Source organism: Mesoplodon densirostris, chromosome 9 (assembly GCF_025265405.1).
Source record: "Mesoplodon densirostris isolate mMesDen1 chromosome 9, mMesDen1 primary haplotype, whole genome shotgun sequence".
Lineage (NCBI taxonomy): Eukaryota > Metazoa > Chordata > Mammalia > Artiodactyla > Ziphiidae > Mesoplodon > Mesoplodon densirostris.
Window position 1 is genome coordinate 47,926,779 of NC_082669.1, and position 69,386 is coordinate 47,996,164.

The 69,386-nt window shown below is 36.9% G+C and overlaps 1 protein-coding gene and 1 non-coding gene across 2 annotated transcripts; both read right to left on the reverse strand.

The window, feature by feature from the left end:
• Positions 1-1,117: 1,117 nt before the first annotated feature.
• TMEM106B (transmembrane protein 106B) lies at positions 1,118-23,720 on the reverse strand. The gene is made up of 8 exons (XM_060108906.1): positions 23,606-23,720; positions 20,861-21,079; positions 17,682-17,745; positions 13,698-13,857; positions 3,793-3,933; positions 3,492-3,541; positions 2,656-2,709; positions 1,118-1,913 (listed from the first exon to the last, which is right to left on the reverse strand). The coding sequence occupies exons 2-8, from the start codon at positions 21,075-21,077 to the stop codon at positions 1,775-1,777; spliced, it is 825 nt and encodes a 274-aa protein (XP_059964889.1). The 5' UTR covers positions 21,078-21,079; positions 23,606-23,720; the 3' UTR covers positions 1,118-1,774.
• On the reverse strand, positions 12,573-12,647 carry TRNAR-CCU (transfer RNA arginine (anticodon CCU)). Its single transcript has one exon. It is a non-coding gene; the product is annotated as a tRNA-Arg (tRNA).
• Positions 23,721-69,386: the final 45,666 nt, after the last annotated feature.

Genomic DNA, 69,386 nt, shown 5'->3' on the forward strand with positions numbered 1-69,386 from the left:
AAAAAATATTAAAGATTGGGTCGGACTACAAAATCCATAATAAATTTAAAGGGGTGATTTTTAGTTTAATAGTAAGGATGGATGAGTTAGCGATGGATTAAGGGAAGACTAAGTAGTTAAAAAAAAAAGAAGTTAGTGCATTTCACCCATTTAAGTTCACTGAAGAAAACTTAGAGAAAGTAACATGAAAGTAAGGGGAAACCTGAGTAGGTTTAAAGGCAGAAAGGAGGGCTTCATTAGCTCTAATTAAATAAAGCTCATGTTCTATAGCTGAGAGAGTCAGACTTATAAATAAGAATGTTTCAGACCCATGTTAGGCACTTTGGGAGTAGGGAGAGGGGTAACCTGATCTCTGTCACTAGGGAACATAGGAAACTACTCTCAAGCCACTTACTGTTTTTGGTATCACAGTCAGCCCCTATGCTCAGTGGTAGGTATTTAAAAGGTACTCAGAACGTGGTAAGCAAAAAGGCAAAAAGCCCAAATGCAAAATGGTATTAAAAATATAAAATAGCAAAATGAATAAGTCAATAATTTACACTTGAAAACAATTTTAAATAAAATCCAAACCAAAAGTAGAAACCTTTAAAAATGTAACCTGCTAGGGGCATGATATCCATGATGTGCCAAGTAATTAAATTTTTGAAAGCATAATATAGGTTTTATTTTGCTATAGCCACCGTAATTTAATAACAGGATTTCTTGGATAATTTTACCAAAGAAATAACTTCCTCCTCTAAAACATTCATAAAATTGATCATTTGGGTACCTAACAGTTGTGAAAAGTAAGTGTATTCATAATTCTTTAGTATGAAAAGCAACTTTAAAAAAAGTGGAGCATCAAAATATTTTATTTCAAATCTATGTTATGCCTGATCTAATATGTAATTGGAAACATACATTCTAGAGGTTTCTGAATATCATTTTCCTTTTTTTTACAAATTTTTATGAGCAACTTACTATATTTTAAATCTGTACCACTTTATTTGACATTAAAGCTACATAAAAGCCATGCAGAATTTATTTACAATACTGTACATTAAATGATTATGTTTCAAGATTACATAAAAATTTCACACAACTATAACTAACATGGAAAGATGTGAAACACATTACTTAAGGGTTTTAAAAAATTTTAGGTACAGAATTTTGCAAAGATTATTTTGGTTTATTAAGTGTTATGCAAGCAATAGCTTGAAGTAAGATTGACAAAAACATGCAAATGAGTAGGATTTCAACATGAAAAAATAAAAACATTTAGCTAAAAGCTAAAATAGCACATAACTGAAATACTACCAAGTAGCAATGGGAATTTATAAAACAGGACAAAAAAGGTTACTCTTTAAATGTCTTCATGAATAGGCCCACAGTAATTTTCTATAAAAACATTCAGAAATAAAGTTTCTCAAATTATGTTCATCACATAATTATATTCATCACAAATCATCAATTATGTTTTCAGTAGTGATTAGAGCTATGAATTTTAAATAATTATTTATCCTGTAGGAGAAGTCTTAGTTTTCCAGACCAGGAGCAAAGAAAACCAATCAGTAAATTTAGATTCAAGTAAAAGATCCTGGTACAAATATCATGAACACAGAGTGGAGAGTTGTAATAACCTACAAGTCCACATACTCTTAGCCGTACTTTTAAAACAGAAGTATAAACTTTAGGTTGTTCAATTTAAGATCTCCTATCAGGAAGTAAGTACCTCATCCTTCAGAGTTTGTAAAATGTCAATAGGTATTTCCTCTCCAGGTGCATCTTTCAGTTTTCACTGTTGTGGCTGAAGTACATTTAGATATTCAGACTGCCCCAACTGATAAGTTGTGTTCCTTCCACAATCAACGTACTGGTACCTCTCCTGGGATATCTGTTCTGAGTGTCCAAAGTAAGTTGTTGTTACAGTAACTCTAAAAATAAAATAAATGGGGAGAAACACTGAATAGTTATATATAAAAAAGCTTTCTAAAGTGAGAACACTTTATATATCAAAATTCTCTCCAGGGAGAGATTATTTGATTAATGATAACTTAATATTATGGACATGGGCCTCTTAGGGAATATTTCCCCAACAGACAACAGGAATGCTGGCTGAGAAAGCCCTATCCAAAAATAATTATATACAAAAATGTATTTTTTCAAAACACCTATCTTTAATTAAAATAGATATTTAGTTCACTGCACTCTTAAAAATAATCACACAGTTCTCTCATCAGAGGAAAAGGTTAATCAAATGTTAGCTAATGGTCCAAATACTCAACCTATAACCTACAGTGTTCTCATGGCTTAGGATAACACCCAATTTGCAAACCAATAACTTTCCTGGTCTTCGCTACTGTTACTGCCTTTACCACAGGCAGCAAGGAATTGGGTATTGAGCTCATCCTTCTCTCTATCCCAATTTCTACCATTTTCCCAAGTTCTTGCAAGGTCCAGATTCACTGTTTGGCAGCTGTGTGATCCTTCACTACTCCTCTGAACTCCTATTTCCTCATGTGTAAAGTGGGATACTATTTACTTCACCTCATTGCAATCCTGTAAGGCTTAAAACCCAAATGAGAGCATTTATAAAGATGTGTATACTCTAAGCCAATGTTATACATCTAAAGTTTTTAAACAAAGAATCTTTCAAAAAAAAAAATTCGTACTTACTGCATCATGAGTACTATGTTATGCACTTTGATGGATATCAGTGTACAGAAATCACTGTTAAAGAAAAAACAATGTGAATAAATACAAACTGACATTGTAAATTTAAAATAGTTTAATTACAGTTCCTCTTCCTGTGTTAAAGCTAACAGAAATACTATTAAGAAGATATAATAAATAAGCATTTAATGGTTGAGCATTTTCTGTATCTCAAATGATGATTAATATTTTCATGGCTTCTTATTCTATGCCTTCATACTACAACAATTGTAGAGTTGTCTACTTATTATTTCTACTTTTTGTTTACCTTTTGAAATTTTAGTAACCATTTTATTAGTTACTCAGAAATTCTATATCAGGCTGACACCAAAAGGTGATAAAAATTATCACTATTTTTTACTTAACAAGAGCTAATAATCATCTAGACCTAATTTAAAAGCTTTACAACTTCAAACCAGCAATAGAGTTCTAAACATCATTAGCATTTTTAGTCCTCCTATACTAAATCAGAAACAAATACTAGAATATGTGAGATTATGATTCTCATAACATAGTAAATAAAAAGTGCCATGGTGTATATGATCCTAATTCTGAAAAAAAAATTATGTGTATACGTATATATACATTAACGTTATACATGTTGAAAGGGGAGAAGAGAAGGACAGAGATGATCAGAGGCCGGAAGGAATATTCCAAAATGTGGTCTTGTCACTTCTAAGATGATGGGAAATTAAACATATATATATATATATATATATATATATATATATATATTCACACCTACACACACTTACTCTTTATAATTTAATGAGAGAAAATAATTAAAAATCAGAACTTACAACATATAACTCATTTCCTCTGCTATGATAGTAGGTACTGTATAATCAATCTGAAAGGCAAAAAATAAATCAATAGAGAACACGATCAAAACATCAAGTATTTCAGATACATTTTATAACTTCAAAGAGTTTGGAAATTTCTCCCTTTATGGGTTTGATTCTAGGACTTTTTCTTACACATGTATGGGATACAATTCAAAGTCTAGTTCTTTAGGAAATCCCCCATCTCCCTCAAGTTAATATGACACACAAAGTTGAGACTCATTTAACTTCTCCAAAGTATTTCATGAATGAAGCTTACCTGTTTCATATCCAGTGGACCAATATTGGTAATGTTGTTTAAGCGTGCCTTTCCAATAACTGTTTTTGAAAATTGAACTTGTGCAGTGATGTTTTCAACTTCAACAGAATAATAGTTATTGTTCGTTATATTTAGTGTGTTCTGAAAAAGAAAGGAGGCACAAAATGTACAAGTTATCTTAGAATAAGCATAATATGAATCAAAATTAATACAGAAGATGACTCTCCAGCTGTGGCTATGCTTAATTTATTGGGAGGAAGGAAAGTATCACCAAAAATGTCAAAGAACATTCAATGAACCAATTATTTGGTTTTATGCATGAGTACTATGTATATAAAATGCCTACAATGAACACATACTTTTAAAAAGTAGGCACAAAAAATGTATAGTACAAGAATACAGAAAAATGAATGTTAGAAAATGTATTTGCGGCCTTAGCAAAAATTCAATAAAAAACATTCTAAAATTTCATCAAAATTTTTCTAAATGTTAACACATACATCTTCGCAGACTAAGCTACTTCTGATTCGATTAAATACAAAGACAACCTTTTAAAATGTTAAACACAACTTTAAATAAACTTTCTATTTTAAAAAAATTGGTACTTTAACTTCATGAGTAGAAATTTCTAGCAGGTCACTTTTGAGAAGAAACGGGATAGATTCAAAACTGGCTGGGAAGAAATGCAGTTGTATCATTTCTATACTTAACAGCTGGGGCCAACTTTTGCAATTCTAACTTAAAACAATTGTTTCAAATTACTTTAGAAAATAGTCAATGAAATAAAAAAGAAAAATGTTAAATCAAGAAATAAAAGATAGGGCTTCCCTGGTGGCACAGTGGTTAACAATCCACCTGCCAAGGCAGAGGACACGGGTTCAATCCCAGGCCCGAGAAGATCCCAAATGCCACGGAGCAACTCAGCCCGTGCGCCACAACTACTGAGCCTGCGCTCTAAAACCTGCAGGCCACAACTACTGAAGCCCGAGTGCCGAGTCCGTGCTCCGCAAAAAGAGAAGCCACCACAATGCGAAGCCCATACACCGCAACGAAGAGTAGCCCCTGCTCACCGCAACTAGAGAAAGCCCGTGCACAGCAATGAGGACCCAACACAGGCAAAAAAAAAAAAGAAAAAAAAACCCCACAAATAAATTTATAAAAAAATTTTTTTTCTGAATTAAAAAAAAAATTTTCAATCAGGTTGATTGAATCCATGGATACACAACTGGAGGATATGGAGGGCAGACTACATGTTAATAGTCAGGCCTGGAAAGAAGTAAAGATAAACATTATGGTATTTTTCAAATGTCTTTTAATGATAATTAAACATTTTCATAAGTAGAAAGACAATAAATATTACTAAAAAAGAGTAGTAGTAGTAATATATACTAATTTTAAGAAACAAAAGTAATACTAATTACATTTTTGAAAACACTGATAGAAAATGGTCAGAAATCTCACTTTTTTTTTAACATCTTTATTAGAGTATAATTGCTTTACAATGGTGTGTTAGTTTCTGCTTTATAACAAAGTGAATCAGTTATACATATACATATGTTCCCATATCTCTTCCCTCTTGGATCTCCCTCCCTCCCACCCTCCCTATCCCACCCCTCTAGGCGGTCACAAAGCACCGAGCTGATCTCCCTGTGCTATGTGGCTGCTTCCCACTAGCAATCTATTTTACGTTTGGTAGTGTATATATGTCCATGCCACTCTCTCACTTTGTCCCAGCTTACCCTTCCCCCTCCCCGTGTCCTCAAGTCCATTCCCTAGTAGGTCTGCGTCCTTATTCACGTCCTGCCCCTAGGTTCTTCATGACCATTTAAAAAAAATTTTAGATTCCATATATATGTGTTAGCATACGGTATTTTTCTCTTTCTGACTTACTTCACTCTGTATGACAGACCCTAGGACCATCCACCTCACTACAAATAACTCAATTTCGCTTCTTTTTATGGCTAAGTAATATTCCATTGTATATATGTGCCACGTCTTCTTTATCCATTCATCCGATGAAGGACATTTAGGTTGCTTCCATCAACTGGCTACAGTAAACAGAGCTGCAATAAACATTTTGGTACATGACTGTTTTTGAATTATGGTTTTCTCAGGGTATATGCCTAGTAGTGGGATTGCTGGGTCATATGGTAGTTCTATTTGTAGTTTTTTAAGGAACCTCCATACTGGATGTACCAATTCACATTCCCATCAGCAGTGCAAGAGTGTTCCCTTTTCTCTATACCCTCTCCAGCATTTACTGTTTCTAGATTTTTTGATGATGGCCATTGTGACTGGTGTGAGATAATATCTGATTGTAGTTTTGATTGCATTTCTCTAATGATTAAAGATGTTGAGCATTCTTTTTTTATTAGTTTCTGCTTTATAACAAAGTGAATCAGTCATACATATACATCTGTCCCACATCCCTTCCCTCATACATCTCCCTCCCTCCCACCCTCCCCATCCCACCCCTCCAGGTGGTCACAAAGCACCGAGCTGATCTCCCTGTGCTCTGCGGCTGCTTCCCACTATCTATTTACCTTACGTTTGGTAGTGTATATATGTCCATGCCTCTCTTTCGCTTTGTCACAGCTTACCCTTCCCCCTCCCCATATCCTCAAGTCCATTCTCAAGTAGGTCTGTGTCTTTATTCCCGTTTTACCCCTAGGTTCTTCATGACTTTTTTTTTTAATTCCATATATATGTGTTAGCATACGGTATTTGTCTTTCTCTTTCTGACTTACTTCACTTTGTATGACAGACTCTAGGTCTATCCACCTCATTACAAATAGCTCAGTTTCGTTTCTTTTTATGGCTGAGTAATATTCCATTGTATATATGTGCCACATCTTCTTTATCCATTCATCCGATGATGGACACTTAGGTTGTTTCCAGCTCCAGGCTATTGTGAATAGAGCTGCAATGAACATTTTGGTACATGTCTCTTTTTGAATTATGGTTTTCTCAGGGTATATGCCTAGTAGTGGGATTGCTGGGTCATATGGTAGTTCTATTTTTAGTTTTTTAAGGAACCTCCATACTCTTCTCCATAGTGGCTGTACAAATTCACATTCCCACCAGCAGTGCAAGAGTGTTCCCTTTTCTCCACACCCTCTCCAGCATTTATTGTTTCTAGATTTCTTGATGATGGCCATTCTGACTGGTGTGAGATGATATCTCATTGTAGTTTTGATTTGCATTTCTCTAATGATTAATGATGTTGAACATTCTTTCATGTGTTTGTTGGCAGTCTGTATATCTTCTTTGGAGAAATGCCTATTTAAGTCTTCTGCCCATTTTTGGATTGGGTTGTTTGTTTTTTTGCTATTGAGCTGCATGAGCTGTTTATAAATTTTGGAGATTAATCCTTTGTCAGTTGCTTCATTTGCAAATATTTTCTCCCATTCTGAGGGTTGTCTTTTGGTCTTCTTTATGGTTTCCTTTGCTGTGCAAAAGCTTTGAAGTTTCATTAGGTCCCATTTGTTTATCTTTGTCTTTATTTCCATTTCTCTAGGAGGTGGGTCCAAAAGGATCTTGCTGTGATTTATGTCATAGAGTGTTCTGCCTATGTTTTCCTCTAAGAGTTTGATAGTTTCTGGCCTTACATTTAGGTCTTTAATCCATTTTGAGCTTATTTTTGTGTATGGTGTTAGGGAATGATCTAATCTCAAACTTCTACATGTCCCTGTCCAGTTTTCCCAGCACCACTTATTGAAGAGACTGTCCTTTCTCCACTGTACATTCCTGCCTCCTTTATCAAAGATAAGTTGGCCATATGTGTGTGGGTTTATCTCTGGGCTTTCTATCCTGATCCACTGATCTACTTTTCTGTTTTTATGCCAGTACCACACTGTCTTAATTACTGTAGCTTTGCAGTATAGTCTGAAGTCAGGGAGCCTGATTCCTCCAGCTCCGTTTTTCGTTCTCAAGATTGCTTTGGCTATTCAGGGTCTTTTGTTTTTCCAAACAAATTTTGAAATTTTTTGTTCTAGTTCTGTGAAAAATGCCAGTGGTAGTTTGATAGGGATTGCATTGAATCTGTAGATTGCTTTGGGTAGTATAGTCATTTTCACAATATTGATTCTTCCAATCCAGGAGCATGGTATATCTCTCCATCTATTTGTATCATCTTTAATTTATTTCATCAGTGTCTTATAATTTTCTGCATACAGGTCTTTTGTCTCCTTAGGTAGGTTTATTCCTAGATATTTTATTCTTTTTGTTGCAATGGTAAATGGGAGTGTTTTCTTGATTTCATTTTCAGATTTTTCATCATTAGTGTACAGGAATGCCAGAGATTTCTGTACATTAATTTTGTATCCTGCTACTTTACCAAATTCATTGATTAGCTCTAGTAGTTTTTCGGTAGCATCTTTAGGATTCTCTATGTATAGTATCATGTCATCTGCAAACAGTGACAGCTTTACTTCTTCTTTTCCAATTTGGATTCCTTTTATTTCCTTTTCTTCTCTGATTGCTGTGGCTAAGACTTCCAAAACTATGTTGAATAAGAGTGGTGAGAGTGGGCAGCCTTGTCTTGTTCCTGATCTTAGTGGAAATGGTTTCAGTTTTTCACCATTGAGGACAATGTTGGCTGTGGGTTTGTCATATATGGCCTTTATTATGTTGGGGAAAGTTCCCTCTATGCCTACTTTTTGCAGGGTTTTTATCATAAATGGGTGTTGAATTTTGTCAAAAGCTTTCTCTGCATCTATTGAGATGATCATATGGTTTTTCTCCTTCAATTTGTTAATATGGTGTATCATGCTGACTGATTTGCGAGTATTAAAGAATCCTTGTATTCCTGGGATAAACCCCACTTGATCATGGTGTATGATCCTTTTAATGTGCTGTTGGATTCTGTTTGCTAGTATTTTGTTGAGGATTTTTGCATCTATGTTCATCAGTGATATTGGCCTGTAGTTTTCTTTCTTTGTGACATTTTTGCCTAGTTTTGGAATCAGGGTGATGGTGGCCTCGTAGAATAAGTTTGGGAGTGTTCCTCCCTCTGCTATATTTTGGAGGAGTTTGAGAAGGATAGGTGTTAGCTCTTCTCTAAATGTTTGACAGAACTCGCCTGTGAAGCCATTTGGTCCTGGTCTTTTGTTTGTTGGAAGATTTTTTTTTTTTTTTTTTTTTTTTTTTGCTGTACGCGGGCCTCTCACTGCTGTGGCCTCTCCCGTTGCGGAGCACAGGCTCCGGACACACAGGCTCCGCGGCCATGGCTCGCGGGCCCAGCCGCTCCGCGGCATGTGGGATCTTCCGGGATCGGGGCACGAACCCGTGTCCCCTGCATCGGCAGGCGGACTCTCAACCACTGCGCCACCAGGGGAGCCCTGTTGGAAGATTTTTAATCACAGTTTCAATTTCACTGCTTGTGATTGGTCTGTTCATATTTTCTATTTCTTCTTGATTCAGTCTTGGCAGGTTATGCATTTCTAAGAATTTGCCCATTTCTTCCAGGTTGTCCATTTTATTGTCAAAGAGTTGCTTGTAGTAATCTCTCATGATCTTTTGTATTTCTGCAGTGTCAGTTGTTACTTCTTTTTCATTTCTATTGATTTGAGTCTTCTCCCTTTTTTTCTTGATGAGTCTGGCTAATGGTTTATCAATTTTGTTTATCTTCTCAAAGAACCAGCTTTTAGTTTTATTGATTTTGCTAATGTTTCCTTCATATCTTTTTCATTTATTTCTGATCTGATCTTTATGATTTCTTTCCTTCTGCTAAATTTGGGGTCTTCTTGTTCTTCTCTAATTGCTTTAGGTGCAAGGTTAGGTTGTTTATTCGAGATGTTTCCTGTTTCTTAAGGTAGGATTGTAGTGCTATAAAATTCCCTCTTAGAACTGCTTTTGCTGCATCCCATAGGTTTTGGGTCATTGTGTCTCCATTGTCATTTGTTTCTAGGTATTTTTTGATTTCCTCTTTTATTTCTTCAGTGATCACTTCTATTGTTTATCCTCCATGTGTTGTTTTTTTTTTTTTTTTACAGATCTTTCCCTGTAATTGATATCTAGTCTCATAGCGTTGTGGTCGGAAAAGATACTTGATACAATTTCAATTTTCTTAAATTTACCAAGGCTTGATTTGTGACCCAAGATATGATCTATCCTGGAGAGTGTTCCATGAGCACTTGAGAAAAATGTGTATTCTGTTGTTTTTGGATGGAATGTCCTATAAATATCAATTATGTCCATCTTGTTTAATGTTTCATTTAAAGCTTCTGTTTCCTTATTTATTTTCATTCTGGATGATCTGTCCATTGGTGAAAGTGGGGTGTTAAAGTCCCCTACTATGAATGTGTTACTGTCGATTTCCCCTTTTATGGCTGTTAGTACTTGCCTTATTGAGGTGCTCCTATGTTGGGTGCATAAATATTTACAATTGTTATATCTTCTTCTTGGATCGATCCCTTGATTATTATGTAGTGTCCTTCTTTGTCTCTTCTAATAGTCTTTATTTTAAAGTCAATTTTGTCTGATATGAGATTTGCTACTCCAGCTTTCTTTTGGTTTTCATTTGCATGGAATATCTTTTTCCATTCCCTCACTTTCAGTCTGCATGTATCCCTAGGTCTGAAGTGGGACTCTTGTAGACAGCGTATATACAGGTCTTGTTTTTGTATCCATTCAGCCAGTCTATGTCTTTTGGTTGGAGCATTTAATCCATTACATTTAAGGTAATCATCAATATGTATGTTCCTATTACAATTTTCTTAATTTTCTTTTAAAAGGATAAAATACAATAAAGTTAGATAAACAAAGTTATTAAAATAAAAAATAATTATTAAGAAATTTGTTTTTAATTAAAAAAAAATGACGGACAGAACCCTAGGACAAATGGTTAAAGGAAAGCTATACGGACAAAATCTCACACAGAAGCATACACATACACACTCACAAAAAGAGGAAAAGGGGAAAAAATAATATATCTTGCTCTCAAAGTCCACCTCCTCTATTTGGGATGATTCATTGTCTATTCAGGTATTTCAGAGATGCAGGGTATATCACGTTGATTGTGGAGTTTTAATCCACTGCTTCTGAGGCTGCTGGGAGAAATTTCCATTTCTCTTCTTTGTTTGCACGGCTCCTGGGGTTCAGCTTTGGATTTGGCCCCTCCTGTGCATGTAGGTCACCTGAGGGCGTCTGTTCTTCACTCAGACAGGATGGGGTTAAAGGAGCCGCTGATTCGGGGGCTCTGGCTCACACAGGCCTGGGGGAGGGGGAGGGAGCGGTATGGATGCAGGGTGAGCCTGCGGCGGCAGAGGCCAGCATGACGTTGCACCAGCCTGAGGTGCGCCGTACGTTCTTCCGGGGAAGTTGTCCCTGGATCACTGTTCCCTGGCAGTGGCGGGCTGCACAGGCTCCTGGGAGGGGAGGTGTGGAGAGTGACCTGTGCTCACACACAGGCTTCTTGGTGGTGGCAGCAGCAGCCTTAGCGTCTCATGCCTGTCTCTGGGTTCCGCACTGATAGCCGTGGGTCACGCCCGTCTCTGGAGCTCCTTTAAGCAGCGCTCTTAATCCCCTCTCCTCGTGCACCAGGAAACAAAGAGGGAAGAAAAAGTCTCTTGCCTCTTCGGCAGGTCCAGCCTTTTTGCCCGGACTCCCTTCCGGCTAGCCGTGGTGCACTATCCCCTTCAGGCTGTGTTCACGCAGCCAACCCCCGTCTTCTCCCTGGGATCCGACCTCCAAAGGCCGAGCCTCAGCTCCCAGCCCCCGCCCGTCCCGGCGGGTGAGCAGACAAGCCTCTCGGACTGGTGAGTGCCGGTTGGCAGCGATCCTCTGTGAGGGAATCTCTCCACTTTGCCCTCTGCACCCGTTGGTGTGCTCTCCTCCGCGGCTCCGAAGCTTCCCCCCTCTGCCACCCGCAGTCTCCGCCCACAAAGGGGCTTCCTAGTGTGTGGAAACCTTTCCTCCTTCACAGCTCCCTCCCACTGGTGCAGGTCCCATCCCTATTCTTTTGTCTCTGTTTATTCTTTTTTCTTTTGCCCTACCCAGGTACGTGGGGGAGTTTCTTGCCTTTTGGGAGGTCTGAGGTCTTCTGCTAGCGTTCAGTGGGTGTTCCGTAGGAGTTGTTCCACGTGTAGATGTATTTCTGATGTATCTGTGGGGAGGAAGGTGATCTCCGCTTTTTACTCTTCCGCCATCTTCCCCCCGTGAGAAATCTCAGCTTTTTATCTCACTGTCACTCAGTTAAACCTAATGTTTATCTATATAATAAACCTATTTCTTATTTAATGTTCACACTTTCTCAATTTAGTGAAGGACTAGTACCCCTAAATGTGGGAATTCCTGAATAATTATTTAAAATAAAGTAAGATATTTACATTTAAATATACTTTCTGGTATCTAAAAGGGACCAGCACATGGATTTTATTATTTTTCATTATAAATTTACAGTTACCTGATACTAAAACAGACTCTGGAGGTTGGCCAAAAATATCCAGCCATTGTTTTAAACCCCACACAAAAAGGGAAAATTTGTTCCTTTTTCCAAATGGCTGTTACAATGGAAAAATACCCAACAATAATTCCCCAATGATAGGAAATGATTTACAATTAGTACTGTGTTATGTTTTATGCATATATATTTTTTCCCTGTATATAGTTTATTTTTTTGGCCACGCAGTGCAGCTTGTGGGATCTTCTTTTTTAAAATATTTATTTATTTAGGCTGTGCCAGGTCTTCGTTGCGGCACGTGGGATCTTTAGTTGCGGCATGCAGGCTTCTTAGTGGCAGCATGTGGACTTCTTAGCTGTGGCAAGCATGCGGGATCTAGTTCCCTGACCAGGGATCAAACCTGGGCCCCTTCTGCATTAGGAGTGCAGAGTCTTACCCACTGGACCACCAGGGAAGTCCCAACTTGTGGGATCTTAGTTCCCCGATCAGGGATGGAACCTGGGCCCTCAGTAGTGAAAGTGCAGAGTCCTAACCACTGGAGTGCCAGGGAATTCCCAGGGTTTTTAAAATTTTTCTGTGTTTTTTTTTAAAGGTTGACAACGTTTGACAGTACGCCATGAGGATAAATGAATTCATGGGAGTACTTTTTTTCCTATAATTAAGTAGTAATTCCACTTTAACACACATTCCCTTTCACTTCCTGTCCCTCTAAATCCCCCTCCTCCCAACCAGCATCACAGGCATCTCTACCTCAACCTCAAGCATACCAACCACCTCTTTGAGGAAAACCAACTGAAGTCCAATCTCTCTCTTCCAAACAAATCACTGCCACACAGATGTACCTTAAAGCCTGAAGCAATATATATATTCCTTTTTAATAATACGGTGGTTTGCAAACCATGCTTCTTTCAAATAAATGTTAACATGTAAAACAGGTACAAGACCTTCTCTGAGGTGTTTGTTTGTTTGCTTGTTTGTTTTCAAGTGTGGGAAGGTTGTAGAGTCCTAAAAACCACTGTCCTGAGAAACACAGATTTTCACACATACTAATTTGCAAGAGAAATCAGTCACTTGTTCTCTACCTTTTAAAACAAAGGAATGGTCTGTTAAAGATGACAGAAACTGTGTTTCACAAAACACAAGGAAATGAAAATGTTACATGTATAACATGTATTGAACTAACTATGTTAACGTCTGGCTAGAAGCTATTCAGAGTCAAATGTTGAAAAGTAAATAGATTGTAATTACTTTTTTCCCAGTAATTAATTGTTTTATTTTACCCTCCCAAAGGCATCTTCAAATGCTAAATGATTCTGAATACACAGAATTTGCCAATTTGCCATTTTCAGCAGAATCAGAAATGACAGAAAAGGTCAATATAGCAGACACACAGAAAGAAAACTGAGTAAGTGTTACCTTTAACATTCTCTCAATAAGGACAAAGGTGCTACTTAACATGACAACAGAATGAAGTCAAATATTTTTAATATAAATATGTACTTACCGTGATATTTAAATATATTGTACGCTTTGGAACATCATAACTGACGTATGCCGATTTTACACCAATGTATTTCACGTCGATAGAGCGAGGGAAAAGGAAAAACACAGCCAGTCCAGAAAGAAGCAGACAGACAAACACAGAAGCCATCACATACAGTTTTCTGAAAAGGAAAATGGAATATTTAAATATACATGCATCAAAAATTACATAATGAAACATTTAGAGAAGACATTTTCATTTTGAATTTTTCCCCTTTTATACCAGCAGGAAAAGATGTATGATTTTTACCAACTTTTTACATTATAAAAGTATTGAACAGGGTTAGTTTTGAATCTATTAAGTGTTAAAATGGTCTCCTTAAAAGACATATTTTCCTTTTTGGAGACTAGGATTTCAGGCTTATTATAGATAGAACATTTACTGTGGTGATTCCCAAACCAGGCTGCTCATTAGAATCAAGCTGGGGAGCTTTATAAAACTATAGATTTCAAGACTCCCTGATGAATTCACTGAAGCAGAATTTTCACATATGAGTTTTGGCATTATATGATTCCCTAAAGTGACTGCTCATCAGAACCACCTATGAAGCCCTTAAAAATGTAATGACATAACAATATGCCTCATCAGTCTCACTAAGACAGTCCGTTTTGAGTCTCCTCATTCGGAAGTATTTATGTACTCCTTTTTACTTATTTTTTAAATACATTTATTTATTTATTTATTTTTGGCTGCATTGAGTCTTCATTGCTGCGCATGGGCTTTCTCTAGTGGCAGCGAGCGGGGGCTACTCTTCTTTGTGGTACACGGGCTCCTCATTGCAGTGGCTTCTCTTGTTGCAGAGCACAGGCTTTAGGTGCATGGGCTTCAGTAGGTGCAGCATGTGGGCTCAGTAGTTGTGGCTCATGGGCTCTAGAGCGCAGGCTCAGTAGTTGTGGCACACAGGCTTAGTTGCTCCACAGCATGTGGGATCTTCCCGGACCAGGGCTTGAACCCGTGTGTCCTGCATTGGCAGGAAGATTCTTAACCACTGTGCCACCAGGCAAGTCCCTGTACTCCTTTTTAAAAATATTGTTTACATTAATCATGTCTGCTTTGAATTTGCTGTTAAACTGTTTCTTTAAAATCAAGAAAGGGGATATTATTATGCAGAGATAAAATAAAGAAAAAATAAAACTCACATGACTTTGCTATTCATCTACCTCCCAGATGGAAGTGTTTCTCTTCCATCTCTCACTCTTTATTTCCATAGATGAAAACTGCCTCTTATCTTTAAGTTTACCAACAAAACTAGAGTTTCAAGACACTGCAGTCGGCCCTCCAGTATTTGTGGGTTTCTAATCCCTGAATTCAACCAACCATGGATCAAAATTTCCCTCTATGGTTGGTTGAATCCACAGATTTGAAATCTCAGATGTGGAGGGTCGACTGTACTATGCCATTTTATATGAGGGACTTGAGCATCAGCAGATTTTGGTATATGTGAGGGCTCCTGGAAGCAATCTCCCCATGGACACTCAGGGACGAAAGAATTTCCCTGGTTTCTCCAATAAACAGCACTCTGTCAAAGCCCATAGCACCCTTCTTTTGGTTTCTTTTTCTGTCTTGCATGTCACTTAGTTTATCTTTTCCTTATATTCTAGCCATCCAAAAAATTCTTGTTTTATCCTTTCCTCCATCCTCTCTTCCCTAAAGAGAGATTTGTACCTAAATGCCCTGATGGATCTCATCTTATCCCTCACAACAGTTATTTCAAGTACCTCTTGCAGATGTTTTATAAATGTTTCTGAGTATTTTAACTTGCCCAAGTTAAGAAAAGAGAGCAAAATCGTTTATCAAAAAACAAAATAGGGCTTCCCTGGTGGCGCAGTTGTTGAGAGTCCGCCTGCCGATGCAGGGGACACAGGTTCGTGCCCCGGTCCGGGAAGATCCCACATGCCGCGGAGCGGCTGGGCCCGTGAGCCATGGCTGCTGAGCCTGCACGTCCGGAGCCTGTGCTCCGCAATGGGACAGGCCACAACAATGAGAAGCCCGCGTACCACACACACAAAAAATAAAAAATATAAAACAAACAAAAATTCACTAAATCACTACTACTTGACCTATACTGCTGTCTGGAGCAAACAGAGAAATTCCCACTCACTCATTCTGGACTTCCAACCTGAGTAGGGTGGTGATCACTACTGGATTACCTAATAGGTAGTTTAAAAACACACCTATAGTACCCACTATACACCAAAACACCTTAAAAAGGTATAAAAAGAGCTTAAAAATCATGATAAAAATGTGAACTTTGTTGGATTTTTTTACACTTTAGTGTTTTTATTTCTCATGTGCAGGTGAGCCCACCACACTCTGGTACCTAGGGCCTGTAAGTCAGCTCTAGGTGTGAATATATGAATCAGTATTCTAAATTACTTTGTGCCCAAAGCTTACAGCCATAACAAATATTGCTCAACCTGGTGGGACAATAAAATAACATTCCCCTTAGTATTTCATACCAAACTGAAAAATTGGCTAGTTCACTGATGAAGTACATAGATCTCCATTACAAAACTCATCAGTAATAATTTTTCTTATGGCTCTAGGGACAGTAACAGAGTCCTGCAAAGTATACAGTACTGATGAAGTTATGAAGGTTGTGCAGTTTATTTGGACTCAAGTTACAATTCTGTATCTGCCATTTCATATTTGCAGCATTTTAGGTAATTTACTCTTTTCCTCCATTTTAAAACCTGTAGGTTTGTTTCGAAGATTAAATCACATAGCTAAAGTATGGAGACAAAAGCAATTAATAATTTCTTGACTACCTCATCACAACTCCAACTTATAAAGAACCACAGTTTTCCCAAAATATTATAATTTTACTACATATTGAGAGTTACTGTTTTTTATTACAAATCTGAAACTCCTAAAAATTCTTGAGGAGCTTCCTATAAGTTCTCAGATTTCTTAGCTTACTACAGGTGCCAGGATCTGGTCCTTGTTATTTTCTCTAGCCTCATCTGTACCACTTTCCCACAGCGCTGTTTACTTTAGCCATACATCTGAAGGCTGGACCACTCCTCTGGCCCTTTCAGGTGCTATTCCCTCTGCTTGTTAGGGTTAGGAAATTAACCCTAATTTCTCGCACATTCATAACTATCTATATATTATATAATAAAGGGTCAAACTGACTGTTTATAAACTCCTGGGTTCATCTTCTTTCCATGAAAACTTAGACATGCTGTTCTACTGCTTATGTGTTTAAAGAACTGTGGTCAAGAAGTAACACGCCAATCTGATTTTCTATCCCTTATAAATTAATTGATGCTTTGCTTGGATGCTCAAAGGGGCTTTTCAGTTTTTTGTTCTTACCTTTAAAGTCCAGTCATTTCACTAAGAAGGGTTGATTATTTCCAAAATTATGGTATGTCTTTTCTTTTTTTAAACTTTAAAAAAAAATATTTACTTATTTATTTGGCTGTGCCGGGTCTTAGTTGTGGCACGCAGGATCTTCTTGCCTCATGCGGGATCTAGCTCCCTGACCAGGGATCAAACCCGGGCTCCCTGCATGGGGGGCACGGAGACTTAGCCACTGGGCCACCGGGGAAGTCCTTGTCTTTTCAATATGTAGATTCACGTATTGCTTTACTTCAGGGAAGTGATCTTGAATTAAATGTTTGCTATTTGTTCAGTTTGCCTCCTTTGATTTTCTTCAGGGACTCCAATTACATTTATGCTCAATTTCCTTGGCTTGTGTTCTACACCATTTCTCTCAAGTACTTTTCAAGAACTTACCACAATAAGGAATCATTTTTTAATTTAATGACATAAAGTATATGATGGTATAACCTAACAACCTGATAGCATTTTTCCTTTGAATAGTTTTTGTTTGTTTGTTTGCTTGGGTGAGTAGTTTTAATTAAAATATTTACTTATACATAATCTAAAAAGCAAAAAATACAAAAAAAACACACAAACTGCCATTTTCTTATAATCACTTACGTTCTTCTTGGCCTTAATCTCTGATCACTGTATGGAATTAATGCCACCAGTTGGTTTTCTTGTCCTAAAAGTAAAAGAATTAGATTTAGAAATTTATTAACATGATTAATTAAAAATATAGTGGTTCCTCATCAAAGTCTGGTTTGGAAAGACCAGAATACTATCTGGTTCTCATCTCATTCCTTTAGTAAACTGCTCTCAACATCTTCAAAAATTATCCAGTAGCAGCTGAGTTCCAAAGCAGATATTGTGTTTTTTCATACCTCAATTTCTAGCTAATAAAAATATTATAAAGAATGAGGAAGAGTAACTCTTTCTTCCACTGAGAAAAAAATCTAAAAAGTCCCAGCTTTCAGAAGATCTGAATTTACCAGGCCTTCCTTCACCCAATCAGTTTTCTATTCCCCACAGTTTTCCATTAAGACTTCAATTTGATTATCTGAATGAGAGCAGAAGAAACATATTGTTACTGCTGTCCTGAAACCCCTATAACTGCAGAGATTCCTACACTATCTCCCCTGAAAACCAAAACTGACACATATTAAGTCTCATGCTCCAAGAACCCCTATTTATACAGAGTCTTCCAGGACTCTTTCAGGTCACACCCCTCTCCACATTAAGTCACTACAAAATTCAGTAGTTCTTTCTTGGGTTGAGCATTATCCATATGCTTTAATGGATAAATGGACTTTTAAATGCCAATTTTCCAATCTTTTCACAACTTGGCTCTTTGTACTAACTATCAAAGCACCACAGTCAAGTTCCCTTTTAATGCTTTCCATAATACTTTCATTATTCCTCCCTGCTCCCTCCATGTCTCCCCTCATCTACACTCCCCCTACCATACCCACATATAAATAATATATATAATATGTATCTCTGTGTGTGTGTGTGTGTGTGTGTGTACATATCCTATCTTGTTTGGTGGTATTCATCTGTCTAAACTGCAACTGGTTAAAACCAACCCTTTGGCGACTATACCTGTATCCACACAGCTAAAAGTAGATAAAGAAAAACAAACAACTATGCTCACTAGTCTCATTTAGATTACTATCTCAAGTGGCCCTTAATAATGCCAGCTATATGTCTCTAGTTCATACTCTCAATCTGGGGAATTCCCTGGTGTTCCAGTGGTTAGGACTCTGTACTTTCACCGCCATAGGGCTGGATGTGATCCCTGGTCAGGGATCCCGCAAGCCGTGTGGCACGGCCCCCCAAAAAAGTGCATACTCTTAATCTGACTCTCCCAAACTACAATTTCATAACTTCCACTTTCTCTTCAAACCTCCAATATCTTCTCCCCTATCCTTACTCTTAGCTCATGATGTGGAAAAGAGAACTTCCACAAGCTACCACCACATCTACCCACCCACCCACCTGCCTCTGCATCCATATACTCTACCTTCCCTTCTACTGCTGGGAGCAAATTGCCCATGCTTCTCTGGAGGAGCAGCCCTCTGCACTTGTGCACCAGATCTAATAATTGTCCTCTGTTGCCTGCATTATCAATGTTTTCTCTATGGAAAAATCTCATCAGCATACAAACATAGTATTCATTCCATCTTTAAAAAATTCTTCTCCTGATGTACAGCCCCCTCTAGCTACCACCTCTCTTCTCTCCTTTTCCTCTAAAACAGCAAAAGTCCTCAAAAAAGCTATTTTCTAACTATAACTTTGCTCCTTCTATGCATTCCTGATCCTACTCTATACATGCTATACATTTTTTTGCAGACTACCAAAACTGCTCTTTTAAAGGTGGCCTCTAAATCACCAAATCCCATGGGCACTTCTCAGTCCTCACATTACTTGATCAGGTCTAACATAGTTGATCAATCTCTCCTCTACCAAGGAGTACATCTTCTTCATTTATCTTCTAGGACACCACAGACAAAGGGATTTCCTACTTCTACTCTAGCTGCTCTTTTTAGTGTCCTTTACTAATTCTTTCTCATGTCACTGACCCAAAATGTTGCAATGCCCCAAAGTTCAGTGCTAAAGTCTCTTCTGTTTTCTATTCACACTGACAACCTTGGTGCTGTCATCCAACTCACCTAAAGTATCATCTATACACTGATGACTCCAGCCTAGGCCTTGCATCCGAATTCCAGGCCCTTATTATAGCTAACTTTCTATTGAACATATCCACTTAGATGTCAAATATGCATCTCCAAACTTACATATCTAACACTGAGCTCCTGACCTCTCACCTGACACATACACTCAAACCTTCTTTTCTCCATTTTAATAAATGGCTACTCCATTCTTCCAGGTGCTCAGACAAAAAATACCTCTGAATTCCTCCTCAATCTTACTATCCACAATGTACATCCAGGCTGCTAAAAATGCTTACTAGCTATACCTCAAAAATATAGTATCCAGATTGCAAAAATGAGACTCCAGCCCTCCCCCTGCCCCCAGCCTGGTGCATTAATACCTTTAACTACAATAATCCTTTTATTCTCAAATACCTACTACCTCTGCAAACATAAAGCCTTATATTGTCATTTTCTCCTACCCTCGGGGTCTCTCCAGGGTTAAATATCAACTTCAATCAAGCAGAAAATGAGAATAGTACAAGGTACTTTTACTATTGCTACTTATTACCATTGCTACTAAAGTAGCCTACAAACAGCAGGTGGAGATTACTCCCTACTGACTTCCCCTATGACATGCCACAAACTGATTTTTTTTTTCCTATATGGCTCATCTTCATATACTGTCCCTCTTCATGTAGATCCTTTTAAAAATAACTAATTAGTGCATGACCAGCTTATTATTATTCTTTAAATAACAAATCAAAAATATTAGGTCACCACATTACTTAAATTGCTCCTAACACTCAATATGGCAAGGTGACTGTGATATGACTTCTACTTATGCCAAATAGGACTAAAAGTTTACAGTCAAGAGATGCTGCATATCTGCTATAATTGCAGGTGGGAAAGAAAAGATATATGGAGGTAGAAGAGTGGTTTTCATTATTGCTTTAGGACCCTAATTAAAATCTTTATGTTTGTTTCTTTGTGTCCTTTTGACTGAAAATAACTGATCCGAAGTTTTAACTGTAATTCTAAGTCTTTTAAAACATAAAGGGTTGTGCTCAGACCCACAGATTTCACAGTATTTGTGCAAACACTTGGAAACATTCTTTAAAGAAAAAACAGTGCAATAACACATACCCCTAGGAATTCTTCCTGTTCCTTGACAAGTGGGGCAAGTGACACTATCTCTTCCTGTAAATTCCACATATGGAAACTGAGAGACATCTCCACTTCTTCCATCTTCATTATGGGCTTCACTATTAACCAATCCAGTCCTCATATTTTCAGTTGATGTGACTCCATAAGCATCTTCTTTATTTGAATGTAAAGGCAAATGAGAAAAAGACTTTCCCATGTCTAAGAAAAAAAAAATCTTACAGTAAACTTCAGTCAAGAAGTATACTCAAGAACATTATAGGATATTTATACTGATCAAATTAATTTAGAACAACCTTCAAGGGAGCGTTCAAATCACTATCTGGATTAGAATTATACTCAATCAAAATAATGTCCGAAACAAGGGAGCCATTTACTAGAGTCCAAATGTGTTTTTCTAACAAAATATTATGAAATGATATATCAGAGTTATGATAAGAATGGGCTTTCAAACAACATTAAAATTTGACAAAAGTCTCCACTTTCTTAGAGTTCTCTGAAAAGAAACACATGGACTTCACTTTTCTTAGAATAAAACAAAAACACATTCTACCTTTAAATCAATTAGCACTGAAGGCAAAAGTGGCTTTGGGCAGATTACAACTAGGTATCACCAGGAAATATCAAAGTAGTATTTTTCAGCCTTTTAAAATTCATGCCCCTATGTGATAAATAAAATCCCCAATCTTTCTCATCCTCACATTTCTTGCTTTAAACATTTAAATACTTGCAACAAAAAACCGCTCAAAAAACAAACCTACAGATTTTTCTTTCATTCAACAGTTGGTGGAGTTAAAATTATGAAATTAATATTCTAAAATATTGACTATAATTTACCAATACAAAACAGCAAAATTTAGAACATTAATTTCAAAATTTTAGGATGACAGTATCAAAAATACAAGAGGGAAATTAAATATAAATTTAAAGACAAATAAAAATAAAGTGTTAGTACCTACAGCAAAATAACCTCTGTAGGTAGGTAACTCAGTAACACTGCAGTTTAAGTCACAATTTTAAGGATTAAAAAAACTTAAAAAGTCATATATTCTAATCGGTTGATATTCTGAGGACAAATTAACAAAGCGGGAAAGCTGAATTTAAAAATAATACATTCCGGGCTTCCCTGGTGGCGCAGTGGTTGAGAGTCCGCCTGCCGATGCAGGGGGCACGGGTTCATGCCCCGGTCCGGGAAGATCCCACATGCCGCGGAGCGGCTGGGCCCGTGAGCCATGGCCGCTGAGCCTGCGCGTCCGAAGCCCGTGCTCCGCAATGGGAGAGGCCACAACAGTGAGAGGCCCGCGTACCGAAAAAAAAAAAAATAAGAAAAAAAAAATAATACATTCATTCTCTTTCTAAATTTGACCATATATTTTTTATCAGTTCCTAAAAATAGATTAAAGACATTCATATAAAGAGACATATTTCTTTAAAAAATTCTAACTGATGTGAATGAGGAAAACTGACACTCAAAATAATTCAATTTATCTTATGCTATGAAGAAAAGTTTGCTTTTTAAAACTGGCATGCCATCCATGTGTTAGGGTCACCCAAACACACTGTAAACAGCAGGATAAAAAATTATATGACTAGTAGACAAACTTAAAACTTCAGAATGATGAATAAAGATGTTGATTTTTACTATTTTTAAAAAATTTATACACACATTGCCCATTAAGTTCAAAAACGTAAATGATTTATGACTCCTAAAAATGCATTATTTTCTCTTGATTTTGCTCGAAGACATTACATGCAAGCCTAACCAATACTTGCCAGTCACAGGTGGTTCAGGGGTGAATTAACATCACTGTCCCCACACACTTTGACCTTGGGGCCTATGTGGAATATTAGATGAGCTGGGATCAATGGGCCTCAGCGGCACCCTTTTACGATCTCAGTTAACAGAGGTATAGGGTGCCTCCCACTGGAATGCCTTAAGAGGGGAAAAGACACAGAAGGCAAGAACAAGTGGCTCTCAGTCTGGGCCTGCTTTCTATACTTATGTAACAGTTGCCTTGATACAGTCGGCCTTGAACTGGTGTTTGTTTTATCAAGGCTAATGGACAAGTGCCAGATTTCGTCAGGTACTGGGCATCCTTGCCCTCCCTACTGGATTTTCCCCAGAGCACTGCTAAGTTTAACAACTTTTATTCTTGGAGACTCTTTAGTTTATAATAAAGAGGTACTAGGCCCCTGTGCTCAATATTTTTATCAAAATCCCTTAATTTACTTAAAACCAACCCGAACTTTAGACTCCTTACGGAAAAAGGAAAAAAAAAAGTACATGACTCCATCCAATTTAAATGGGTCGTGATCTTCTGAACGAAGGAAGTCGGCGCCTTTCATAAGCTACATCAACAAAACCCAGGATACAGCCTGCCTACTTTGGAAAGGTTAAAGATAAAATACAGGCAGTCGGGCAAGAAAACTCAAAAAGAGGAAAACCAGGGGCCACCTGGCCACTCAAGGTGTAGGGACCTGGAATCTCTCCCGTGCGCCGGGCTAGAACAGAAGCCCTGAGCCCCTAGGCAGGAAGCTGGGCCCGGATAAGAGGTGATGACACACCTCCATAACCCAGCCCAGAGCGCCTCCCCGGTCTCCGCGCGTGTCCCGCGGCCCCGTAGCCTCCCCTCCTCCACCTCCTCATCCGGCTCGGCTCTTCCCAGGGCGCCCGCTCGGCCCCGCTCCATAAGGGGACCTGGAGGCTGCCCGTCCCGGGTCGCTCACCGGCATACGGGGTGCTACGCAGTCCCGAGTTGCTCCGGCGCGGACAGGCCCGAAGACAGGGTCACGGAATCCGCAGTCCCGGGTGCTGAGGTTAGAGCGACGGGCCTGCAGCGCTGGGTCGCCGCGGGGCCCGGGTGGGGGAGGGGCGGCACAATAACCACAACAGCTGAGGCCCCTCTCTGCTGCAACCTGCGCCCGAGCCTGCGCAGAGCGCTCCCTGAGAGGAGGAGGTGTGGCCCGGAAGCGTGCAACACGCATGCGTTCTTCCTCCGTCTTCCTAAAGCGATGAAGGGAACTTCCTGAGGCGCGTCTGTGCTTGTTCGCCCTCCGTTTCGTTACCTTGGTCTCCCAAGACTTAGAGGTAAAATTTGGCTGCCCTATCACTGGAAGATTTGAAAATACTAGTCCCCCCTCCGTTTTTCCCTGTCCGGCTATTTCCCTTTGCAGAGGGGAAAGACGTGTACTGCCTGCCTCGGCCCTGAGCTGAGCAGCCTCTTCGTCCACGCCCTTCAAGTGGTCCTGACACTCGCGACGCTGGGAAGTGAGATAAACTGGTTGGTAGACACATGTCTGGTAGCCGAAAAGTCACATATATTTTAACTTAGAACCTCTTTATTACTAGAAAGAAACAGCCGCGGTTTTGTTTTGTTTTTGTTTTGCACGTGGTGTCACCCTCCTCCCCCCAGTGCTTAGGGAGATCCTCGCTCAAATCCCAGTGTTTCAGCTTATCGCTGTAGACTTGGGGCTACTCTCCCTAACATTTCAAAGGGTGGGTAATCTTATGGAGAAAATGAAAATAACAATACAGAGTTGTTTTGAAGGTTAAATGAGATATTGGGAATAATTGTCAAACATGGACTAGACTCATTGCCTGCAGAGAACTTAACGTTTAATGAATGAAAGCTATTGTTAACTATCACGGCCACAAGGTACATAGTAACCAAGGAAGAAAGTGATAGTAATTTATTTCTGTGTTCTGACAGGATAGGTGTGTTTGGCCAATGGAATATGAAGATATGTAAAAATAAGAAATGCAAGTCAAAAACACACAATTTAATATCTAAAATTATTACATACACATGTAAGACAATGAGCCTTCTCACACTATGTTGGTGAAGATATAAACTCATACATTTCCTGGCAAGCAGTTAGGCAATATGTAGCAAGAGTATTAAAACTTCGAATTTTCACATCCTTTAGTCCCACAATCCCACCTTTTGGAATTTATCCTAAACCTAATGAGAACTCTAGTAAGATTACAGTACAAAGTGCATTCATTTAAATAACTTAAATGTCCAACAATGCAACGTTGGTTAAATCATTCCCTGACCTCTCCTTTTAGCCCATGTTTTCTGTTGGGATGTTAATTAAATCATTTAACCCCTCATAATCAGCCCAGGCCTTCCAAAGTTGAGGAGAGGGGTGGGCATCTTTCACTAACATTGTTTGAAATTTCAAAATAAATAGTATGGCTAAAACATATCAGAATCATGGGGGAAAAAAAGAAAAGCAGCTTCCAAATCTTCTGACGGTCTACGTGTATGACTCTACCTTTCATAGAATTACAGGGTTACTTAAATATGGAATAGCCATGCAATGAGATCTCATAAAGCCTGTAAAAGTTACGTTGTAAAGATGTTTTGTTACATGAGAAGTGATGATAATAATATACCACTAAATAAAAGCAGTATGCAATAGATGGTATATGAAGTATTATTAGGGCTGTAAAGTATATTCACATTTAGAACATATAGATATAAATGGAAGGAACTATACAAAATATAAACAGTCATTTGTAGTTTGAGGCTATTTTTATTTACTATATACATTTTTAAATTGGCAAATATTTCTATAATTTAATATGTACTATTTTTCAGTTTAAAAAAGGTATTATTGGGCTTCCCTGGTGGCGCAGTGGTTGAGAGTCCGCCTGCCGATACAGGGCACACGGGTTCGTGCCCCAGTCCAGGAAGATCCCACATGCCGCGGAGCAGCTGGGCCCGTGAGCCATGGCCGCTGAGCCTGCGCGTCTGGAGCCTGTGCTCCACAATGGGAGAGACCACAACAGTGAGAGGCCCGCGTACCGCAAAAAAAAAAAAAAAAAAAAAAAAAAAAAAAGGTATTATTATTATTTTTTTATTTCTCAAGGGAATACTTAGTCATTATTCTCTCAACTAACTTTATCACTTAACTTTAAAAATTCTGGCTGGGCAGCATGTCCTTATCCAAATAACTGGAGTTCACATAGGAGTGAGTCTTTCTGCAAAAAGATCCCTGTAAGAAGCAATTTAGTGGCATGGTTAGGAATATAGCCTTTAGAGCCAGATTACCTGAGGATGAGCCCAGCCTGACTGGGATATATAGAGTGTGTGTAACAGTGGACAAGATACTTAACCTTCTTTATTCCTAACTTTATTATCTGTAAAACAGAGATGGTAATAATGCCAGTCTCAATGGGTTGCAGCCAGGAGCTGACAGCTTAAGTTACCTAGTAAATATTAATGATAAACTTACTGCCTATGTAACAATGAAGTATTTTTAAAAATAGATATTAAATGCTTGATGCATTTGCCCCTGTACTCTGATTTTCACCATTCAAGCACATTTTGGAAGGAAAGTTTTCTGAAAAGCTTGCAGTTGTTTGGTTAACAATGATTTCCTGAGTTCTATTTCAGTCTCTGTGCTATCAGATATGAAGGCCATATGCTTTATTGAAGAGTCCAGGATAACTTTGTTTTTTTCTTAAATAAATTTATTTATTTTATTTATTTATTTTTGGCTGCTTTGGTTCTTCGTTGCTGTGCATGGCTTTCTCTAGTTGCAGCGAGCAGGGTCTACTCTTCAGTGTGGTGTGCGGGCTTCTCGTTGCGGTGGCTTCTCTTGTTGTGGAGCATGGGCTCCAGGCACGCGGGCTCAGTAGTTGTGGCGCACGGGCTTCATTGCTCCGCGGCATGTGGGATCTTCCCCGACCAGGGCTCAAACCCGTGTCCCCTACACTGGCAGGCGGATTCTTAACCACTGCGCCACCAGGGAAGCCCCCAGGATAACTTTGAATAGGTGATAATTCTTCTGTAATGATTTCTGGTTATATTCGTCATTGATGCTGAAGCTAAATGATTTTTCTATGTTTAATTAACTTTTGAAAACTTAGCCTTGCCTCATATTCCAGTTTTCTCTTTAGTCTACTGTAATGGTAAATCACCCAAATCCTAATAGCTCTCAACCATATTGCAAAATTTACTTCAAAAGAAGTTTGCTTAAAAAAGAAGAAGTTGTTTTGCTTTGAGTTTGAGACCTCTCAAACAGTGGAATCTGTTTTTACTCCCCTTGAAACTGAGTGGATTTTTGTGACCTTCCTGATGAGCAGAAAACAGCAGAAGTCACCCTCTTTGACCTCCTGTGAGGTCATAAAAGGCAGTGTTTCCACCTGGCTTTCTCTCTCTTGGGATGCTCATCCTTGGAACCTAGCCACCATCTTGTAAGGCAGCCAAGTAGCCACAGGGAGGTGCCTCATGTAGGTGTTCTGGCTATCTGACCCAACTGAGACCTCACTGATCTCCAGACACATGAGTGGGCAGGCCTTCAGATGATGACAGCACCCAGCTTTCCAGCTGGGTGACTACTACAACTGTCAACAAGTGGAACATAGAGGATGTCCCTGTTGAGTCTTACCTAAGTTGCAGATTTATGACCAAAATAAATGTAACTCACAGTTTTAACCCACTAAGATACAGGATGGCTTTTTATTCAGCAATAAATAACCATAACATGAGCCCACTGAAGCTCCACAACCCTTTGAGAAATGTACAATCTCCCCCCTTTTTACAGATGAGAAAACTGAGGCTTAGTGAGGTGAGGCAACTTGTGTCCCACATCACACAGATATTGAGCAACACAGCTAGAATTTGAGTCAAAGTGTGTCAACAAAGAATGGGGGAAAAAAGTGAGAGAGATAAGCCAAAGAATGAGCTTAGAGAGGGACCAGGGGAAGCTAGAAGATATAAGCAGATTTGCCATTGGAATTAAGATCATACAAGTGATCTTAATACTCTTTTCACCAGGGTCAGCTAGGGAAGCTCCCACCTATGCAAACACCAGAAGGGAATCTGGTGCTTGGCACTCCATAGCAGGTCAGAAGGCCTGGGAGGGCTCTCTTCATCTTCCTACCTCATCAACAGGGAAGTGTTGGCAAGGATGTGGAGAAAAGGGTATCCTTTTGTGCTGGTGGTGGGAGAGTAAATTCCTTCAGCCACTCTGGAAAACGTTATGGAGGTTTCTTAAAACTAGAACTACCATATGATCCAGCAATCCCACTTCTTCAGTATATATATGAAGGAAAGGAAAACAGGGTCTTGAGATATCTGCACTTCCATGTTCATTGTAGCATTGCTCACAATAGCCAAAATATTTAAACACCCTAAGTGTCAATGGATAAATCAATAAACAAGATGTGGTGCATATATATATGGCATATATATACACATATGTATATATACATATATATGTGTGTATATATATGTATACACAAACACACAGGAATATTATTTGCCAAAGAGAAAGAAGGACGTCCTGCTGTTTGTGGCAACATGGATGGAATTTGAGAGCGTTATGCTAAGTGAAGCAAGTCAGACAGAGAAAGAAAAATACTGTATTATATCACATTATACATGGAATTTTACAAAGCTGACTCATAGAAACAGAGACTAGGATTGTGGTTACCAGGGGTTGGGGAGTGGGAGAAAACCGAGATGTACAAACTTCCAGTTACAAGATGAATAAGTTCTGGGGACCTAATGTACAGCATAGTGACTATAATTAACAATACAGTATCATATACTTGAAAGAGTAGATCTTAAATGTTCTCACCACAAAAAAGGAATGGTAATTATGTGACATGATGCAGGTGTTAGCTAATGAATGCTGTGGTTGCTATCCTTTTGCAATAAATGAGTATCAAATCAACGTGTTGTACACCTTAAACTTACACAATGTTATACGTCAATTATATCTCAATAAACCTGGAAAAAAGTAAAAATAATTAAAACTAGTTAGTAACTTTAATTCATCTGAATTTTTTGTAGGATCTTTGTCTTAATCATAATTTCTAATGAGAATAATTTTAGGAGTTTGAGAAAACTATGCTGAATGAATGAATTTATTTTACCAGGCATTCTTTACATCACCTCATTTAACTTTTTTTTTTTTGGCTGTGCCACTCGGCTTGTGGTATCTTAGTTCCCCGACCAGGGATTGAATCCGTGCCCTCAGCAGTGAAAGTGCCAAGTCCTAACCATTGGACCACCAGGGAATTCCCACCTCATTTAACTTTTATAGAAATACTTTGTATTAAGTTCTACTATTATCCCACATCTTTTTATTTAAATAGAGGAAATAGAGGATTCAAGGTACTATGACTTATTTATGGCCACAGAGCTAGTAAATAGCAGAACTGGAACTCAGATATTCTGATTTCAAAGCCTAAACTATTAACCACCATAGCAGAAGTGTATGTGTTTAACTAGAAAGATGGATTTTTGTCTGAAAAAAAGGTTAAAATACATGAACACTGAAAGATATATGCTAATATAAAAAATAATTCTTAAACTTCATATCAGAGACTGTGACGGGAATAAACTGCTATGGGCTTTCATGGAAGAGAATGCTAAAAGCAGCAAGAATAATTTTTTTTTTTTTAGGTTTCTTAGAGAGGTAGGATCTTAAATATGCTCATAGGCTTTTCTAATTTTTTTCTAGATATTTTTCCCTAATAGATCAAGAATTTTACTACTCTGTGTTTTCAAATCTTAGTCTAATACTTCACATATGAGATGATAGGTGTTCTGTTTTGTTTTGTTTTGTTTTTTGCCATACCACATTGCTTGCAGGGCTTGCAGGATCTTAGTTTCCTGACCAAGGATCAAACCTGGGCCCCTAGCAATGAAAGTGCTGAGTTCTAACCACTGGACTGCCAGGGAATCCCCATGATAGGTTTTCTTTAAGAGATAACAGGATTCATTAAGAGATAACAGGAGTCATCAAATTAGCGTTCATTTAAAATACATTCCAAAGCAGTGATTGTTAAATTATTTTTAGGTCACAGGTCTCTTTAATAATCTGAAATATGATATGAACCTTCCTCTCCTAAGGGGAAAGAAAAAGAGACACAAAAACATTTTGTATACATTTTCAAAGGGGTCACAGATTTCCTTGAAGTCTGTCCATGAGGACCAGATTAAAAACTGTTTAAAGACTTCACATACCATGAACAACTGAGCCCGTGCTGCAACTACTGAGCTCGCGTGCAACAACTACTAAAGCCCGCGCACCTAGAGCCCGTGGTCCACAACAAGTGGAGCCACCGCAGTGAGAAGCCCACGCACCGCAACGAACAGTAACCCCCGCTCACCGCAACTAGAGAAAGCCCGTGTGCAGCAACGAAGACCCAATGCAGCCAAAAATAAATAAATAAATAAATAAATAAATGTATTAAAAAAAAAACCCAATTAGACAAAGATGGCTATATTTAGACCTCGGTCATTACAGCAATGGTGTTATATTTGCTAGCCATAATTCCTTCTCATTTTCAAAAGTGGCTTTGGGAAATAGTAATTATGATTTAGATATAGAGGCAGTATTCAATTGTGGCATATCAATACTAGGTGACTCCACATTTCAGAAAACCCTGAAAAGAGTCATTTTTTTTTTTTTACAGTTTTTCTATTTCCTCTCTTTAAAAAGTAATATCATTGTTTAAATTGCAGTTTAACATTTAAAGGGGTGAGATTTTAATTTTTATTTGTGAAGCGGGACATAGCTTTGGCACCCTGGATTCTGGCTTTTTAAGTGTTCTTCAAATTTGCCTTAGTGATCAACAAGGTGCAGAGTGGTGGGAAGATGTCTAAGTAGATTGATTGTTTTATGGATTGTCATTTAAAAAATATCAATGCCGTAATCATATGAGTGATACTCAAAATATAATACAGTAAATTTAAAGTAAGAACGAATTAATAAAAATCAAATTAATTAAAAATTTAAAGTCTTATGGGAGCTCCTAAATACTGAGATCTTATCAATTTGACACCTAGTATCCCCCAAGCTTAAAATGATGTTATAAAAATCTAGTTAGAGTTTGTAATTAAATGAATTTGTTCTTTCTCATTAAATATTAAATCTGAAATAGGAACTGAAAGTAGATGAGAAACCTGAAAATATCTGAGTAAAGATTCCATATACATAAATTACCCAATGTGTCTCCATAGTTCTCCCATCTTCCAGAGTCACCCTTTCCATTAGTAGGCAAATAAAATAACATGAACCCTCTTTTCCAGGGGCATGTACTCCCCAGTTTTTCTACAGATTTTTGAGAAGGAAGGCTTACAACTTTTTGCTGGTAGTTGACTGTCATTATTTTCTGTGCTCTGCTCCTGGCTCAAATCTTGATCACTTTGTGCCGTCTTATCACTACTTATGGATTCTTTGTTGCTCTCTCTGCATCCCTTTGCCACACATTTAAACGTGGTTCCTTTCTATCATACCATAAGTCAGCATAAAGAGAAAGCTGTATGTATAACAGATAAAATGGTTTAAGTACAAAAAAAACCCCAAACAACTTAAAACTGAATATCCAACATTGATTTTTGTTTTTGCATTAAAAAAATTTTTTTTTATTGGAGTATAGTTGATTTACAATGTTGTGTTAGTTTCAGGTGTACAGCAACAACATTGATTTTTATTAGAGTTCAAAGTTCATTTTGTGCCAAGAGTCATATTGTAGTGATCCCCCTTCTTCTTGAGCCCAGTCAGCCATCAGTTCCCCGGGAGCCCACTCTGATTCTCCAATGAGATTTTTCCCAAATGGCTTTTCTATAAGTCCAGGGGCCCAGACTCCCCTTTTCTCAAGCTGCTGCAATGAAAATGGAAAATTCCACTTATACAGACCTACGTGGCTCTACCTTTATCGCAGCGTCTCTGTTACAAGACTAACCTTGAGACTTCTTTTTTTTATAACCAAAATGCCCACTGTGTGTTCCCAAACACAGCAGTATCCTCCCAACTTTTTTAGAAGGCAGTGACATTTGCTATTAAAATCTTCTTTTGTTCCTTTATTCAAATAGAATGACTACAATGTAAAAGGACTAACCTGTAGGTATGAAAATTCTTCCTCTGAAATGCCAGTTATCAGTTCAGGCTTTGGATGAAAGTGTTTATTCTCTATAAACAGTGCTGTTCAGCAAAAATATAATTGAGCAACAAATGCAAGCCATATATGTAATTTAAAATGTTCTAGTAGCCATATTAGATAAAGTAAAAAGAAATGGGTGAAATTAATTTTAATAATTCAGTATATCTTAGACATTATTATCTCAACATAAATATAAAAATATAAAGATAAAAAATTAATGAGATATTTTAAATTCTGTTTTTCATATGAAGTTAAAAATTTGTACAATTCAATTCTGAGTAGCCACATTTCAGGTGCTCAATAGCCATATGTGGTTAGGATGTATTCTTTTAGATAACAGAGTTCCATACAATAACATAAAACACCAATAGAGTTCTTAGGATTTTTTGATTCCATATAACTAGAAAATTTTAGTCTAAGGGAGAAAAGAATACCATTTACCTCTCATCTTAATGTCTATTGAGACTTTTGTGCTAACCCCAAACTTTCCTTTAATTTTCATTTTACTTGTTTTCTCTCCCTGTCAACTAAAAAATACATTCACAACCTAAAAGTTGAGAATTATGTTTTATTCGGCAGGAATTTTTAGGACTTCAAGCCAGGGAGGCAGCACCTCAGTAACCCTGAGAGACCTGCTGCAAGGAGGTTGGAAGGGCGGGGGAGGGGCAGGCGTGGGCAGCCAGTATACAGAGGAGTTTTGCAACAAAGGGCAGATAGTCTGAACTTCAAAAGATTATTGTTAGTTAAAGAAAACCAGATATGTCAAGTTAAGGAATTTAACACTTTTCTTTGTATGGGAAGATGTAAGAGTCTGGGCTCACTGAAATCATTCCTTTGATATGGACCTCAGCTATCTGAGGCCAGTATCCTGTGTTTTCATATCCTGAGTTTCCTCAGGGCTCACCATGGGGAGTGGCTGTAATTTGATGGCTGCTAGATGGCAGGTATTCTTTCCTTCTGAGTTCCCTGAGAGCTCACCATAGGCTGTGGCTGCAATTGCTGATGACTGTGACATCCTCTGTTTACTGATATGGCAGGAAATATTCCTTTTCTCATTCCTAAACACTGCTTTCTAAAGCTCTTCCCCACTATGACTCCTAAATTACGACAGCTGGATACAGCCTGGCCTGTTATCATTATTATCTTTTATGTTTCCCAGAGTGAAACTCCTAACAAAGTTTCTTGAGAATTTCCATGAGTGACAGATATGCATAGGAGGACCAGGTTAGTTTTATTTTATTTATTTATTTATTTATTTATTTTTTGCGGTATGCGGGCCTCTCACTGTTGTGGCCTCCCCCGTTGCGGAGCACAGGCTCCGGACGCACAGGCTCAGCGGCCATGGCTCACGGGCCCAGCCGCTCCGCGGCATATGGGATCCTCCCAGACCGGGGCACGAACCCGTATTCCCTGCATCGGCAGGCGGACTCTCAAACACTTGCGCCACCAGGGAGGCCCCCAGGTTAGTTTTAGATTGAAGACAGAGGAGTCAAATAGGAGCTGGCATAGCTACAAGATGTGTGTCAAAGGATATGTGTTTAACCTTCTGATTTCAACTTTTCAAAATTCTTCAATATCACTGTGAAGATGTTAAATTCTTTTCAGATTAGTCTTCAAATTTCAGTCATTAGTAATTAATAATGATAGCCTTAACAACAAAGAGTATATAGACATAAGCATGTGGACAAAAAATGTTGCCTGTCATTTTGGTAAACACAGAATGTTGCCCCACCATCAAGCCATCAGCCACTGCAGCTGTCCCTGAGGGTGCAGCCTGAGGGGAATTCAGGATGGAGAAAAACAGGATATTGGCCCTAGATAGTTCAGATGCATATCTAAGAAATAATTTCAATGAGCCCAGACTCTTGCATCTTCCCATACTTAAAAAAGCACTAAAATCATTAACTTGAGATGTCTGTTTTTTGTGATTAGCATTAATCTTTTGATGTGTGACTCCATGGGTGTTTTTGTTTGTTTGTTTGTTTTCAGCAAAAACACCTATATATCCTGGCTCCCACTTTACCTCTTTGGAGCAGTTCCTCAGAGCTATCTGAATAGCTCAGAGCTATTGCTTAGAGCTATTGCTCAGAGCTATGGCTATCTCCCAGGCTACAGTCCTCAGTAAAGTCCCCAAATAAAACATAACTTGCAGCTTTTAGGTTGTGCATTTTTCTTCAGTCAACAGGCATCAGTACGGGACGATGTCCATTCAAGTCACTGCTCTACCTTGAACAGAACCAATGTGTGTTTTCGGAGAGGGTGTGTCTTACCTCTAAGAAATCAGTCTCAAAAATAATACCACTGTTTATATTGCTTAAAATCTAGTGAGGTAGATAGGTAAATCAACAAAAACAACGAAATATGATAAGGTGTATGGATGATAGTACATATAAAACAGTGCTATCTATCTGGGACTAAAAGATTGATGAAGATTCCTTGGGGAACTAAGGAATGTAGGAGATTTAAAAAAAATTTTTGTTAAAGTTTTATTGGGTATAACTGACATACCATTTACTGTACATGTTTAAAGTATACAATTTTAGAAGTTTGGACATATGAATATACTTGTAAAACCTAAACCATGATCAAAATAATGAACAGATTGACACCCACAAAAATTTCTTTGTGTCCCTTTGTAACCTCATTCTTGCTACTCTTCTGCTGATATACTTTCTGTCATTATAGATTAGCTTGCATCTTCCAGAATTTTACATTAATGAAATCAAACATTATGTACTGTTCTTCATCTGGCTCTTTTCATTCAGTCTACTTATTTTGATATTCATCCATCTTGTCATTAAGTACTCATAGTCCATCCCTTTTTATTGCTGAGCAGTTTTCCCGTATAATAATATGTCACAATTTATTTGTCTCTTCACCTGTTGATGGATATTTGGGCTTAAGTTTAAATTTTCTGGCTGTTACAAGTAAAGCTGCTGTGAAAATTTATGTACAGGTTTTTCCAAGACATGTTGCTTGCATTACTTTGGAGTATATACCTAGAAGTAGAATAACTATGGTAGGTGTTATGTTTAAAGTTTTAAGAAGCTGCCAAACTATTTTCCAAAGTGGCTGTATCATTTTCTATTCCCACTAGCTGAGTTGCCTAGAGTCACAATGCTAGTGAAGAAAGGAACTATCCTCAGGTCTTGGGACTCGCAGCCCCAAACCCTTCACTCAGACCAGTGCTTGCTCTCTGGCTGGATGGCAGGATGCCTGGACTTGCTTCTGGAGTATCTGGTCAGTGGGTGTGTGTCATGGCCCTATAGCCCAATCTACTTTGTCTCTCTGGTTCTACCTATTCTGAACATTTCATATAAATGGAACCACACTGCAAAAAAAAAAAGAGAGAGAGTTTCCATTGAGCCACACCTTTGTCAACACTTGGTATGGTCATTCTTTTTAATTTTAGCCACTCTAATAGATGAGTAGTGGGTTTTTTGTTTGTTTGTTTGTTAATATATTTATTTATTTATTTTTTTTTGGCTGCATTGGGTCTTCATTGCTGTGCGCAGGCTTTCTCTAGTTGCGGCAAGTGGGAGCTACTCTTTGTTGTGGTGCGAGGGCTTCTCATTGCGGTGGCTTCTCTTGTTGCGGAGCATGGGCTCTAGGCATGCAGGCTTCAGTAGTTGTGGTGCGTGGGCTCAGTAGTTGTGGCTCGCAGGCTCTACATTGTAGGCTCAGTAGTTGTGGCGCATGGGCTTAGTTGCTCCACGGCATGTGGGATCTTCCCAGACCAAAGCTCGAACCCATGTCCCCGGCATTGGTAGGCGGATTCTTAACCACTGCACCACACCTCTTATTGTGGTTTTAATTTGCATTTCCCCAATAGTAACTGATGTTGAACATCTTTTCAAGTCCTTCTTTGCCACTCTCATAGCATATTTGGTGAAGTGTCTGTTCAAAGTTTTGCCCAGTTTTTGTTATTATTTTGTTTCCTTTTTACCGAGTTATGAGGGTTTTAAAAAATACATTCTGGATACAAGCATTTATCCGATATGTGATGTGCAGAGTTTTTCTCCCCAGTCTGTGGCTGTCCTCTCTCTCATTCTCTTAACTGTGTCTTTCAAAGAGCAGAAGTTCTTAATTTTGATAGAATCAAATTCATAAATATTACCGGGAGCTAAGTGGATAAGAGAGTTAAGTACAATTACATTATAATATGATAAGTCCTATGATAAGGATTTGCCCTGGATTTACTCAGATTTAGGGAGTAACAAAGACTTTCTGAAGGAGGAGATACTTGAGGAGGAGCTAACTGAGTAAAGCTGGAAATGGAGTTGCAGGCAAGAAAAGAACATGTGCACAGGCTATGAAAGAGTATGGTATATTTAACTATGAATATCTGTATGACTGGAGCATAGTGTGCATATGAAGACAAAATAGAAAATAAAATTAGGATGAAAACTGAGAAAAAACAGTCATGAAGGATCCTGTGCATTAAGGGGTTATGCCTTACTGCTAATAATTATGGTTATATATGCATTTTTAAAAGATCGTTTTGGAATTATTGCTGAAAATGCATGGGGAATGGATGGGAGAGGTATTAGAGGCTGAGGGACCAGATAAGGAGTGTGAGAAGGACCCAGGACAAAAGTATTGATGCCTGGGGGACGGAGAAGTTGAATAGCTATAAATAATTGGAAAATAGAATCAGAAAGATTTGGTTATCACTGACTATTGCCCAAGAGACGGTGGAAGGAGTTTAATGTAGAATTTGGAAAAAGGCATTTTTAAGCTTAAACAATATAAATGGCGTAGTCAAGGAGTAGGGATGCATAATTTGAAATTTCATTATTTATATTATATGTTTTGTTCTGTGTTGACTGATGAGATGGCTGGTAGATCAACATAGTCATTAGATTAGTAATAGACACTGGTAGTCAAGGAATAGGTGAAGCTCACTGTACTCAAAATATATCCCCATATGTTTTGCAAATTGCAGATTATTTGGAATTCAAATCTTTCTAGAAGAATAATATTCAAATCTTTCTAGGAAAATAATATATTCTCCTGGTATCAGTATCGCAATTACTATCTCCTGTTTTCGTAACGTAGTTTAATTATTAAATAATCAGAGGAGCAATCTCAGGTGAGACAACAAATCTCCTAAGTGACTTGGGAGACAATGAGACTATTCAAGTTGGAGTTCTAGTGATTGGAGGGAAGGGGAACTGACAGATTTCTTTTTCTTCAGAGGTCATAACTGTAGAGATCAGTGAAGTCAGAGAATGAAAGGCAAGTTTTATGTGTTTAGCTGGGCAGTTGGTCAAATCCAAAAGGTCAGCCCAGCTTGGAAGTAGTACTTTCCAGTTTCAGGCTAAGATGAGATGCTTAGTATTAAAGAAACAAAAGGTTTCTGAAAGAGGCTATCCTTAAAACAGTGTGAGAAACCCTGAACAAAGAGCCAACATAATGCAAGTTAAGGATCCAGGCAAAATGTCAGAGCAATGATGCATCTGTGGTGGGTACCACTCCAAGAATGGAGCTTAATAATAGACCAAGGTCAGAACTGTTCTCAAAGTATCGGGAGGCCCAACTAGCACAGGTAGAGAAGAAGGAAAACACGACCAGAGTCAGAGACTCGGGGAATGAGAAGCAAGGCCAGATAATAACAATCACAAGGGCATGAAGTACTTTTTACTACATGAATGCAAGGGAGAACAAGCATAGTTAACCGGTTAGGTGAGAAAGAAGGAAGTATTTCACTCCTTTAGTAGTGATCATCACTGCTGCTGAAAAGAGAACTCTTGAGGAGGTGTTTTGAAACGGTTGTAAAATAAAAATACAGAATCTAATCAAGATTTACAAAGCAGTAAGAGACTTACTCCACTTCACAAAAATTCAGTTATATAAAATAAACTTACACTTTTTCCTCCCCTAGGGGAAAAAATGTTGAAAAATACTTAGCTGAAGACACAAGTAAGCTTTAACAAACTTAAATCCAAAAGGATTTAAGATTTTCCTAGGAGAGAAGAGAATGACAGCTGCTTTCATTTCTTACAGAACAGTTTATGGTATTTATGGTACATCAAGTAGCTTTTTTATTACATGAATGCACCACAAACAGGGGTAAAGGGAGACCAGCCAAATGTTTAATGGCTGTGTGTAGGCTGGAATGATAGATTATAATCTCATGGCACTCCAATCATAGAGGGAGTCTGCACCCCACCCTCTAACTCTTTCTCAAGGCCTGAACTAAGAACCCAAAAGTAGTATGTGAAAGGCAAGGAGTAAGGCAGGATTACTGGAAAAAAATCCCTTTAAGGATGCCAGGCCTTCTTCAGTTGCATCCCAACAATGCTCTGAAGGCTGGGGGCAGGGCAGCAGGATGGAGAGAGTTCTAGTGAAGCACAGAAAGACAGGCAAGACTGGGGGAGTAAAGAGCACAACCCACGGACTTGCTGGAAGCTAAGCTTCTGAGCTAAGTGAGTAACAGTTTGGTGGATGGGCTGTCAGGTACAAAGTCGTCTCCAGAGTTTTGCCAGTGCTAAAAACCCAAGCACATTTGAAGGACATGGTGAACTGATTCTAATTAACTTCAACAAAGCCCAGACTCAGCAAATCTAAAGATTCAATTGACTCAGGCTTCCAAACAAGAAGCCTCATAGAGGGCTTCCCTGGTGGCGCAGTGGTTGAGAGTCCGCCTGCCGATGCAGGGGACGGGTTCGTGCCCTGGTCCGGGAGGATCCCACATGCTGCAGAGTGGCTGGGCCCGTGAGCCATGGCCGCTGAGCCTGTGCATCCGGAGCCTGTGCTCTGCAACGGGAGAGGCCACAACAGTGAGAAGCCCGCGAACCGCAAAAAAAAAAAAAAAAAAAAAAAAAAAGCCTCATAGAAAAAGTGGAAAGATATTTTTTAGGGTAAATATTATTTACTGTTCTCTTTTGTACAATATCTAGCATACAATAAGAATTATCAGATATGTGAAGGCACAAGAAAATATGAGCCATGGTCAAAAGAGAAAATAGTTAATAGAGGCAAACACAGAAATGGCCCACATATTGGAATTATCTGAAAGGGATTTTAAAATTACTATAATAAATGTTATAGAATCTGTAGGAAAAGTGGACAACATGCATGAATAGACAGGGTATTTTGGCAAAGAGATGGGAACTGTTTAAAAAAAAACAAATGAAAATGATAGAAATAAAATAAAATATCAGACATAAAAAGTCCACTTGGTAGGATTATTAGCAAACTGGACATAGGAGAAGAAGGAATGCATAAACTTGAGACAGGTCAATAGAAATTATACAAACCAAATATAAAAAGCAAAAAAATGGGGGAGAGGGAGGGACAGATGGAAAAGAGTGTCCGATATCTGCAGGACAGTATCAAATGGTCTAGCATACATGTACTTGGGATCCAAGGAGAAGAAAAAAGAAGGGGACAGAAGAAGTATTTGAAGAGAGATAAACTGAGAAATCTCCAAAACAACTGATGATGTCAATCCAGGTATTCAGCAAGCTCAGTGAATCCTAAAGAGCATAAAATTGAAAGAAAAACAAACCTAGAGAATCATAGCAAAAAAAATCTTAAAACCAGTCACAGAGAAAAGATACACATTACATGTAGGGGAATAATGATTAAAAAAATAATCACTAGTGATTTTTTTATATCAAAAACAACAGAGGACATAGAAAATGGAATGGAATTTTTGAAGTGTTCTAAAAATATAAACAATGTATATCAACTTAAATTCTGTATCTAGCAAAAAACCCCAAATATTTCAGCCAAAATAAAGCTATTTTCAGACAGACAAAAGCTGAGCAAATTCAGCTCCAGACATCTCTAGCAGAAATTCTAGAAGTTCTTCAGGCTAATGTGAAATGATATAAGATGAAAGTCCTGATATATGAATAAACATATAGAAATATTTTCTATTTTACTTATTTTATATGTATCCCATATATCATTTATCTATAGCTATATATAGCTTTAAAACATTATTGACTAAAATGAATATGGTAGCAGTATATTTTGGGTTATAATGTATGTAGAAGTAAAATATATGTCAACAAGGGCACAAAGTACAGGAGGGAATATAAATAGGATTATAGTGTTGCAGTGTTCTTATATTTTTCTTTAAGTAGTTATTTATCTTTTGAAGGTAAACTTTACAAATTGAAGATACATAAAGTAAATTGGAAAATATACCATGAAAACAATAAGCATAAGAATGATAGTATCACCATAATAATATCAGAAAAATAAGACTTCAAGGCAAAGAGTATTTCCAGAGATGCAGAATCATATTCATAGTGGTAAAAGTCTTCATTGTTTAAGAAGATATAATGGTTCTAAATATGCATGCAGCTACTAATAGAGCCTTAAAGCCACAAAGCAATATTTGACAGAATTAGATGGAGAAATAGATAAATGTACAATAAGTAATGAATAGAATATACACAGAAAATCAGGAAAAATATAGAAGACTTGAATAACATTATGTACTAGCTTGACTAATGGAGTTAATAGAATGTGATACCCATCAACTAAAAATACAAATTCCTTTCAATTTCACAAAGAACATTCAGCAGCACCAATCATTGACCAATCCTATGCTAGTGTCTTAAAAAGTCTCAATAAATTCACAAGATCAGAAACATAGAGTATATGTTCTATGATCACAAATTAGAAATCAGTAACTGAAAAATATCTTGAAAATGCCAAAATATTTAGAAATTAAGTGACTCACTTCTGAATAACCCATGAATCACAGGAGAAATCACAAGGAAAAATGAGAAATATTTTGAACTTTATAGTGAGAACACAATATATCAAAATTTGTGGGATGCATCCAAAACACGAATAAAATGGAAATTTATAACATTAATTGCCTATATTACAAAAGAAGAAAGATATACAGTGAATTAGCTAAGCTTCCACATTAAGAAATAAAAGACAAAATTAAACCCAATTTAGGAAGAAGAAAGGAAATAATACATAGAAAAGCAGAAATTAATGAAACAGAAGATAAACAAGGGAATTCCCTTGTGGTCCAGTAGTTAGGACTTTGCACTCTCACTGCTGAGGTCCCAGGTTTGATCCCTGGTCAGGGAACTAAAATCCCATAAGCCGTGCAGTGAGGCCAAAAAAAAAAGATAAACAAGAGAAAATAAATTCAAAAGTCAGTTCTTGGAAATGGTTAATAAATTTGATAAACCCATAACAAAGACAATATGGAGAAAATATAAATTACCAGTATCATTAAAAAACAAGTGACATCATTACAGATCTTACAAACATTAAAGACATAATAAAGGGATATTATGAATAACTTTGTGCCAGTGGTTCTCAACTGGGGACATTTTTTTTCCCCAGAGTAGAAATTTGGCAATATCTGGAAATAGTTTGGTTATCACAGCCTGGGGCGAGAAGTATTATTGGCATCTTACAGATATAGGCTAAGGATACTACTAAATATCCTACAAGACACACAACATCCTCCTATTACCTGTCCACCCCAAAATACCCATAATGTTAAAATTGAGAGGCTCTGCTTAATGTTAATAAATTCAATAGCTTAAACAAAGGAATTAATTTCTTGAAAACTTCAGCTAACCAAATTGATGCATAAAGGAATAGAGAAATCTGTGTGTTACTAAACTCAGGTTGTGCTGCTCACCACTTGAAAGCCAATACTCGAGAGACAAGTGTTGGTTGGAAAAGGAAAGGCTGCTTTATTCAGGAGGCTGGCAAGCTGGGGAGAAGGTAGACTCATGTCCAAAAACCAACTCTGAAGATTCTGCCCAACCTTGAAAGTTTTTAACGGAGAATCATTTGGGGAGGGGGTCAGAGTGTTTGTTATCTTTCACTGTATGCAGATTTTCTTCTAGTTGGTTGGCGGTGAGGTTATAGGGCAGTACTCCATGCATCTTGTGCTCAGCCTGAAGGTAACATTCTCCACCTGTGTGGGGGCCTTAGTTCCTACAGAAGAACTCAAAGGTATTGCTATGTATATTCCTTCACTATTGTTTCTTGACTGCTCCTCCTTTGTTTATGCATTCCCTCTCTTCCCTGATAAGCAACTGTTTGAATCTGCCCTTTGGAACTCCTATTTCCTACAAACAAGAAATGGGGGGCAAGGAAAGGATTTGTTTCCAGGAGGACCCCACAGCGTCCTGCTCCATTTCACATATAGTCTCATATGTATTAAGGAAATTGAAATTGTTATCAAAACCTTCTCACAGAGAAAACTCAAACCTCAAATGGCTTTGCCAGGGAATTATTTCAAACATTAAATGAGGAAACCAACCTTAAATAAGTGCTTTCAAAAATAGAGGGGGGAGGGCCTCCCTGGTGGCGCAAGTGGTTGAGAGTCCGCCTGCCGATGCAGGGGATACGGGTTCGTGCCCCGGTCTGGGAGGATCCCATATGCCGCGGAGCGGCTGGGCCCGTGAGCCATGGCCGCTGAGCCTGCGCGTCCGGAGCCTGCGCGTCCGGAGCCTGTGCTCCGCAACGGGGGAGGCCACAACAGTGAGAGGCCCGCATACCGCAAAAAAAAAAAAAAAAAATAGAGGGGGGAACACATCCCAGCTTATTTTATGAAGCTGCATAACCCTGATATCAACACCTGGTAGATACAGTACCAGAAAAGAGAACTACAGACCAGGATTCCTCATGATAATAGATGTAAAATTTATAAAATATTAGCAAATTCAATATAGGAATACATAAAAGAATAATGCCAGTGGTTAACATTGAAAATTAATGTAATTCATAACAGTAGAGAAGAAAAAAATCATGTGATCATCTAAATAATTGTAGAAAAACTAGTTGACAATTTTAAATATCCATTTATTGTAAAAATTTTCGGCAAACTGCTATAGCATCGTACATAATAAGTTAATAACTGACTTTCCACTAAGATCAGGAACAAGGCAAGGATGTCTGCTCACATCAACTTCCATCATCATTTTACTATAAATCTTAGCCAGTGCAATAAGGCATGGAAAAGATTGCCTTTTAAACAAAACTGTAAAGAAACAAGTTTTTGTATGTTGAGTATCTTATGGATCTAAAAGAAGATACCAGATAGCAAGTTCACAGGACACAAAAATCAGTTGTAATGATATAGGCTAGTAATGACAATTGGAAAGTAAAAAGTTTAAAATACTGTTTACAATTGCATCTAAAAGCATTAACTACTTAGGAATAAATCTAGTAAAATTCATGGAAGATATCTATACTAGAAACTACAAAATATTTAAGAGTGAAATTAAAGAAGACAAACAGAGAGATACCATTTTCACTAATTAGAAGGCTCAATATTGTTAAGATATTGTTTTCTCTTCAAATTGATCTATAGATTCAATTCAATCCAAATTAAAGGCTCAGAGGTCTTTTATGATAAAGTCAACAATCAGATTCTATAATTTTTATAAAAATGGAAGGACTTAGAAGAACCAAAATAATCTTGCCAAAGAACAACAGAATTGGATCACTTATAATTTTGAATTTCAAGTTGTAAAGCTGATGTGATTAAGATGGTGTATCATTGCCGTAAGAATATACAAGTAAGATCAATAAGACCTAAAAGAAAGTTTGTAAGTAGACCCATGCATATATGGTCAATTAACTTACCATGAAATCAACTCAATAGTGAAAGAAACAGTCTTTTAAATAAATACCATTTTAAATATATGGTTCTGGAACAGCTGGATGCTTATATAGGAAAAATAATAATAAGCCAGTCTGAAAAGGCTATGTACTGTATGATTCCAATTTCATGACATTCTGGAAAAAGGCAAAATTAAATGGATAGTAGTGAGGTAGGTTTTATATGAGGTATAAAGATCAGTGGTTGTCAGGGTTTCAGGAGGAGAAAAAGAGGGTTGAAGAGGTAAAGCACAGGGGATGTTTTTAGGATGTTAAAACTATTCTGTATAATTCTATAACACATGACACTGTGCATTGTGAAAACCCACAGAACTTTACAATATAAAGTCTGAGCCTAAATGTATGTAAATTAAAAAATAATTTAGCAGTTTGTGGGATCCCAGCATTGATACAGCCAAAATAAGATGAAATAATCTAACTTTATTATAAACATATGAAGCAACCTTGCTGAAGGTACTGGGGGGAAAAGATACTCACCTAAGTAATTTTGGAAATGAATGAAGTCTTTAAAGGCAAAAGAAAATGTACATAAGCACCATAATATAGTTCATAAAGTTGTTTCATGTGGAGCTACAGATAACCAATTCTGATACCACCATATACATATATGTGGGAACTGAACAATTAAGTGAATGTATGGCAGAAAGGTAGATCCAAGTTTTTCATTGTTGGAGTGGGAGGTTACAGATATGCAAGGTAAGAGGCTATAGTAATCAATGCAGTAATGAATTACAGTTGGAACTGAGTCCAACTGAACTCATGTTTAGCTTAATAGAGATACAGATAGTAACGTACAAAAACATCTATAGATTTTTGTATATGCACAGGTTAGTGTACACACATAGATTTCCTCTCTTTGTCAGTTGTGAGGGCATGGAAGCAATGACATGCTAGTGGGGAGTAGCAATGAGCATACCTAGTACCCAGACTTTGACTTCTAATACCATTTCTTAATAAAAGAAACCAGGGATCCTTAGAGAAAGGGATTATTCTAGACCAAGAAATTTATAAGGTGAGCCTGGAGAATCTTGTAGTACTGGAAAGTAAGGAATTGCTTACAAACCAACAAAAACACACAAAGTCATAGCAACCCACAATGATGGAGATATATCAAGGGGACACAAGAGCCAGTGAAAAAGTTCTCAATGACCAAAGCTTGTACACTTTGAGCAACAATATAAATAAAGTGGTATATGAGGATAACCTAAATTATAAAGGACACATCTCTGAATTCCTACAGATATAAATTAATGACTGAATAAATAAATAAATGTGGGAAATAGACAACCTTTGTAGAAGAATTTGAAATAACTTACATAGAAATTCTTCCCTCAAGGAGGTGGAACATAATTTCCTACTCCTTAACTGTGGGCTGCATATGGTGACTTCCTCCCAAAGAGAACAGTATGGAAAGGCGGAAAAATACTAAGTCTGCAGTTGAGAAATCTGACCCATACTGTCTCAGCCAGATGCTCAGGTTAACATCAATGGTGATAAGTCATGAGGATAGCATGTACCCTTGATATAGTGGGATAAGAATGGCACTTTAATTTTGGAGTCTTCCTCCCGAAAACCTATAACTCCAGTGTATTGGCCAGGGTTCTCCAGAGAAGCAAAACCAACAAGGTGTATTGCTCTTTATCTATATCTATTTCAACAGTGATATCTATATCCACATCAGTTTCGATATAGAAAAACAGAGTTGGAAACCCAGGAAGAGCCAGCGTTGCAGTTCAAGTCTGAAGTCCATCTGCTGGCCAAATTCCCTCTTGCTCTGGGGAGATCAGTCTCTTTTTTTTTTTAACTTTTATTTTATATTGGAGTATAGTTGATTGACAGTGTGTTAGTTTCAGGCACACAGCAAAGTGATTCTGTTATACATGTATCTATTCTTTTTCAAATTCTTTTTCCATTTAGGTAGTTACATAATATCAAGAAGAGTTCCCTGTGCTGTACAGTAGGTCCTTGTTGGTCAGTCTTTTATTCTATTCAGTTCTTCAGTTGATTGCAAGTGGCCCACCTATATTATGGAGAACAATCTGCTTTACTCAAATTCCATGGATTTAAATATAACTTTTACCTACAAATGCCCTCACAGAAACATCTAGCATAATGTTTGACCAAATATTGGCACTGTGGCCCATAAAATAAACCATCACACCTAGTCTAGTCATGAGAAAAACAGTAGACAAATCCCAGGTGAGGGGCATCTTACAAAATACCTTATTGTTACTCCTCAAAACTGAAAATCATTGAAAACAATGGAAGTCAGGAACTCACAGACAAGAGGACAATTAAATGTAATGTTGCATCCTGGATGGGATGATGAAACAGAAAACGTATGTTAGGTAAAGACTGAGGGAATCAGAATAAAGTATGGGCAATGTATCAATATTGGTTCATTAATTGTAACATATACCATGTTTATGTTAGCTGTTAATAATTGGGGAACCTGGGTGTAGGGTACATGGAAATTCTCTGTACTGTCTTCTAACTAACAGGGTAGGAAAAGATTTATTAGAAGGACACAAAAATTACTAATGACAACAGGCAAATATTGATGTATTCATTGATCTTTATCAAAATTAAGAATTTCTGCTTATCAAATACACCATCAAATAGGCAGGTTACAGACTGGGAAAATATAACACAATTATCTGACAAAAGACTCATGTTCAGAATATACAGAAACTTTAACAAATCAATAGTAAAAAGACAAATAATCCAACTTAAAAACAGGCCTAAGATGTGGCAGACACCTTGCAAAAGAATACTTAGGAATAGACAGTTAAAAAATGAAAAGGCAATGAAAATCATTAGTCTTTTGGAATGGCAAATCAAACCTACAGTGATACACCGTTTCCCATCCACTTGAAGGGCTAAAATGTAAAACAAAAACAAAAAAAACAGTGAATACCAAATGTATCAATATTATTTCATTAGTTGTAACAAATTTACCTTACTAATGAAAGCAGCTAACATTGTGGAAACTGTTGTACATAGGACTCTCATATGGAGCAGCTAAAATGTTCATAAATTGCTAATGCGAATGCAAAAATAAATTCTTTGGAGAGCTATCTGGCAGCTTTTCATAAAGTTAAGCAAACTCTACCTATGACCCAGCTACTTACAGGAACATCAAACATGTCCATAAAAAGACACATACAGGAATAGTCATGGCAGCCTTATTCTTACTAGGCCAAAACTTGAAGAAAGAAACCCAACAAATATCCACCAATAGAGTAAACCAAAAGATGTACATTTGTACATTCATAGAATACTACTCAGCGATTTTTAAAAAGAACAAATTACTGATACAAACAACATGTAAGAATCTCAAGAACATTTTGTTGTGCAAAAGAACCTAGATTTTAGAAAATGCATACAATGTGATTCCATTTACATGAATTTCAAGAAAAGGCAAAACTAATATATGGTTATAGGAATCAGAAAGTGGTTGTCTCAGGTAGAGGTAGAAATGGACAGGAAAAGGGGTGTAAAGGAACCTTCTGGGATTATATAGATGTTCTTGTTTTTGGCGAAAAAGTGTTGTGTGTAATTGCCCAAACTCTTTGAACTAAACACTTTAGATCTTCATTTTATTATATGTAAATTATACTTCAATAAAAAATTTAAAATTCATACTTCAAAAAAGTTAAAATATTAGATGAACTTTTCTTTCTCTTTACCTTACTTCATCTTCCAGCCTGGAGGTTTCTATTTATCTTGGTTTTTCATGGTGGAGGCTTAATACGCCATACTTTTTTCCATGAAACAACAAGGTCATATTCAATTCATTAGTTTGGGGCCCTATTTGATGTGGATATCTTATGATTCCCATTAATGTTTAGAGTTAGGCTCTTAATTCCTATTGTATAGAAGGTTTGCCTTTGTCTGACCTGTGTTGCCCAGTCTCTTTGCTGCTTTATTTCCTTATCTCTGTTGCCCAAACTGTTCTCATAGACTTTGAGCTTATTGCTGTTTCTGACCTTCAGTACCTGCATGAACTTTAAAGTCCCTTCTTGTGTCTGTGTATCTTTATCATTCATTGCACTGTCTCTACAATACTGCTTCATGAAATAGAGGAATGATATGCTGGTTTTGAAATAAATGTTAACATTGCGTACTATACATTTGAAAGAAATTACTTTCAAGAAAAGTAAATTAAAATAATGAAGGTAATAAATGAGTTGATGCTTTGACTGTTTTTGAATAGATGCGTTATCTCCTATATATCTATCCTGATCTGATCATAAATAATTTGGATGAAATTTTAAAATTCAATACATACGTCATGAAAGTCATTGTATATTATATATCTTTAATTCTTTTTTAACATTTACTATTAAATAATTGTTTTCTGATTTATTTTTAAGATTTTGCTGGACAGAGACTAGGAAGAGAGAGAAAATAGGCATATGTAATGTCCAGAATTTTGAAACAGACAATAGATACAGATTGAATCCTATAAACCAAAGAGGCAAAGTTGACAGTAGCTTTGAAGAGCTGTTATCAGATGATAATAGCGATACGCCATTTGCACTATAATCTAGAGAAGGAGTTAGAGAATGTTGTCAGATACTGGAAAAAAGAAATGAGAATTGTGTCCTGAAGAACTGGCTTATTAATTCCACTCAAGTGTGCCCTTTTGTTCGTCTGGTCATATTTGTTGCAGCTTTTAGCCCCTCAATGTCTGACCCTGGGTATGTGGGCTTGAGTGTTTGCTAGGATGGCTATTTAACAGGATACTGATGCCTTTTGCAAGGGAATCCAAGTGCAAACACTCTGCCAGGACTGCAGTCCTTGCTCTTGTCCCATGCTGTGTTGTTCTTCCTGCCACTCTGGTTTCATTTCTGCTCTGCTTTCTGCTTGGAATATACTCATCACCTTCCAATAGTAGTTTTATATGTTCTTACTGCTTAATCATTATTTCCCAGTGAGTGTTAAACACTTAGTATATCATCAGTCCCTTACTTTTATTATCCTCATTATTAAGAATTAAATGATCTACATGGAAGTACTTCCCCCTGCCCCAACTCCCTTGTAGATTTATTTGAACTTTTTCCTTAATATAATCATTCCTATGACATTTGCCAACCTATTTTCATTGAATTATTTTGGAGAGCTCATAGAATACTTGGCAGCAACGCTTTGAGTCACAAATACAAAAGTAAACAACACACAGGGAACATTTGAACAGGCTTTGGCACCAGCTAAATAAACCAGTTGGAAGACACAATCTGCTGCTTGAATCTAGTACCTGAAGACTAATGGAAAATTACAGAGCCTTACTTCTAACTTGACATTCCTATAGGGCATTAGTTTCACAAGAGATGGCATGCATATGTAATAAGTAGAACACCCAAACAAAAATAAGCCCTATTAAAGACAATCATCTGTGAGACATTCTACTCATTTTGTTTTTCTTACTCCTGGCACTAGAACCTGGCTAGAGTAATTACATAGAGGTCATTGTTACAAATATGCCTGGGAGAATTCTTTAATTAGGACTGTAAATTATTATGTTTTTGTCTAGAATCACTGAACTCACTATAGAATTAGAACTATATAAACTTTACTATGCAATCAACTGGTAACATAATTATGTGCAACAGACAGTGGGTTTCCATATTCCTTTTTCACTAAGAAATTGCCATAAAATTTACCCTGATGTATGAAAGGACATCACCTTCTTTTTAATCAAGTTTGGGTCCATTTCTTTGGATCTCCAATTATGGTAGATATTCTGTTGTGTCCTTATGCTTATGTTTCCTGTTTGTTTTGTAAATTTTTCTAATTCTTACTCCAAGTCTTCATAGTGAAAGTATTGTCTTTATTAGTTATATTTTTTAAGGTTGACTTCTTTCTTATATTTTTTATAAAATACATAATGCCAGTTTTATATTTCAAGATACAGTGTATTTTTCTTTTTAGAGAGAATGTGTTGTACCTCTCTGTTTTTCTTTTGTAGATATCTGTGTTTTCTGGGTAGCTGCCTCAGTAGTTTCCTCAAAAGAGGGGGGTACAGAATTCTCCTGATTTTGAAGGGAAGAATCCAAGTTGAAAAGAGCAGAACTATACATACGTTTTGTGTAATGACAAAGAATAGCTTCTTAAGTATTAATTGTAAACTATTTTATACTAATATCATGTAGATTTTCTACAAATAATTTTAAGCATAGTTAGATAGATTGTTGAACCTTAACATTTTGTCCACAGTATCTGAAAACAGGTGGCTTAAAAATGGTCTTAAAAAACAAACCAAAAAATACTGAAGGATTTCTTCTTGAATATTAAGACCCAGGTGCCAACAGATGATATGGTTTATAATAATTGTTGGCATACTTGATTATATAATTTTTACAGTGAAAATGACTTCTTTTCCTCTTGACACAAATCATTGTAAAGTTCCACTGACCTGTTTTCCACACTGGAATCTCACATAGAACCTAGATGAGAAATTACAATACATTCACAACAATTCCCCCAATTGATATTTTTTCACATAATAGTAAAAATTAATTTCATTTTCACAAATTATCTCAGGAAAGAATTTTTGATCACCATGGTGGTTGTAGACCTATGAAATTGCTAGCAACATATATACTAGCCTAGACATTCTCTCAGGTGCAGCAAATGGGCATAGACTGTGTGTTCTTCCAAAGTGAAAACTGTAGCCTTGTAAGAATAATTCTCTGCCTGTTTTCCAAATTAATGTTTGAATTAAAATTTTATTCACATATTTTAAGGAATATGGATGTTCTTCTTTTATTACAGTGTTTCATTCACCCTTTAAAAGTTTTTCACAGGTTGAAGTCAGAAGGTACTTATCTTGTATAAGTGCAAAAGGCAAGGGACCTAAAATTTATTTTTATCAGGAAGTTTAAAAAGTAATTCTATCTCAGACCACATTGTCAGAAATAGCACAGGTAAACAATACATAGCTGTTGAATGAATGAATGAGTATCAAGGAAGGAAAAATATTTACTCTCCTTTGAACTATATATATTTTATCCAGTTAAATCGTTCTAAAGCCTAAGATACAGAAAACTAACTAGCTCCACTCATCAATATTATTTAGTCTTTCATTATTACTAATTATCCCCATTTGTCCTCATTTATTGTCTACTCCCTCCCCACTGGTATCAAGTCTTGCCCCCCACAAAACATTTTACTGCCCTGAGGTCTTGTAAGCATTTGAACTTCTTCATAAGATGCGAAATATACTCTAAAAAAATGAAGGAACTAAGGAACCAATTATAAACTATAGAATGATAATAAGACATTATATAATAACATGCTAATTAATAGCCATTCAGGGGGACTCATTAAAGTGAACCACATGGTCTGTCTATAGCGCTTTGTTGATAGATAGCACCTGTACTGTAGAGGGGCTATCTTCCCCTCCTTATCTGGAACACCCAGCATCTGGCAAACATTTTTCTCCTCCGTTTCCTCCACCTCCCAGTGGAAAAGGGGCTATTTATTTCATGGACACTGATTTTAAGATTAAAAATTCATGTGATTGTAATTTAAATTTCTCAATATTCTACTGCTCTCCTCTTCCGTGTACTGCCACCCCACAAGCCTCTTCTCTCTAAAGCTTCATCTTCTTGTTGTATAGCTCACTGACTATAAATCAACATATTTATATAGATTGAGCTGGAATGCTCTCTCAAAACATTTAAATTTACATTCACAAGTTCATTTACATGAAAAAAATTTTAAATTTACACTAAAAAAACTCACAACATTTTGGTGCAGTAGAAATGCCTTGAAAGTGCTCTCCTTGCACTTACCTTGGAAATTTGCAAACACCAAAATCAGTAGTAATGATAGTATAGCAAAATAATATTTCCTTACTCCTATTAACATCAATATGAAATAAAATGTATATCAGTGGTAAACAAAAAGTATAGTCAGTGATAAATAATTTTTTTAGGAAAATGCAAAGTAGTATAAACATGAAATAGCAATGGTAACATCATGCCACGTGTGTTTGAACTTTGAGAAGAGAAATGGCAAAGCATCAAAGTCTTATAACACGACATTGCATGCTTGAAACAGATGTACCTTCCATCTGCCACACAAAATAGGTATTCTAGTGTGAAGAAGTGTAGGAGCCATTGATGACAGTTCTAGAGAGGAATCTCCTTTAACAGGATCATAATTCTGCTGAGGAGCCCAATCCATATTGTTTTACTGTTCTACCTGAGCTTCCCCTGTAGATTTAATTCACCTGTCAGACTTGGTTTTCTAATGGTCTCCAGAAGGGAAGAGAGTACTTTGTTTTACTACAGCTGCTCTATTGCTTAGGTGTATGATGCTTTTGTAATATGAAGTAATGAGGTATATCACAGTTTAATGAATGTTGTTTTCTGAGTTAGGAGAGCACAGGCCCATTACATGTAATTGAACCACACTGAATTGAATGGGTTGGTTTAATTCATGGAATCAGTACTGGTAGATCTGCTGGGAAGACCCACCAAAATTATTTTATCAATTATAGAATTGCATATGATATAATGGAGGCCATAATAGACTCCAGATTTAGAGGATGTAACTTAATGAACAAGCAATCTGGTTAAAAGTCATTTTCAAATAAATAATACTACTGATCCAATGTCAGTAGCATATGTACTCATAGCTGTTCTTCCTGATACAGGGATCATTTACATTAATTCACTCTCTCTCTGTCTCTCTCTCTGTCTCTCTCTCTCTCTGTCTCTCTCTCTCTCTCTCTCTCTCTCTCACACACACACACACACACACACAGTCTTAAGATTTAAGAGGTATGAAAAAGACTGAAATTAGCTGATGTATAAAGGAACCAAAGTCTCATTAGCATACTGCTCTTACCAACTAGTTAATTCATCATTTATACTCTAAAATCTTTCCTACAATTATTTAAAAGCCTAAATAATCAAATTTCAGTCAGAATGTTTCATGTTCTAAGTATTATCCATATTTTGGTATGGATATTAAGTGGTTTATTTATTTAAAAATAAATGGTCAATATATTTTCATCATAACATTCAGATTAAAAGTACCATGTTGCATTTAAAATGTCATGCAGAAAAATAGTTTCTTTATCAATTGTTAGAGAACACATCAGCCTATAAGTGTTGTCACTTTAAGTTTACTTCAGAATATTGTGGGTTTTCTTACCATGGCATGTTTATACATAGGTACAGACTATAACTTGGTCATTACTTCCATTAATAAGGGGATTTTAAAATAATTAATTATTGCTTCTTAGATGCAGTATATGGTAGTTTGAAAGCAAGAAAAAACAAAAGAGTGGCTATTTTCATGCTTATGTAATCCCATATCAGGAGAAAACAGAGTGACTGGAAAACACAGGGCTGAAGATTCAGACAAATAAGAGTCTGGATCCAGATTTGTGGATATATGTATGTATGTGTACATGAACGTATTAATGTATGTATGCATTAGTCCCCTTACACTTTATGAGGTTGATGCTGCACTTTAATAAGTGCATGCCTCTTGGGGGATGTTGTGGTAAATATTTAGTCTCGAACATAAACATTGTAATATTTTACTTTTTTATGTGGGTAAAGTACGACTTTAGACTTAAAATAAAATACCAACATGACCTCCTGTACTGTCAGTGAAAGATATCATTGTCCAACCAATGGATGGTGAATGCCCTTTAAGTCCCTCCTCATCAGTCTGCAATGACTCTATGAGGCTGATTTGCTTTAATGTCTTTGAGAATGACCTCATTTTAGCATATTTTACTTAGTACGCATATTTTAGCCTATTTTACTTGATATGAATATGCATGCTGAATTAATATTTGTTATCCAATCCTTTAATGCTTTTTTCTTTTATTCATTTGTAATTCCCATTTTAAATTTAATTTTTTATCATTTTAATGAAAATTTGTTTTATTAAATAATAACTTTGCGTGGTTTACTAATGACTGTAAAGATTGGATCAGCACACTGAACAAAGAGTCACAGAAATCATTTCAAGAATGTCATAGTATTCCTAGAGGTATGGGCAGTTTATGAATAGTTTTTTTCTGAAGAGAGAAATTAGAATATAGAGGCATAATTTATAAATTTGTTCTTGGTACAATGGTCGGTGGAAGAATTTTTTTCCGGTAGTCTTTTCCCAGGCTTTGCTATACCCACAGACCACAATTAATTTTTCTGATGCCCAGTCTCTAGACAGTGCTTTCCCATAGAACTTTCTGCAGTGATGGAAATGTCCTTTATCTGTACCATCTAATATGACAGCCACTAGCCACATATGGGTACAGACACTTAAATGGTGGATATAGTGGAGATGAATTTTAAATTTTCTTTAATTTTAATTTATTTAAATATAAATAGTCACATGTGCCTAGTGGCTATTCTGTTGGACAGCACAGCAGCACTTAATCTTTTTTGTGGTGTTGAGTAGAGGGGATGTTTTTAATAATTGCATTTTGACCCTTACTCTGATAAATTGTATTATTGTGGTTCATTGGGTTGCAAGCAACAGAAGTCAACTTTGAGTAACTTAAATTAAGAGGAGGATATATTAGAAGGGTATTAAGTTAATTCGTGGATTAAAATATGAATTGATCAACTAAGCTTCAGAAAGGCAGACAAAAAGTCCTCTCCAAGGACCCTCGGTATCAGTAACCTGAGACTTTTAGAGGGGCTGCTGTTAAAGGGACTAAGCTTTAACAGTCGTCCAGAAAGAATCTTACTGTCTTTGTGGATCAAGTTAGCTTAATGATAGTTTTCACATGATAATTTTTAATCATAAAATAGTACATATTTATTTACTATTACAAATATATTACATAACATCTTTTTTCCTTATTATTTGACTATGGAATAGAATTTGGTTTCCTAACTTAAAAATATTAATTATGTTAAATAATAATGTACCCATCTGTTTAAAATTTAGTTAATTCATTTTCCCCCTAGATTAGTAGTTACTCAAAATTTAAAATATAAGGCTGAAATTGAAGAATAATTAGATGTGCAACTGATATGCCATATTTTTGATCTGAAGATAAACTATACTCCAAAGAATTCTTTTTTTTTTTTTTTTTTTTGCTGTACGTGGGCCTCCCACCGTTGTGGCCTCTCCCGTTGCGGAGCACAGGCTCCGGACGCGCAGGCTCAGCAGCCATGGCTCACGGGCCCAGCCGCTCCGTGGCACATGGGATCCTCCTGGACCGGGGCGCGAACCCGTATCCCCTGCATCGGCAGGCAGACTCCCAACCACTGCGCCACCAGGGAGGCCCCAAAGAATTCTTTTTAAGTGGAAAAAAAAAAGGACACTGATATAGATAAAATTTTATAAAATATTACTTTAAATTTTTGAAAATGCAGTGCATGCATTTATATTATTAAATATCTTCTCTCATATCAGGAGGCAAATTATTGTCATTTGGAAAAATGCCAGTTCTTAAACTCATATATTACAAGTGAAATACATGTTAAAGGATATACTTTTCTATACTTCTGAATGTTTCCTCTGCTTTTAAAGTGCTTATTTATCTGCAATTATCTGTTCAGATGATTGTAGAAGAACTATACAAGAGCTCAATTACTGGGTGTTTGTGGTGTGTTTAAGGGACAGATCACCTCTGGTATAGAAATGAGAATCTGAGATATGTTTGTGTCTGACATGTGAAAACATACATGTAACTGATATTTTTGGGAACTGGCTTAATAAATTCTCAGCTAAATTGTGTAATTGAAGGTCTATGTTAAATCTGCTGAAAAACCAACATTTTAAAAAAATTAACATTCTAAAAATTGTTAGAGCGCTAGCTTGCTAATAAGTTAATGATGAATAAATTTGGTAGAAAATTATATATTTAGGGTCATTAACAAATAAAAATATTTACGAATTACTGACCCTTTATTCTTAATTTTTATATGCATCAGAAAATTTAGAGCATTCATGCAAAGGGAAACCAATTTATGTAATATGACTTGTCTTAAGTTCTGCCTTACTTGGACAACAGCATCATATATGAAGAGAAAAAAGACCAGTTTATTCTAGAATTAACTTAAAGAGACTTTTAAAAGTACTAAATTTGACTAAGTTTAAGTAAAATTGCATATTAGGAGTATTTAGCTTATATTTTCTGATGCTAACAAGTGGATGGGAGTTTAGGAATAAGTCCAGATTACTTTTTTTCATGCATTCATTCAACAAATAGTTACTGAGTTCCTTCAATGTGCTAGATACTTTTCTAGATAATAAGGGTACAAAAGTAAACAGAACAGGTTCTCATTTTCGTGGAGCTTACATGTAGGGAAAAAAACCAATAAAAATCAATATACTAAAATGTTGAATACTGGTAAGTGCATTGGAGGAATATAAACCAAGATAAGAATAAAAGAACGATGAAGAACGATGATATTTTTATACAGACGTTTCTGAGAGGTTGGTGTGCCAATGGGGACCTGATTAAAGGGAGGGAACCAGCTATGTGATTATCTGGAGGAAGAACATCATACAGAGGAATAGCAATGGCTCTGAAGTAGGAGCATGTGAAGCATATCTCAGCTTAGGGGTTATCCAGTGTGCCTGGAGAAGAGAGAGCAAGGGGGCAAGAATCAGTACCCAGGTCAGAGAACTAGCATGGGTTCAGCTCACCAATCACTGTTATTATTGGCTCAGTATAATGGGAAGCCATAAGAGGATTAAGAGTAGAGAAATTATATCATTTGGTTTACATTTTAAAAGAATCACTATGGCTGCTATGTGACAAATAGATTGTGGGGTGCAGCCAGAACATAAGTAAGTTGTCCAGTTAGGAAGCTTATAAAGTAGCTCAGGCAAGAGGCGATAGCTTTCATTATAGTAGTAGTGATGGAAGTGGTGATTAATGGACAGATTTCAGACATATTATGAAGGTGAATCAATAGGATTTGCTGAGAGCTCACACATGGAAGGTGGGAAAAAAGATAAAGATGACTCTATTGTGTCTTTTTCTTATTCTCTCTCAACTCTCTTCTTTCTTTAGTTATCCATCCTCCCTCTTATTTTTACCCCAATTCCTCCGTTCTTCTCTCTCTCTCTCACTTTTTCTCTCACATATACCTTATCCTTAATTTTCTCTTCTCTCCTGCACTTTCCTCCCCTCCTCCTGCTTTTATGTCTTCCTCCTTATCTTCATCTTTTTTTCTCTCTTTCTCTCTCTCATTATTACTTTAAATCTAATTCTGTTGACTGTGTCATAAATGCATTGTAGAGAGACAGAGCTGGAAGACCTGTAAGAAAGCTTTTCATGACTAGGATGGTGAGCAATACATATGGGTAAGTGGTTAGACTTGGGACTTAAAGGTTGAGCTAACTACATTTACTGATGGATTGAGTATAATAGGTGGGGTAGGTAGGTAAATCATAAATGACTCCAAGGATTTTGCCCTGAGACAAGCGTAAATTGTGGTATCATCAACTGAAATGGAGAAGCAGGTTTAGCTGGGGGGTTATGAATGGAGATAAGGTTCGTTCTTTTTTTTTTTTCTTTTTTCTTTAATATGTTCATTTTGGCATACCTATTCAACATCAAGCGGAGATGTAGGGTAGTCTGGAGCCTAGGGGAGGGAGAGATCAAAGCTGGCCACATTGATTGAGTTATTGTAGCAGACACACCCTAGGGTGGCCCCGATGAGTAATGCCATTGTTAGATCCCCTTTCCTGGAGAGTAGGTGGAGCCTATGACTTGCATCTGACAAATAGACTCTGACAAAGGCGATGGAATATCATGCCCATGATTATGTTTTGTTATATAAGACTGTTTACCAGACTGAAGAAAGAGATTCCCTTGCTGGCCTTGAATAAGCAAAAATCATGTTGTGAACTGTGGATAAGGGCCACATGGCGGGCCACTGAAGGTGACCTCTAGGACATGAGAGCTGCCTCCATCCGACAGCTGAGCCCTAAGTCATACAGCTGCAAGGAAATTAATTCTGCCAAAAACCTGGAGGAGTTTTAGAAGAAAATTCTTTCTTAGCTGAGTTACAGCTCAAGAGCTCAGCTGTGAACACAGCAGCCTGGCAGACATGTTGAGTGCAGCCTTGTGAGAGTCTAAGGAGGAGACCCAGCTAAGCTATACCTGAACTGCTCTCACACAGAAACTGCTAAGCTACTAATTTTGTGGTAACTTGTTATGCAGCAATAGATAATGAATACAGTTGTCATGAACCATAGATGGTATTTGGTGTGTAGAACTGGATGAAATCACTTAGAATATAATGTCCAACTACTATCAGTCCAATACTGCTTATAGGTCACTTTTTTTTTTTTTTTTTTTTTTTTTTTTTTTGCGTTACGCGGGCCTCTCACTGTTGTGGCCTCTCCCGTTGCGGAGCACAGGCTCCAGACGCGCAGGCCCAGCGGCCATGGCTCACGGGCCCAGCTGCTCCACGGCATGTGGGATCTTCCCAGACTGGGGCACGAACCCGTGTCCCCTGCATCGGCAGGCAGACTCCCAACCACTGCGCCACCAGGGAAGCCCATAGGTCACTTTTTAGTCAATTTTTTAAAGCATTTTACTGCTGTCTCTAAACCTAAAGCCAAAGTCTCGGGAAAGAAAATCTTATTTGGCAAGCTTAGATGAAATGTCTAATCCATGAACTAAATAAATGTAGCCAGGAAGAAATCAGGGTGCCTAGAATAAACATATTGGCAAGGCCACCATCTCTGTGAGTAGGGGGAAGGGAAGTGCAGTTATCAGAGAAGAAAGCCATGAGCTTGGCAAACACCTCCACATTTGTCTGCAAATCTGTGCACTTTTCATTTTTTATTTCTTGGCTAATTCACTTAGGGTCTGTACCAATCAGAATTCTGGATAACAGTTTTTCTGTTATATGACATATTTTTTGAGGAAGTTAAATTCATTTTTAAAAGCCACATTTGTCATAGTACTGCGTATCTAGGGAGACATTTGCATTGATGTTTTTAAAAGCTGTATAAGAGACCTGACATTCTCTGACATGTAGTACTTTTACTTTGCTTAATTATAAGAATAAAGTGCACATACCAGATGGAGAGCTGGCCATGTTTCTTCCTCCTTGACCTATTAAAAAAAAAAAAAGATCAGGCTGCCTTAGTAAAATGTACTTGATCTTCCAAAATGTGGACATTCATAAAACACAACAACACTCTCAATTTCCACAGAGGTCAAAGAAAGGATAATCTATTTAGCAGGAGGACTGGCTGATAACACAGCCCCATCTCTCTGAGTATTACTATCACTCTATATGAGGTTTATTAACAATGTAATTGGCTCTCTGTTCAAATCTTCTATGAGAATTTTCTCTTTGGCCACAATCCAGGAAGGGGCAGGTATACATGACCAAGAAGTCTTTGCCTCCTGGCCTCAGTGATATGGTCCTGAAGTATATTTGTGGCTCAAGCTGGATAATTCCAGTTTTCTCTTGGGCCAGTGAGTGGTGGAAGGTTTTGGACTTGGAATATGCAGTAACAGTTGATTTAGTTAACTGTGGGTGCCAAAGAGGGACACTATAAGGATTTGGTGCTGAGGTTATTCTCTCAGGATGGCCTCACAGAACTCTATGATGAAGGAGAGGATACTGGTTTGTGGAGAAGGCTGTACTGGTGACATGGAGGTGGCAGTGGCAAAGCATAGATCAAAATAACTTTTGTTTCAGAGAAAGGGAACAGCTCTTGACCAAAGAGAGTAGGCCCCAGAGGATGTATGGGTTGGTCATCTAATCATTCTTCATCTTATGAAACAGAAACATCTAAAAAAATTAAACTGTCATATACCTTAACTAATAGGTCAAAAATTCTTTTAGTTTCTTTAGAATAAAGGAGGATTGTCTCAAATTTTGTCCACCTGGAAATTATTTCAGTGAAAGCAGAACGTTAATTCATTTTCATGAATAGTTTTCTTTTTTGTGTGAAATTCTCATCAATTAATTTAAATGTCCATTTAACAATGCTAAAGGAGTATGTGGTAATTAATCCTAAAGTTGAATTTTTAGCTTTTCTTTCTAAATAGTGAGATTTTCAGTGTCTTTAGAATTCTTCATTTTACTTTGTTGTAGTTTAGAAATTTTTGAAATAAATAATGAAGTCATAACCAGAAATATAATCTTTTGTTTGAAATACTCCTGAACAAGGGAGGGACATCAGCAAAATGGCTGTATAGGAATTTCCAGGGCCTGTTTTTACCTAGCAACATCAATTTGAGTAACCATCCACACATGAAAGTAACTTCATAAGCGCTAAGGATACCAGGTGAGTGATTTCAGGCCCCTGGCTCACCCCAGCACCTGCTTTCTCCAGGATATCAGAGAGATATGTGCACTCCCACATTCACTGCTGCTTTTTTTCACAATAGCCAACACATAGAAACAACCTAAGTGTGTGTTCATAGATGACTTCGAATCTATGATGAATAGGTAAAGAAAATGTGGTATATATACCACATGTGGAATATTATTCAACCATTTTAAAAAAAGGAAATCTTAAGTTTTGTGATAATGTGGATGGACCTTGAGGGCATTATGCTAAGTGAAATAAGTCAGAGAGAGAAAGACAAATACCATATTTGTCACTTAACACGTAGAATCTAAAAAAGCTGAACTTAAAGAAATGGAGAGTAGAAAGGTATTTGTCAAAGGCAGAAGGGGGTGGGAGGGGATGTGAGATGTTGGTCAGAGTATATACATTCAGCTATAAGATGAATAAATTCTGGGGCTCTAAAGTACAGGCTATAATTACCAGGGTATATTATGTATTATGTGACAACTGAAATGTGATAGTACTGGACAGAGCAAGAAACCGCTGAGTCATTCTCTCAGCCTAAATTACCAGGTGATTCTGCCCCTTAGAGGAATACCCAGAATTCAAACTCACATGGAAAGTGTGGTCAATGATGTTTGTATTGAATAATGTCTTATAGCCTACACTGAGGGATTTGAATTCTTTCAAGCTCTGTACTGTAAGTGTCTTAACTTATATTATCTAAAGTGCTTGATTATGTTCACTTGGTTTGGATATTATGCCAATTTGCTTGGTTTGGATATTATGCCAATTTTATGTTATCAAACTGAAGCTGAGATCAATGGTAGTTTCATCATTTTTGTCCTTCTCAGGTTAGTATAAATATCCTAAATCATCATAGATAATTGACCTTTATATCTTTCAAAATATATCTATTATATAGTTGTTTCATAACTTAGAATTCATTATAGACATTCACTTTCTTGATAAATCTATGCCAGATTGCTCCCTAGGTTTTTAGCTGGAGAAGTTTCAGATGTAAGATATCACAGACCATCCCTTTTTCCCTACAATATAATTTTAAAATCAAAGTCATGAAAGTGTGATACAACCCTGTCATTGTCAACTTTTAAAGAAAAATAAAGGATTTCTTCTCTTGCAAATGCATTGTTAAGTTCTGTAAGTTATAATCAGAATTAGGCATTCACTATGCTTAACTATTCAGTGTTGAGTAGAATGTTTTCATTTATTATTATCTTTGAAATTTATTTTATTGAAGTATTGTTGATTTACAGTGTTCTGTTAGTTTCTACTGTACAGCAAAGTGATTCAGTTATACATATATATATATATATACATTCTTTTTTATATTCTTTTGTATTATGGTTTATCACAGGATATTGAATATAGTTCCCTGTGCTATACAGTAGGACCCTGTTGTTTATCCGTTCTATATATAATAGTTTGCATTGGCAAATCCCAAACTCCCAATCCATTCCTTCCCCTCCCCTTCCACCTTGGCAACCACAAGTCTGTTCGTTATGTCTGTGAGTCTGTTTTTGTTACGTAGATAAGTTCTTTTGTGTCATATTTTAGATTCCACATGTAAGTGATATCATATGGTATTTGTCTTTCTCTTTCTTACTTCACTTAGTATGATAATCTCTAGGTCCATCCATGTTGCTGCAAATGGTATTATTTCATTCTTTTTTATGGCTGAGTAGTATCTTTTTTATGGCTGAGTAGTATATCATTGTACATATGTCCACATCTTCTTTTTCCATTCATCTGTCGATGGACACTTATTATAGGTTGTTTCTGTGTCTCGGCTATTGTAAATAGTGCTGCAGTGAACATTGGCATGCATGTATCGTTTCAAATTTTATTTTTCTCTGGATATGAATATTTTAATTTATTAATCTCTCATCCATTAGATCACTGATTGTGACACCAAGTTAAAGTGTAAAATTCACATGTCACATGTGCATTGATTCTTTAAACCTCATAATGCTTTATGTAAGTTTTTCAAAATGAAAGACCTATTTGAATATTAATATTTTGTGTGATATTTGTAAGTTGTTTTGTTGATTATAACACAATTAAAGAGAACTGCCTACATTTACCAAGCCAGTATTCTCCTTTTATTTTCTTTCTTTTCCTCTCTTATTTCAGTTCCTTAGTTTTCTTGCTCATACGTTTAGGTTGAACCATGTGAAATTGCAATTTCTGTCATTTCTTTCATTTGGCTTAAATTAATATAAGAGAAGTTACAGTAGAAAATGAATAAATGTTTATGATACGAAGAGTATTTGTCTTTGAAGATTCAATGAATAATACCACATGTCAAATTTTTTTCTTGGGAAAAAAGATAACTTGGAATTTCCAGACAAACATTACATTTAGCTTCATCAATATAAACATTATACATAGCTTCACCATGATTCTCAGATCAGTTCATCTGAGGTTTATCATGTTGTAGACATTATTATTATCCATTAAATAGCATTTATCTTACAAAGAAAATGTAATATTTCTCTCTGAAAGCACAGAAAGCATATTCCTCCGTGATTAATTATTTTGTCCTTAAAGTTTGATGTATGACCAGTCATTCAAACTACTGAATTGTGAATTCTGTGTAAAAATTTCTAGTTATTATACAAGTGACCTACCTTGATAGGATGATTCTGTAATGTCTTCTTGCTTTATAAAGTCAAGCTGTAAAACCTGTAGGCTTGTAAATAAATAGATAATAATAATATGCTGCAATTATATTCTGTGTTAATATAAAATAATGAATAACTAGGTACCTCACTCTTTGTTAATATTTTGTTCTAACATGATGGACTATTATACAGCAGTGATGCAAACAAAATGGAGTCAGTATTAAAAACAGTATCTAATGTCAGTATCTTGTACTCTAGTCAGATTAGGATTGACAGAAATTTTTTTAACTGAAAATAGCTTTAGTTCTTTTTTTAAGTACTGAAACTGTTGGTAGAGGTACAAAACCATTTGAGATTTGGTGGCAGATACTCAGGTATCAAGACAGATAAGAGAACGCAATGTAAATATAGAATTAAAGGGAACAGGAATTTTTAGTTTTTAAGAATATTGTTTGAAGTTAGGCTGAACAATAGCAGGAAGTATGTCTATAGTGATCCTTCATAATATGTTTTTAAAAATTACATTATGAAAATGGAGTGAACATAGTCACATTGGCTAACTAAGTTTCTTAAGTATTTTTCAAAAATGGGCCATATAGATATTGGCTAAATTGTGTTTTGGTGGAATTAAAGGAAAAGAAGATACAAAATTAGGCCACTAGTTTAATCTTTATCTTGTAGAGTAGAGGTCTATGGCAATTTTATTCTATCACAGGAAAATTACCTTCCATTCCTCCTTTGCTACCTTTTTCCTTTCTTCCCTCCCTTTCTTCCAGCCTCCCTCCCTCCTTCATTTCTTCTTTTCTTCCTTCTCCTTTTGGTGGAATTAAGACAAAGGGGGAAAATGAGTTGAGTAGGAGAGATGGGAAGTGCTCTTAATACCACAGAGACTTTCAATAACAAAATGACAATCTTAGAGACAGGGAAAGATTTGTTAATTCCTTCACCCATGTGTTATGGAGGTCTTTTCTCCCCAGTAATGCTGTTTGTGAGATGATAATGATCTATCTTAGATATCCTTAGTGTTACCCTATCTATCATTCTCACTGTAAGGCTCTTTATCCAATTTCACAGATGATAATTTCTAGTTTGTAAACCATTGGTTATCAGTTAAAAGAAATCATCCAGAACTAACACTTTGGCTAGTGTAATTAATCTTTATATAGTTTAATCCCTATTTGATGAGGTGATCTGCATCAAAGAATGGAGTGTTTATTCCAAATCATACCCTTGGCCCTTGGTGTACTGATAATCAATTTTTACTGTCATTATAGTCATCTAGAAGAAAAGGGTGAGAAAATGATGTATCTCACATATAGGCCATCATTCATCATGTTGCAAATCATACTGTTTCACTAAATGAGGAATTCTGAATTTTTCACCTTCCTATGCAAGGTCCATTCTGTATATAAAATAACAAGGAACAATTAAGAATAATAAATGAATAATGACAAAAGTATTAAAGATTAGTCTTTGTTTAGTTTACAATCTATAACATATTATATTCCAACTCTTAATTCACTTATACCAAAAGTATATACCAAATTATTACATGTAGTAGAAAATATATAGTAAACCTTGCTTAAGAATCTTTAAAAATTCTGTAGCTACTCCAAGATTGGATATGTCATTACTTTAAACCAGTGGCTCTCAATGGGGATGATTCCTTCCCTTCAGGGGACATTTGACAGTGTTTAGAGATATTTTTGTTTGTCATAACTTAGAGTGTACTAATGGCATCTACTAGGAGGCCAAGATTGCAGCTAAACATTCTATGATGCACAGAATAGCCCCTTTTAACAAAAAATTATCTGGCCCAAAGTATCAGTGATGCTGAGGTTTTGAAATCCTGATTTAAACAAATATGCATTAAGCACTTCCTGTGCGCTTGATATTGTGCTTAGGAATATTTGGGGATGCAAAATATGCCAGGTAATCAATACATTCAAGAAGCTTGAAATCTCAGAGAAGAATTGAGTTCAAAGTCCAAATAATGATGATGATGATAACAAATTGAATAATATATCACAAAAAGACAAAATAAAGCCATAAATGCTCAGTAGAGCCCAACTAACACTTTCTTGGGAACTTAGTTTTACAAAGATTACAGCAGTTATGTATTTTTTTTTCATTTTCTCAAAGTAGATAATTTTTGTACAAAGTTACAAAATATTAAATGTACAGAAGAGTACTCACTGAAAAATAAATTTCCCTTATCACCCTGACCACAACTTCCTTTTCCCAAAGGCAATATTATTTCTATTTTTTTAATATATTCTATCCACAGTATTCTATTCCTTTAAAATAAATATATATCACATTGTATGGATGCATTATAATTTATTTAATCAGATCCCTATTGAAAAATATTTAGACTATTTCAATTTTCTGTGATTGCTAACAAAGCTGAGATGAATATATTCTTGTGTACAACTGAGTTTGTATCTGGAAGATTGGCTAGAAGTAGAATTTTGGTTTCAGAATTTACATGAAATTGTTATTTTGAAAGTTTTTTTCCAAATTGCCCCCTGTGGTAGCCAGTCTCCAAGGTGATCCCCAGTTATCCTTTTGTCCTGAAATACGTGTTTCTGTGTAGCCCCCTCCCACATTGAACAGTGCTGACCTATGTGACCAATAAGATATGGAGAAAATGATATGTGACTACAGAGCCTAGTCATAAAAGACATCACAACTTCCACCTTGCTTTCTTTTGGATCTCTGGCTGTAGAGGAATCCAGATGCCATGTCATGAGGACACTCAAGCAGCCTTGGGAAAGGCTTATATTTAGATGAACTGAGGATTCCCACCAACAACCAGCACCAAATTGCTAGCCAGGTATGTGAATCACTTTTAAGAGTGGATCATTCAGCCATCATCAAGCCTTAAAATGACTGCAGCCCTGACTAACATCCTGGTTGCATCGTTGTAAGGGACCCTGAGCCAGGACTGCCCAACGTAAGCTGCTCCCAAATTTCTAATCCAGAGAAACTATCAGAGAAGATAAATGTTTATTGTCATTTTTAAGCTTCTAAGTTTTGGGTAATTTGTTATGTAGCGGTAGGTAACTAATACAGTCTTCATGGAAGTTGTTCCAATTTATACTTCTAATAACAGTGTATGAGAGTACCTGATGTCCTCTATCTACCCTTTCTAACACAGTGTGGTATCATTTTTTTTAATGCTTTACAATGAAATGATAACATGTCATTGTCAGTTGAATTGCACTTTTTTTAGTGTGATTGAACATATTTTCAAGGATTATTTAGGAATTATTTAATTCAATATGGTATCTATTCACATACTTTGCTCATTTTTCTACTAGGTTGTTGGTTGTTTTCTTATTTAGTTTTAGGAACTTTTCATATATTGAGAAAATTTGCAATTTTTAAGTGATACAAGTTGCAAATGTTTTTTTCTCCTTTGCGTTTTTTAAAAATGATTTTTCAAATAAAGACACTTAAACATTTTTGTAGTAAAAATTTTCAACACTTAAAAAATGATTTCTGGGGCTTCCCTGGTGGTGCAGTGGTTGAGAGTCCACCTGCCGATGCAGGGGACAAGGGTTCGTGCCCCGGTCCAGGATGATCCCACATGCCGCGGAGCGGCTGAGCCCGTAAGCCATGGCCGCTGGGCCTGCACGTCCGGAGCCTGTGCTCCGCAACGGGAGAGGCCACAACAGTGAGAGGCCTGCGTACCGCAAAAAAAAAAACAAAAAAAGATTTCTGGACTTTGTGCCACGTTATTTATTTATTTATTTATTTATTTATTTATTGGCTGTGTCGGGTCTTTGTTGTGGCACGTGGGATCTTCACTGCGGTATGCGGGATCTTTTTGTTGCAGCACACGGGCTCTTCGTTGTGGTGTGTGGGCTTCTCTCTAGTTGTGGCGTGCAGTTTTCTCTTTCTCGTTGTGGCGCCTGGGCTCCAGAGCACGTGGGCTCAGCAGTTGCGGCATGCGGGCTTAGTTGCAGGCTTAGTTGTGGTAGGATCTTAGTTCGCTAACCAGAGATGGAACCTGCATCCCCTGCATTGGAAAGCAAATTCCTTACCACTGGACCACCAGGGAAGTCCCTGTGCCACATTTTTAAAACTCATCGCATTTCTGAAGTGACTTTCAAAATCCTACCATGGATTTTGTAGTACTTCTTGGTATCCTTTTTTATATTTAAATACTTAATTCATTTGGAGTTTATTTTCTTTTAAGGTGTAAGGTAAGGATTCTGCTTAATTTATTTTCTTGTTCCAAATAGTCATTCAAGTTGTTGAAACACCAATAATTATGAACCGATCTTTTTCCTAATTTGAAATGTTTTCTCTCTTTTATACTAAATTGCATTTGTATTTGGCTGAATTTCTAGTCTTAAATATATCTAGTATATTCTGCTGGTTGAGCTCTCTACCTACATTATGTTACTGTAGGGCTACATTGTTTTCATGATATACTAATTTTCAGAATGATTCTCACTCTATTTACTCATTCACTTCAATATTTATTGAGCACTTGCTGTATGCCAAATGTTTTAAGTGTTCAGGAAAAAGAGTTTCTATCTTCATGAAAATACACTTCCTAATGGAGAAAACAATCAACCCTAAAACAAATCTATATTATATGAAGAAAATAAATCAGTATAAATCCTATATTTTATATAGGATTTTCAATGATAGTTTCTCTGAGGAGGTGACATTTGATGTGAAACTGGGATGGATGTGATTTTATAGAGTAAAAGCATTGCTGGCAGATGGGACAACGTGTGCAAAGCAGATAGGTGCTTAAAATGCATATTTGAGGAGTATTACTGGAGAAAAGTGAAAAAGTAGGACAGTGGTAGAAAATACGTTCAGAGAAATATTCAGGTCCTAGAATGCCTTGTAGACCATGTGAAGAACTTTGAGTTATACGGGTGTAGAAAAGCCATTGCAGCAGGTCAGTGATGGGATGGGATCTGATTGATGCTATCTGAGGAACACTCATTGTTTTAGGGAATAGAGTAATGGGTGGGAGGGGGTTGAGTGAGAGGAGGGCAAGAGTGGAAGCAGGCGGTCCAGTTAGGGTATTTCAGTAGCCCAAATGAAAGATGATGGTGGCTTGGGCCAGCCATGGTGGTGACAAAGGTGCTCTGAATCCAGTAAAAACTTGTGGAACAGCTGGTGTAATTTGCCATAGAATCAATTTGCCTTACTAGAAAAAAAATCCTATATTTATTTTAGTAGACACACATTAAAATTATAAATTAACATAGGCAAGATTACTATCCTTGTATTCTTCAGTATTTTTTTTTAACTCAGAAATGTAAAATGTATTTTCTATTGATTTATGTCCACAGTAAAACTTTAAAATTTCCTTCATAGACATCTTTCTCATTCCTTGTTCCTTTTTGGTCTTTTTTGTTGTTCTTGTAAATGAAGTTGTATTCTTTTTTTTTTTTTTTTTTTTTTTTTTGCGGTATGCGGGCCTCTCACTGCTGTGGCCTCCCCCGTTGCGGAGCACAGGCTCCGGACGCGCAGGCTCCGGACGCGCAGGCCCAGCGGCCATGGCTCACGGGCCCAGCCGCTCCGCGGCATATGGGATCCTCCCAGACCGGGGCACGAACCCGCATCCCCTGCATCGGCAGGCGGACTCTCAACCACTTGCGCCACCAGGGAGGCCCGAAGTTGTATTCTTTATAATATCTTCTAACTGGTTGTGAATCAGCATCGACTGCCAGACATGTGAGAGAACAAGTGTTCATACTGTTCCTGCCTGCAGGAACCTGATCATTGTGTAGCAGAGAAGAGCCATCCCTGATGTGCTCTGTCTGAATTCCTGACCCACAGAATCTATGAAGATAATAAATAGTTGTATGGAGTAATTTGTTACACAACCATGAAAACTGGAACAGAAGTGCATTCTCTCTCTTCAGTTTATAGGACTCAGAGAATAGAAGTTGGATCCCCTTATTCTGAATTGGATCCCCAAGTATTTTTATGGAGGTATAACATTGGAAAAATGAACCAAATGTAAATATACAGGTCAATGAATGACCACAAATGAATACTCGAGTGACCAACATCCAGGAAAAGAAGCAATGCTCAAAAATGACTTATCTATGTCTTTATTTTTCTTCCATTCATCCTTGCCTTCTACCACATGAGGTACAGAAAGGTTCTCACTGCTTGCCCACTTACTCTTTCTCCCTTATTGTAAACAAATAATATTTGGTTTTGTATCTCAGAATGAGATGCTTATATTTGGAGAAGTGTATTCTACCAGCAGGGTGAGGGATATACAGCTGGGTGTAACCATTCTCCACATTTTCATGCATTCTGCTTGACCTATGCTACTTTTGGCAGTCCTTTAATCTGTTATTTTGTTGGCAATGAGGTTCATATATCTGTTCTTTCCTAGCATTTTTTGAGGGGGGCAGTGATTTCTGATAAAAGAATAGACAGACATTGGAATTATTTATTTAAATAATAAACTTTATTTAAACTTTTTAAAGCTTTTATTTAAACTTTTAAAAATGGCATTTCTTATGGTATAGCATGTAATCTTGGCCTTGAGAAGTGGATAGGATTTTGAGAGGTGGAGAGGACAGTGAAAGGGGTGCACTTAGGGATAATTGTACAGGATAAGAACAAACAAAAAAGCATGGTGTACAAATATAATTAGCAACCTATTACTAGGTATTGAAAATGAGTTCAAATTACATTACAAAGCTATAGTAATAAAAGCAGTATGAGACTGGCATAAAAACAGACACATAGGCAATGAAACAGAATAGAAAGTCCAGAAATAAACCCATGGTCAATTAATTTATGACAAAAGAGCCAAGGATATACAATGGGGAAAGGAGAGTCTTGTCAATAAATGGTGTTGGAAAAACTAGACAGATACATGCAAAAGAATGAAACTGGACCCCTATCTTACACCATACACAAAAATAAGCTCAAAATAGATTAAAGACTTGAACATAAGATCTGAAACCATTAAATTCCTAGAAGAAAACATAGTGGTTAAGCTCCTAGATGTCAATCTTGGCAATGATTTTTTGGATCTGACAATAAAAGCAAAGGCAGCAAAAGCAAAAATAAA

Coding starts and splice junctions, on each gene's coding strand:
- TMEM106B (XM_060108906.1), bottom strand. CDS start 21,077: ATGGGAAAGTCTTTTTCTCATTTGCCTTTACATTCAAATAAAGAAGAT. Junction 3,934..13,697: donor CAATATATTTAAATATCACG/GTAAGTACATAT, acceptor TTTCTTTTTCAG/AACACACTAAATATAACGAA. Junction 1,914..2,655: donor AACATAGTACTCATGATGCA/GTAAGTACGAAT, acceptor TTTTATTTTTAG/AGTTACTGTAACAACAACTT.